This window comes from Callionymus lyra, chromosome 7 (assembly GCF_982586985.1).
Source record: "Callionymus lyra chromosome 7, fCalLyr1.hap1.1, whole genome shotgun sequence".
Lineage (NCBI taxonomy): Eukaryota > Metazoa > Chordata > Actinopteri > Syngnathiformes > Callionymidae > Callionymus > Callionymus lyra.
Window position 1 is genome coordinate 27,904,480 of NC_141824.1, and position 54,577 is coordinate 27,959,056.

General features: G+C 39.3%; 3 protein-coding genes across 4 annotated transcripts; all 3 read right to left on the reverse strand.

Annotated features, from left to right (window-relative positions):
- Positions 1-11,007: 11,007 nt before the first annotated feature.
- On the reverse strand, positions 11,008-39,164 carry nectin3a (nectin cell adhesion molecule 3a). The gene is made up of 6 exons (XM_087795644.1): positions 39,032-39,164; positions 23,917-24,264; positions 20,080-20,379; positions 17,660-17,777; positions 16,420-16,571; positions 11,008-12,774 (listed from the first exon to the last, which is right to left on the reverse strand). The coding sequence occupies exons 1-6, from the start codon at positions 39,111-39,113 to the stop codon at positions 12,119-12,121; spliced, it is 1,656 nt and encodes a 551-aa protein (XP_087651770.1). The 5' UTR covers positions 39,114-39,164; the 3' UTR covers positions 11,008-12,118.
- A 5,403-nt stretch (positions 39,165-44,567) lies between these two features.
- On the reverse strand, positions 44,568-48,318 carry LOC148076004 (diablo IAP-binding mitochondrial protein-like). The gene is made up of 6 exons (XM_087795769.1): positions 48,271-48,318; positions 47,786-47,906; positions 46,292-46,414; positions 45,410-45,520; positions 45,236-45,332; positions 44,568-44,981 (listed from the first exon to the last, which is right to left on the reverse strand). Exons 1-6 carry the CDS (start codon positions 48,315-48,317, stop codon positions 44,773-44,775), a joined length of 708 nt encoding a protein of 235 aa, XP_087651895.1. The 5' UTR covers position 48,318; the 3' UTR covers positions 44,568-44,772.
- Positions 48,319-48,942: 624 nt separating this feature from the next.
- LOC148076005 (diablo IAP-binding mitochondrial protein-like) lies at positions 48,943-50,633 on the reverse strand. 2 transcript variants are annotated; one of them, XM_087795768.1, is made up of 6 exons: positions 50,455-50,633; positions 50,270-50,390; positions 50,089-50,211; positions 49,896-50,006; positions 49,719-49,815; positions 48,943-49,444 (listed from the first exon to the last, which is right to left on the reverse strand). In XM_087795768.1, the coding sequence occupies exons 1-6, from the start codon at positions 50,571-50,573 to the stop codon at positions 49,239-49,241; spliced, it is 777 nt and encodes a 258-aa protein (XP_087651894.1). In that variant the 5' UTR covers positions 50,574-50,633; the 3' UTR covers positions 48,943-49,238. The 2 variants fall into 2 exon arrangements, with proteins under 2 accessions (XP_087651894.1, XP_087651893.1); XM_087795767.1 differs by having other exon boundaries at positions 50,089-50,214.
- Positions 50,634-54,577: the final 3,944 nt, after the last annotated feature.

A 54,577-nucleotide genomic window follows, 5' to 3' on the forward strand; every position in this document is an offset into this window, starting at 1 on the left:
GGTAACCCCCTAATTCCTTTGTCTGTCTTTGTCCGCCTCTCGAACAGGAATAAGTTGTTGCTCAGTTGTTATGTCTGGCGTCAAGTGCCGTTACGTAAACTCTCCAGGATGTCATGGAAACTTTGACAATTACCAAATACCCATTCTGGAGCTTTATATTGCACAAGTACGTATAAGACATCTTGTTTTTATGACTTAAAATTTCAGCGTCGACACTCTCGCCGCTCATTTAGGGATCTTATTACTTCTAAATACGCGGCAGAGGAGGAGATAAGAAGCAGTTATATTTCCTGTATTTGGGTGAACATGATTGATGTGAAGTCCAAACGACCACTTCAAAGGCGGCCGTAACTGGAGATCATTGAAAAATGGAAAACGTTTGAGTGCATTCGCAGTGATTGAGAAATCATAGCAGAAACAGTAATAAAGCGAGCTGTCGGACAACAAAGAGCTGGTACTCTGTAATAATTCAGTTCCAAATCTGCGTTAGATGTAGGAGTGCTTTGTACGGCGTGGCAGTAAATCACAGCTATAAATCAGAAATGTTAAGGCCGTGCTGATGTTGTTGTAACAAAGCGGCACATGTCCCGACTGTAAGCTGGAGTCCTGGTGATACATCACTCGGCAGAACAGCTGAGTGCGACAGCACCATCCGTCGCCGTCAGAATCGCTCCTCTTGTTGGATGAGAGTCTGGAAGTAAAAGTAGCAAGTAAGTTGGAGCGATAAAAACCCAAACTTCAAATCTAAGAGTGGATCACTGAACTTCTCCCAGGACACCAGAGGTGGTCCGACATGAGGCGCCCGGGTCACGTGACAGCAGCCGTGCACAAATGGACACAGCTGGTGGTAGCAGTCGGCCCCGGCTGTTGACTCGCACCAGCGGAGTGACCGTCGATGGCTCCGTCGCAGCTGACCGACGCCAGCAGCTGAATCTGGTGTAAAAATACCAAGAGACGTCTGACGTGCCACGGATAGAGAGGCGTCTCTGAAAAGTGATAGATGATGTTTCTTTCGGCTCTTTTGCCAAAGAAATATTTGGGGTTTAGTCGAGGAGCAGAGAAGACATGCGACTGAAGAGTAAAAACAGACCAAAGCGACCTCAGGCCAGAGCAAGACAATCAGAAACGGATTGAGAATCGACTTCCCTGATTTGATCTTTTCAGGATAAAACAACACCAGCATGAACTCGGTTTTTGAAGGAAGAATTTGTCAGGTGTTGTTTATATTATATTATATTTATGTTTATGGTGTCAAAATACTTTTTCCAGGTCATATGTGTGGATATCGAATGGAACCATTGGCTTCTCACCATAACTTGTGTAGCTGCAGTTCCACTTGAGTCTCCTCTGGGCGGCTGAGCTCTATTTGTAAGAGAGAAAAAAAGAGAGAAAATGAGAAACTGTGTAACGTTATCTATTTTTATTAATCCACGATGTCCTTCTTTTGTTTCCAGTTCCACTTTTTGGAAACATTTGTTATTTTATTTTATTTTTTCAGCCGACTGACATTTCCCAGGGAACATTGCATTGTTTTGTAGGGATTAAAATTCACTGGAGATTATATCTGCTCCAGCACTGCAGAATAATGCCCGAGGACGTGGGGGTCTCCTTCTCATGGCGTGGTGACACGACCGCCCACCCATTCTGATCAGAGCCAGAGCGCCATGAACCCACCGTACGTCAGGAAAAACACTTAAAAATGTCTGATAAAACTGTGTCTGGAAACAAATCCGCAGGTTTGTTTTGGTCACTCTGCCAGAGAGGAGGAATGATCAGCCGGATATTTTCCTCATCATCTTGGCACCGGAGTCTGTATGTTTATACCTTATTTATCAGGCCCCGGAGGAAAGCACTCCATCATCCCACTTTAATTTCATATTTTGCAACACGATATGCTGCTCTCAGTGCTTTCATTTGCGAAACTTTCTGAGTCAGCAGTGAGAAGCGCAGCCTCACGCTGCAGCGGAGGAGGATCTGTGAATGGAGCTCGGAGAAAAAGCTCACAGACAATGAAGCTCAGACATGAAGACCACATTGTCTCAGCACAAAGACGCTCTTGTCCGTTTGTGAGGGAGGTTCAACCAGACAAACCGCACATGGGTCGGCTCCAGGTGACACGTAGTTTCTAATAAAAGACGCGTGTGTCTGAGGTTTGAGGAGAGGGACGTTTTTGACCAACGTCTTCTTTTGCTCTGACTGTACAAGGAATGAGTCAGCTGGAGTTGACGGCCCTGGGTTAGTATAGTATTGTGATGTGATAAGACAAGTTAAATATCAATAATGTTTTGCTGACATTACAAATGATCAAAACTCCATGAGAATGAACATAGGGTGTTGTCAAAAAAATAATATTGTGGCAAGTTGTCAAGTGTTGATTGAGTTGGAAAATGAAGTCCCACTCAAAACTAAAAAATAAATTTAATTTAAAATGGAAAAACACATTCACACACAGCACGTCCGTCATTTTTATTACAGACTTACAGACTTTTTAGATCACTTAAATTGTTAACACACAATTAGTCATTTCAACGGAACACTAATATACGGTGTCAGCTTTGCAGACTCAGGATTAAACGGTTCATTCATGGCAACAAAAGTCTTGACTGCCTCTACAAACGGACCTTGTTTCCTTCACAGGAAAGGACGTCTCTAACAGGAAGTGTTTTGTTGCCTTGCATTGAAGCCACATCGACGACTGGGAGGATGCAGTAGTTCCAATACTGTGATGTATTTGATCATTTGAACAATTCTGATCTTTTGGGAGCATGAAAAGTTGAAGCCGTGGAAAAAGCACATGTGATATTAAAAACAAATGTGGCGGATTCTCATAAATATACAAACTCTGTCTTATAAGAGTCTTTGTCTTTCCTCCAGCAGGTTTTTTTTATCTCCGCCCCGGGACCATCCGTGACCCTCTCAGCTGGATCTGGTTTTAACGATGGAACGTAATCAAAGTTCAGTCGCGACGCCTCGTGTCTGACCTCTGTCTCGCACCCGAGTGTTGCGAGTGACTGGCCGGTGAACTGCATCTGCAAACCTTCAATTGTGGCCAGAAAAACAACAAAAGGATTATGGAAAGTGGAGACCGAGCGCCAGTGTAAGGATTCTTGTGAGTCAAGTTTAACACAGAACATGAACCGGAGAGGAAATGTACTGGTTCGATAGTTTGTGTCATTTCCTAGATCGTCTGCCTGGAGCTGTCATGTGCTTTTTCCCATTGTTGACAGCAAAAGACAGATGTACATATGCTCCAAGATATTTAATACATGACTTTACGTGATGGACACTTGACTTGTATGTCATCATTAATTGACTGACTTTTTTTTCAGGGGTTCTTGGGAAGCCAGGATCCATTTTTACACTGTAGCCATTAGCCCTTGGTGTGATAGTGATTAGTGCTGAAGGAATTCACGTTGGAAGAAAACAGATCCAGGAAGGTTTCAACCCAGCAACTCTGTAAGTGTCTAGCAGCACCAAGGTCACCTCTACATTAAAAAAAACCAAAGGGCTCTGGAATCTTTAAGGCAAATACCTTCTTGACTCCTGCCTGGGGAGGGGGGGGGGGTCCAGGGGCAGACCCAGGACAGGTTGTAAAGAATACGGTACTGGTTGGACTGGGAATGTCTCAGACTTTCCTGTTTCTGAGGTAAAGAAAGTCTGGGCCTCTTTCTTTTGGCTGCTTTCCTACTAGCCTTGTAGAAAACTAAATGTATTTATCTCGAGAAGTAAATTTAAAATACTCATCTAAGTTTTAGAGGTATAATTGTTGTTTTAAGAACAACCATTAATTCAAAGATAAGACACCCAGGTGTTTCTTTTGACACAAGAATGACTCTTAAATAGCTTCTTTGTTTTAAGCAAACCTCACTAGGACCAGTCGGTTCTCAGTCAACTCCAAACTCTAACCTCATTATCTTGACAACTCTTGCTGCTGTGAGATCCTCACATCACTTTCCGTCCGATGGCGACTGATGTTTTCATTCCACGCGTTGCTCGGCCATCGCTGTCGCACACTTCAAACCTGGCGGAGCGTCCGGCGGGACCTCTGGCCATGTGACAACATTTTTGTTGTAACTGCCCGGCACCTCTCCCACCCCTCTGCAACATTTCATTATTTCCGAACCCATGAGCTCAAACAATTTTGTCAGTTCGGCTCAGTCAGCTGGGGTCTTTGATGTGTGCCCCCCGCTGTAGGGCACGCCTTCATTAGCTATCAATCGGAGGGTATGAGCCAGGAAGCACAGAAGAAGAACTGCCCTGGACTGTGGTCGGAACCACTGAGAAGAGAGAAATCAACTGGTAGAATATTTGGGAAGTGGTGCTAGAGTGGTGGTAGTAGAGTGGTGGGGGGTAACAGAACTAAAGACAATTGTTGACAGATTCATTAAGTGTGAAAAAATGCTGCCAAAAACCTATGGAAGAAAGAAAAGGTAACCCAAGCCCACCAACACGGCCTTATTTGCACCCCCCTTCCCGGCAGCCTGCACTAACTTGCAGATAGTAGCAGTGATGGATTAGAGCGGGGTTATCCCAGTCAGGCAACACTGCCATAACAGAGGCTAGACCTGGACTGCGGCAGTGCGGACCCTCAAGTGATGAAAGTCCAGGAGTTTTCTGACCAACATGCCACAGAGGATTAAGTATCCGGTTTCTCCTTCTGGTTTTAATCTGGACTTGGGGGGACGATTGTCACTTTGCTAAACAAACCACGCCAATAGTGTTCCTGTCACCTCCAAAGCCAGGTTAACGCGGGAGATTAAACCCAGGCACTTAGAGGAGGAGGGCCTGGATTTAGGGATGCCATGGTAAATTCCTCTGCAAATGTTTTCGGGGCATCGTCGGGGTGTGATGAATCCACCGACGGGACAAACACGAGGGTGTGGGTGGTCATCGGTGGCTGCAGGTGTGACAGGAAAGGAAAAGGTGATGGAAAGGGTGCTGACTGGAGAGTCGGGTGACACGGGTCAGTTGGTCCCAATCACAGGTGAGGACAGTGCGAGTGGCTGCAGGCGACAGAGACGGATGACCACGACAAAGGACAACGTGTGGACACTGATCACAGGTTGTTTCACAAGATGCAAGGAGTGAGTGAGAGCAGAGTTCTTCATCTACTCAGATCCTCTATATTACACTTCTTTACGTTGAAGCTTTTGTCTAAAATGACTTACGCATGAAGCAACAATGACCGAGCCTAAGGGCCCACCCTGGTTAGCACTATTGGGATTCAACCCTATGGCTTTCAACCAACCACTAACTCTCTCTCTAGCTATGAGATGTTACCTTAACAGTCTAGTCTGATATCGGTATCCTTCCTGTTGGACAAACCTTCATAAACCCCTCGACCCATCCTTATAAATTAACCCTCTGCTACAGGATTGTTATACTCTGAACCCCTTTCCTTATCACCAACAGAGTCCATATTCCTTGTACAATGTTGCCTCAATCATCCTTTCTGTCACTCCTTGACACTCCAGTCAGGACATGAATTCCAACTAGAGGTTGGTGTCAGAAACACACAAAAATTGTCCAATTGCTTAATTTAAATGTTTTTCACTTGGGAATTCTTTCTAGAATTCCTTCTGGAGTTATGCTATGGACTGTCTGTGCTCATCCCTGCCCAACAGATGTCAAGCTCATTGTACCTCACATATGCAGAGCGAGTGAGAAAGAGGAGAGTTATCCCGTGATAATTGTAACACACCTTCCACTCCCATCTTTCTGTGGAAGTCCCCTCAAAACAGTGTTGATGTCTGACCTAAAACCCTCCTACAGATCAAACGAGGAGTGAGTTGTAAAATGTAACCAGATATATCGACATCTCGTCTCAATCAAAGACTGAACTCAGTCTGCCCTACTCCAAGACTCCTGCCTCCTGACCCAACCCAAATCCATCTGACCAGACCTCCTGCTCCTATTGACCCCTTTAATCAGCGTCCTCCCCTCGGCCCTTCAGATAAGAGGCGTCGGACTAAAGGAGGGAGGCGAAAGGAAGTTCGATTGGCGTCATCTTGATGATCAAAGCTGCAGATTTGTCCTTGTTTTCCAAACACGAGTCGACTTTTGAGCTTCAACTGATGAATTTGGTTGTTTGAAACTCGAAACAACAATCACTGAGTCATTGTCACAATGTCCTGTTGATTCAAAACAAGCAGGAATGTACAGAGTCGGCCACAACATTATGATGGTCAAAACCTCTTGAGCTATTTAACCCTCTCGATGCCCTTCATTTTCCTCTCACACCCCAGTTTCTTTTCATCGCGTCACAATGGACCTGCATATTTATTTCTGGAAGCCAGGGAGGTCGTTTACCTTGACTTAGAGGCAACACAAGGAATACCACAAACACATTTGTTTTCGACCACCGGGTCACCTGGACCCAGAGGCAACGCTAGGGTTAATAGTAGTATTTTTATTTACTGTTCTTGAAACAAGCAACCAAATTCTCTTGATTTGTATTCTAATCTAATGGTAATACTTTGATTTTTGACAGTGTAATGTCTGACAGTGATGCTAGCTATTAGCCACCAACATATCCAGTGTCTAAGAGGCCAGTCGTTGACTTTTAGAGATTCAATCTGTTTTATTCAAATGAACAGGATCAGGAAACCATTTTCAACAGAAGTAAATGATCTACTTCAAAAAGGTTTTGCCGTGTTAACCGTTAGCTACATTGTGCTGATTCAGCCGAACACATTTATTTGATCTTTTATGAACAATTCGAAGGCAAAAAAGGTATTTGAGACAAAATGATGAACAACGTATCAAAGCATATATTTTCCACCTAAAAGATGATTACTATTGAAATTTAAAAGAAACAAAACGCTTATTTGTATCAACAAACTTTTCTTTAAAACATTTTTCCTCATTCTTTAGTGCATCCATTTTTTAATTCCATTAAATTTGTGTCATGTTTCCCTACTTTTCATTTGTTTTTCAAACGGACTTGATATATTTTACCTTATAATGTTCTTAGTAATTATTATTGCTTTTATCATTTGTTTAAAGTCAATATTTCTTTGATTGTTTTGTAAAAACGTTGGACTTTTTCCATTTAAAAAAACCCATTTAAATTGAAGTTGCTTTTTGCTTTTTTAAGACACAATTGTATCATCCATAATTTGCCTCAACACAAAAAGATGACTTTTTAATGACATCAAAAATGTTTGATTAAAACACAAAAAGAATTAAATGTTTTGATTGAAGCAACTTTTATGTTTTGATTGAACGATAAAGAATCAAATCCACCTCCATAGATCACAACTAAATTAAGTAAAGGTGACTATAATCTTAAAATCAAGAATTGAACATGTGAAGTTTTGACTGAGAGAGACTGTGCAGTTGTGTCGCTGCCAGAAGTCAGCACATGTTGAGAATCCTCCTAAATCCCTGTAGATCTGATTGACTTCAATCAAACACCTTCACGATGGTGAAGAAGTCTGTTCGGCACATGGTTGATGCGGCCATTATTTATTTTTGAAAGCTGAGTGATTGACAACCGGTGCCGGGCTCAGTCTCTGATTAGGATTAATTGTTGCCACCTTTTGGACGTCTGGAAAACATGAGGTCGAGGGGGTCAGTGAAGACCCAGGATGTTGATTCAAAATGAATCCACTTCTAACGACTGGAAACGTAGATGATAAAAACACGGCACAAATACGTGGTGGTGTCTTTCACCTCTTGCTCAAAGTAGTTTGGATACTCTCCGGCCCGCCATTAAAGAAATTAGGAGCAGAAATAAACACAGAATATCATGAAATCAAAAAAAAAAACAGGATGACAGTTGTGAGTGCAATGTTTTATTGCAAAGAAAACAACCTACAGTCTAGCAAACCTCCCTTCTGAGACATCAGTCACTCATTACAGCGTACAAAATCATTGGTCAGGAACCGAAATGTAGTGAAACAAATGCCGCACTAGAAAATCAGAACATTTCTCAATAAAAAAACAAAAACACAAAAGCCAGCGTATTTACAGGAAAACAATATTTTCTCTCAGCCTGGCTCAACTTGAAACCCAAAATAAATGTTCTAAAAGAATTCCTCAGTAACTAACTTGTTACATGTGTCAGAGTGAATAAGGCGTGGCATCAACCTCTAGTCAAAGATCTTAAATATCAATGGAAGACTCATTTAAGGGGCCGGTCCGCCATTGTTGTCGACATTTATATTTCGCTCCCGTGCAGCCCGTCTAAGGCACCAACTCTCCAGTATTGGACTCAAAAAAGAAAAAAGAAAAACTGTACAGGACTCAAACAACAACCTAGATCATGCTAAGCTATAAGCAATATGTACATGTTTTATAAACATAAGCAATGCTGGCAGCAAATAACTTAACTTGGCGGGCAGAACAACAAACATATATCACTGAAAAGGTTTAGAGACAGCAGTTTGGTTTGAGCCAAAACAGGGTACTTATACGTGGCAAATGTGACTCCTGTGCATGACATACACTTCTCACACTGTTTATGGTGGTGAAATACTGATTGAACAACAAACAGTTTCAGTTTCTTGTGTCTCAGTTAAGTTGTAATATATTTTCACTAACTTCTAGTTCAACCACCAGATGACGAGTATGTAGTGACGGTTAGGTCTCGAATTCAGGTTCATTTTATTGCGTCGTGAAATCATCTCACAAGTGGAAAGTTAACAGAAAACTGAATACACAGATAATTTACCGCATTTATTTCTTTGGTTTACTTGACAACAGACGGGCCTTTGCTGGTCATCTTTGTAGAAAAATAGTTTTTACAATCTGTTATTTTATTTCTTTATTGTTATGCTTAAATATCTTGCAAGGTAAGGTCTTGGTTAAAGCTTTTAGTGAACTTCATAGAGATTTGGGCGGATAGCATAGCCACAGGTACAAACGATCACTCGTGTTTTCTCCAATAAAAACTGACGTCAGCTCACAGCAATACAAATCCTAGATTAAACAAAGTCATGTAAATAAAAAAAGGAAGCTTCTACGGTGCAGTCCTGACTTCATTCTGATTAAGAATTCATGGGATTAACTCCTTAGGGGCGAAGGAAGAAGTTCCAAACTCGACTCTAAATCTGGTTAGAAACTTGAATAAAGTTGAACATTCTACTCAACACTCAAATGATTTGCTAACGTGACATTTGAATTAGGCTTCAAATCTGACAACTTGAAAGGGGAGAATTATTGACAACACGAAGGTATTTGAAACTGGTACGCCGTTTTAAGTCCGAGGTTCCAAAACGAGTCAACTGGATTGTGTAGAGTTTCTAGGAAGACGTTTCGCAGCTCATCCGAGCAGCTTCTTCGATTTCAGAAACTCTAGAAACTACACAGTCCAGTTGACTCGCTTTTGAACCTCTTGGATAACCACGACCATCATGAATAAGAACCTTCACAGATACACTGTTTTGAGGTTGAGGTTGTGGAAGAGGATTGGTTGAGGGACAGAAAAGTGCTTTTTCAGACAGTTTTCTTTCCTTTTATAGGATGCGTTTCTAGTAATGCTAACCTTTGGCAACCAGCATGTTCTCAGCTTGCTAAAAACCTGACTGCTTATCTAAATGATAAGAATGTCAGTTAGCTTAAAATCTAAACTCCTGGTGTTCGGTTTATTTGCTAGCTTGTGGCTACTTTTTTTAATAAACATCTGTGAACGACAACAGTTTAGTAACGGAAGAACTCAAATGTTTAATACAATGGGAGTATTAGAAAAGAAGGTTCGTGGTTGCTAATTGTTAGCAAAGCCAGAAACATGAAAAATAAATAAATAAATACATGTTTACTTTCAGGGAAGAGTTGTTTTTTAGATGTTGCATGACCAGCTACAGAGACAAAAAAGGGAAGAGACATAATAACGGGCCAATGAAAAAGTTGCAAGAAAGATCAGTTTAAAGTGAGAGATTTGGGAATAAAAACTACATGTTAACACTAAACATTCCGTTAACAAAACAACAGAGCTCAGAGTTAGTGATATAGTCTCGTCAGGAAACAAAAAGACCTGCTGTTTTAAGAATGGATGAATTATATCAGCTGTCATAAGGAGCACGAGATTAGCACTGTCTTCAAAAGTGATGAGTAGAGGAGGGGAAGTTAATAAGCAGTGGAGTCCAGCTGTGTGAGCTATACATGTAAGAGTGTGGCCAGATTAAAGCAGTTTATTCTCAGACATCTAAACGCCAAATCCTGGCAGAGCTGTGAGCGAGGGTGGAGAAGGGTGAACGTAAAGAGAGCAAAACCACCATCTATAAAACCCCCCAATAAGACAAGCTTAAAATACACCCCTCCCAACACTCGCTCACACAATTAGGCTCTTTTACTTTCACTGGCGGACTAAACAAGGACATTTGTATGCAGACCTACTGAGGCCACTTTGATCCTGTATCATGGTGGAAAGGCTCAGGAAGAGATGAGATCACTGGTGATGTCAAGCTGGGGTTTGTTGTTTGTAGGAACAGAGAAAAATATATAGAAATCCCTCAAGGAACAGTGTTTTTTTTTTACTGAGCGGTGGATTAAATTTCTAGTTTCCATGAACAGTGGTGATCCTCCGGGAGCCGGCGCCAGACTGTTCTGAGATCAGCGGTGACGTCGGCTACAGAGTAGTTTCCAAGAGTGTTGTGAGCCATTTGAATAATCAGAGCGGAGCTGGAGATGGAACACATGAGCCGCAGCGTCGCTCCATCAACAAATATTTCACTTATTTTATTTACCGTTATGAGTCACGACTGTTTGGCGCGTCACAGAGCCACATAGCTTCACATGATGACAGCTGTGATCGTCACATCTGGCGCTTATAACGCTCCACTTTGATGGTGTGTTTGAAATAAAAAAAGGATAATGACGAATCGGGGTTCCAGACAGAAATGCGGCCAGGACGCAGCCTGTTATCACGCGGAAAGCGGTGAAGAGTGAAGCAGAGTTTTGGCTGCCTTAATGTGCGAGACAGCTGTTAATACAAACTTGTTCATCCAGCACTTTGACACAACAAAAGGCTGATATTAACATCCAGAACCAGGGCTGCACAACATCACAAATCATTTTGACATCTGGAAGAACTACAGTTGAAGTAGTTTTTTGCTGCGGAATAAGATCTAGATCCAGCTGGACTTGTTCACGAGTGAGGGGATTCATTATAAATTGAGCTAAGAAAATCCAAACTCTTTGTCTCTGTACACTAGAAAGCTAATTAGATAGCTAGTAACGAATATTCTCAGAAAGAATCAAATGGATGTTGTAAAAACAGAAGAAATAAGACGGACTTATAGTTATTAAGGTGTGTTTGCTAATGTTTAGCCTTACTACAAACATATTGGATGTCTATCAGAGAAAACTACTAAAAATGAGTCAGAATTTATCCTTGGCCTTATTTCCGACATGAAGAAGTAGAAAAGGAAAGAAGAAAAAAATGTAGGATAGTAAAAAAGATGTTGACAACGTAAGTGATGCATATATTGAAAATGTTTAAAATTCGATTTGTGATGTTCATCAAATTAAATGAATAGCTTTAGAAGTGCTGCTGTAAAAGTGCTAGCATAGAACTGATATAGCGGTTGATTGTTACGATCCAGTGAAAGGTTTTCAAACAAACATTTTGATGTTTAAGTGTCAAGGTTGTGAGGTTCTGCAGCCCAAATTAGAACTGAACTCAGCACGTGTCAAGATTGTTCCACCGCGCTCCCTTTTAGCTCACTTTCCCTTTAACATGAATCCATCATTGTGATCTGGCTGCTTTGAAAGACTGCAGCAGATGTGGAATAATGCCCATGTGGAAACAAACAATGGTTTTAAAATGCCACAAGGAGGTTTATGGCAGCAGGGGGTTGAAATACTTGACTAACAAGGGTCTGAACATGTGACCTGTGACCTGTGCCGGGGGACAGGTGTACGCACTTTCAAGCGGAATAGAAAACCTTCACTGAAGCTTTGCGGAGCCATCGCAAACCATGTAGTCTCCAGTGTTGCTGCAGCCTCGAGAGGAGGCTACACAGTGTAACAGAATACACCAACGCCTCCACCAGGTGGAGTGGTTACAATCAAGGCCGAGTCACTTCCTTCACAGCAGTCTTTGTGAAACTGAGCTGGGCTTTTGTCCTTGACCTGAAAACGACTCGGCTATGCAAGTTTAGTCTCGGCCTCCGCCTCAAACATACCACTCCCTGCGCGAAATCACCGATCCGTCCATGTGTGACACGTAGTCACTCTCCGTGCCATTGTCATAGCAGTCCTCCGGCATGTACGGAGAGCCGTTGGACACGCCTGTGCTGTGCACGGGGGGCCAACATGGGTGCATGTTTTGGTTGTTGTAGTGGTCAGAGTAGTAGTTTCCCTCCTTGACGCCTCTGTGGTTGTCCCCCTTGTCGGTCCAGTCGTCTCTATCCTTGATTTCTGGGGTGTAGTCTGGATAGATGATGTCCCCGCCCAGTTTGGGTTTCAGCTCTTGGCTGCCTTTGCTTATCTTGTCACCGTAGACCTCCTGCAGCTCATGTGGCTGCAGAACATCCAGCTGAGCCTCCTTCTGCATGTCAGAGGGTCCCAGGTACTGCTTCGTGTAGTAGTCGCCCCGGAAGGTTCTGCGCTGACGCATGAAGCAGAACCCACCCAGTATGAGGAGAAGGATCAGGATGAGAATTCCTCCGACAGCGCCGCCGACGATGGTGGCCAGGCTGCCATCGGGCAGGGAGGCCAGGGTTGGGGAAGTGAACAGTGCTCGCTGCTGGTCCACAGCCGTGCCTGATCCTGAGGTGCCGTGGCGGGCTGGTGCTGTGGTGCTGGGAGAGGTTGTGGTGGGGGGAGGATCTGGGAAAGATGGAAAGGGAGAAAAATGCACAAGAAATAAACATTATTACATGTTTGTATTCAGTACCGTTGTTCTTCGTGTTCTACATTTCATTGCCAGCAGAATAATGTTGAAACACCACAGTAGACATTGGCAGTATTGCAAGGAGAGCAACAATGTCCAGCTGGTTGTGATCTGACACATCACGAGGATAACTTTTTTTTTTTGAGTTTAGTTTAGTCTTTTTTTGTTCATTTTGCATGCATATGGAAGGTAAGAAGCTACATTTACTTACGTTACTATACCATGCTTTTTTTTAAGGACTGATTAAAGCAGCACTGTGCAACATTTTACTACAATTATTCATCATATTTTCGGTGATGATTTGATTTGTCTAATTCTTAACAGTTAAAACTCACTGAGTGTAGCTGTTGCTATTTTTAATCATGCTTTTAACTTAAAATCTGCCTGAGCGATCATGTGTGGAAGTATATCAGTGTACACTTGATTAATGTTGTTGCTATTTTTCAAGCAGTGAATCATTAAAAAAAAAAAAATGTATTAGATTGAATTTGTATTAGCCTCAATACATTTTCTCATTTCTTTTTTAAATTCATAGCCTTCTTAAATTCAATATGAAAATGTTATTGTGAAGATTAGCTGATCAAGTTCAAACAAGTAGCTCTGTACTCCTTTGGCACTATCATACCAACATTTTATATTTATATTTATATTATATAAATAAAAGGCTATGCATTTTAAAATATTGAATTTAGGGAAATCCTTTTAAATGATTGGAAATATAATATATATTTTTGCTTTATTTAATTACATTATTTGAAAAACTAGTTCTAACTTTTTAAATGTACAATTATTTAATTAAGTTATTCAATAAAAACATATCTTTATCTTAATCTTTCAATATATGAATTACTGAATAAAAAAAAAAATGGTTGAAAATTCAACCATTCAACATAGATACAGTACACTTCCATAAGCATCTGAACACCAAACTTGTCTTATCTCAGGGTCATGCGTTTGTGGTATCCCTAACATAACAAGGGATACTTCAAACACATTTGTCTGTGGGCCTCCAGGTCACATTGATCCAGAGGTAACACAATGGTTAAGAGGTGAGTCTGACACAGCAGTTTCATTTCTTTTAAATATAGTTGAAGAACTTTTTGAATCTTGTCATGACAGATGTTTTTAGCTGAAGTGCGTGTTCATGAATTCTAGGTCGAAGTGTTCCATAGAGCTGAAGTGTTGAAAAGTGCATTTTCTTCTGTATTTTCGGCTGTTTTACAAACGTGATATCTTATCTGGAGCGATGAGTAAAGTCAACAGGCTTAAGGAAACAGCGGAAAGTAGAAGTATTTGTTTTTGTCTGAAGAGCACTTCACAGGTTACCACGGAGCAGGAAAAGGTTAAGTCCTCAAGAGGGATCTGGGGACAGAAGATCTGCACTCTAAGCACCTAAGTGGGGTGTGATCAGCTCTTCCCCTGTTTCCTTCCTAACCCCGCTGTGGGGAAGTCATGTGAGAAGATGAAACACTGTGATCGATGTGAGGATCCTGCGTCTGATTCTGTCCTCTGGTGGCCAGCGATTCTGAAAGCTGCCAGACCCATGAAGAGAGCACAAGGTCAGGATAAGTGTCTCCACTCTGACCTGGAGTCTTGATGGCTAAGAGCAGCCTGATACTGCCGTTCGATGGTTCAGAGAGGAGGGGGGAGACCCGTCTGGCTCAGCCTGCGTCAGCAGTGCAAGAAAATCATTTGAAAATGTGTCCCAAAAAAACCCCATCTCATTTCTATTAAAACTAAAATAAGGACATCAATGTAAATCAGGATAGACTAGGGTCAGGCGGTTCAACTCGGATAAGGGATTAAGCGGTGTGGGTCCTTAGTGCTCGATGCCTCTTTCATTGAGAGTCATTTGGATAAAAGTACTGGCTTAATCTGATCTGACCTGTCTTGGTTTCAATGTTCTTTGCTGGGTAGAGTTCATTATTCTCATTTCATGGAGTTCTTCTACACCAAAATAGAAGCATTTTAAATACTGACATGAAGTGGGGCACTTTGGTAAATTATATTACGATGTTAAACATTCGAAGTCAGTCAACTTGTAATTGAAAGTTATGCTACAATAAAAATGTTAAGTCATCTAAAAGTTTGCCTTTGTTTCAATTGAAATTCATATTTCAAATAGATTCTTTCAGTCAACACAGAAGAATAATTTCATGTTAACAGTACAATACAAATTTTAATTAACTTGATTTCAACTTAACAATGAGAGTTAAAACAGGATAAAACTTAGCCAAGGCTTTTAAATGTACATTCTCTCTTGCTTTAATTACCATGTTCTAATTTCTCATTCCCTAGTGCTGCTTTGAAGCTCACCCATTCAGACTGTACTGTGAATGAAATATAACAATGTTTAAATGTTCTTATGCTACTCCTCAGCTGTCCAAATGATGGAGAAAGTTTGTGAAATTGAGAATCTAATTACGTGCAGTTGTCTAGGGTACGAGCCGGGGGCCACTAACATGATGGACACAGATGAAGGACCAATGACGTACACATAGTAACCATCATTGTCTGTCATCATCCACTGGCCTGGAGGTTGCATTTAAACATCATGTAGGTTATGAACATCTGCAATCCTGTTTCTGATCATCTGAGACTGAGGCAGCCAAAAGCCACAAGGATTTGGAGACACTTGGGAATGCAAAACAGCGATGCTAGGCAACTTAGGGAGGGGATAGTAGGGGGTGGTAGCGGCAATCAAACCTGGCTATCTATCTACCGGGGGAGGGATGCGAGAGGCCGCATTGTCGGGTTCTTAATATCTGAAGAGAGCCAAGATAATTGCTCAGTGCAAGTCCTTCCTGGACAGGATGTCAGCTGTGCTTTCATTTGGAGCAGGACTCCAAACCAGGCCCCTGAACAGATGGAGCCTGACAGCTTTCTTGGGTCTTCTCCAGCATATAGAAGCCGAGAGGACTGCGTGTTAGTGGACTGTGATTCCACTAGCAGCAGTTGCTTTGTTTGGAGAGCGATTAAAAGAAGCAGAGGAGAAGTGAAGGAAAAAAAAACAGATGCAGAGTTCTCAGGATCCACACCCTTACTTTACAACCATGAACTGGAGCAGCAAAGCGTGAGCAGACAGAGGAAGCTGGCAGGAGGAGTTCAGCCTGCTGTGCGACGTCTTCTGAACAGAGCTTTGTCTGTTAATCACTACCATTTAGTAAGCCAGATAACTGGGAACGATTGACTTCATTGGCTTTAATTCATGAGGTGACATCACCTTGAGTAAAACACGTCTTTAAAAGCTTTAACATTCTGCACACAGGAAACATGAAATCTGACCCCAAACAAAACAAAAAAAGGGCTTGTTGGGTTGATACTCGGCTGACCCGGCAGCCGCCCAGACTCTTCCCAAGCGATATATCTCATGTTTACGAATACACTGCTGACATTTGGTAGCAATACTCTTTATCTGCATGTCTTTTCCTGTTTGTTGTCAAGAATGTGTGAAAGTGGATCTGGCCTTTTTACTGACAGGTTAAATCTGTGGTGGCTTGATTTGATCAAATTCAAACAACAAATGACCAAAACAAATCTCCCACGTTGAGAGAATCAAGGAAGAGAACATGTAACTGTACCTTGTACCCAGAGGTTAACATCTTGACTGCGCATGCCGATGTCATTTGTCACTTCACAGCGGTACACTCCAGAGTCATTGCGCTCCAGCGGGCGTGTGAAAGCAAAGCTGTTGTTTGATATCTCGACCCCCCTGGGCATCACTCCGTCCAACCTGTGCAGAAATCAAACATTATTTTTAAACTTTGTCACACAGTGTGGAGGCGTCAGCGAAAAAGTATTCTATGACTGGCACTGTTTGTTCAGATGCTCTGCTGCAACAATCGCACATGACAATTTGAGTGCATATCCATCACAGAACACAAGTGCGCTCCACGGACACAAGGTCTCACAGTCTGAAAAGAAAAACAAAAGAAAATAAAGCGCTCGGCTGTCTAGACTTAAACGGTGCTGTCAGCTCAAATGAGCTTCATATTCTTGTTTTCAAAGCGGGATGATGACAAAGAACTGCCAACAACTCTGAGGCATGAACCATTTGGAATCTTTTATTTATAGACGGGAGACTTCCCTATGGGGCCGAGCCGTCAACAGTGCCGGGGGTCGAGACTTAAGGGTAATTCTGAGGTAATTTATAGACAGCTCTGCTTTTAAATATAAGTTCAACAAAGTTGATATCCACAACAACTTGCAATATTGATAAAGCTTTTTGACTGATCCACTATTTTTATATTTTTACATCCACCGCATTATTCTGTGCTTAGAATGAAACCTGTGAAGCTTTTCTGTTTATATATCTATAATAAGTGATCAGACTGAATTGATTCTGAGTAACCCAAGTTATCAGGTCATTGTTGTTTGAATTGGATATCTAGTGTGATATCTGTATTATTATGTTTACTCTTATTACTGTTAACTGTAGCATGCCTATGGAATCACGTGAAAATGGAGACCAAACTTGTGTAAATATTTGCATTCATTTTGTATGCCCTTTGTTCCTTATTCCTAATTAACATTTCATTAAACGTCTTTCATTTTTATATTTGTTTGTTATTTGCAAACCACAAAAACAAACAGAAAATGTGAGTTTTCTATGTGATTTCTACTTAATATTAATAGATGGAATGTGTGTAGTTTCTGACTAACATGCACAGGAACATCGCCAGGGCAGGAAATATGGTCATTCAGTTTAAGCCGCAAGTCTTTGTGAAATTTGTAATCTGTGGTTGCTAAAAGCTTTGTGTAGAGGCAGCAGGAGATGAGTGTGACCATATAAATATGACTCAGACAGTTGTGGATACTGACCTGACCCATGAGAACTGTCTTGCAGGTGGATTCGCTCTGGCATCACAGAGGAACTTGACATTTCTTTGACCGACATACCAGTTGGCCTCAATTCCTGCTATCGAAACGCTTGGTGCAACTGCAAAACAAAAGATTTATACAACTTTGTTAAAGCGAAACACTGCAGACATATTAATATGGCCGTGTGACAAGTGTTCTGGGAGAACAAAGAGTGCACTGGGAGGGAGTGAACAAAAGGCTTTGCAGGTCTGTTGCAGGATTTCTGGTGAACCCAAGCCAAGAACAAACGAAGTAGATCGAAAGTTAAAAAATGACAAACTCTCTGTGAGCACAGATGCAGTGCGGCTGATAATAATCTGCTGCTTCACCGTGACAAAACAACAATAGGATACAGGAGCAGGCCATAATAAAAGCGACACGTGCCACTGTAATAAGACATCGCAAACACACAATTCAACGTCCAATTTTTGGTTTTGATTTCTCTGGAGAACAAATGAGGAACTCATTACAGGGGCAAGATGGCTCCATCATCTTATCTGCTGACCCTTTTCGCACACTTGAAAACAACATTGAAATTGTGCTTCTTTTGCAGTAAAATCCCTTGCCCCTGCATTTGACGTGATTTATTGAGCCACAAAGACTCTTTCTTCCTGTATTATTAACCTTGGTCTTTCCGTCCGCAGCCCCTCAGCAACCTCCTGCTACGAGTGTTGCTGTGGCTTGATCAATATTTCATAAAATACCTTCATTTGCCGCACACACACGGCCAAACTGACACTGGCCCTCAGTCCAGCCCGCCAGGGAAGCAAGCGGCAATGATTAGAACGTTAAGATGATTCTTAAATGGTTCTTTTATGGCTGAAGAAAGAGGAGGTTAGTGAGTAGACCGGTCACAAATCAACTTTACTGTATGAAGAGATCACTGGGATCAAGTAAGAGCTGCAGTTACCTCCTCAATATTTATTATTCTGATAATTTCTGATCTTATCATAAGACCACTCACAACATAATGACCATATATGCTCCATTGATTTTTAATCTAAGTCAAAGACCAGCAAAATTCAACTAGAGTTTCTGCAACCACCTGCAGCTCCTCAACATATAAACTGCAATTAAAAAGTAAAATCGTTGCAATAACGAGTCAATTTGTCTATTTATACCTTAAACACACAGTTATTATGGGGATCATTACCAGCGTATGTGGTGATGCCTGAACACCAAAGGTTGGAGTTGCTCCAGCAAATTGTCAGTAAATTTGTTTCCAGATTTGAGTGCTCATGTGCCCAGTCCCAAATCCAGTGTCTGGTTTTCAGGGGCAGGATTTCCAGGCGTGGTCATAGGAGGATGGTTTTGTGGTTTGGCAACTGGAAGTTTCCAGCCATTGATGTCATTTTGGCTTAACTCAAGCCTTAATTGGACTGGTTTGTATATTAATCTGAGGCGGAAATGACAAAACCTTCAAATCGGAACCCATGGTCCTCCTAGCGAACTTCCCACTAACAGAGAATCAGATTGAATTAAGAATTATTTCAACACCAATACAAACTACGGACTATGTAAACTGCTTATAACAAAAAAAATAGGTAGGAACCCTGGAAAAACCATTGACATAGAAAATATTGGCACCTTAATTACTTAAGACTCCAAAACATGGGAACATCTCAAACTTCCCAAACTCTGCAGTTTTCATAATAACCATGGCCTTCATGAAGAGAATTAACATGGACATTTATTTTCTAATTGGGACTCAAGCTTGCACCTTATGCGTTTAGGGTCTTTACCACTGGGGTACAAGTGATGCTATCTATGTAACTTTCATTTATTTAATTATATATACCTAAAGTTTACGTTGAACATTGAACAATAACAGATTTTCTTACAGAAGTCACACGACAAGATTATTCATATCAGTGATTAAATTGTATGTTGTGTTTCATAGTTCTGGGGAAAAAAAATCAAAAACTTCCTGAATCCAAGTGGAACTAGATTCCTAAGTTAAGCCAATAAAAAAAAAGGAAAATCATTAAATTCAAATTTACTCATCAACATTTTAAGATATGAACATACAATCCAATTTTGACCAGACCTAGCTGCCACTCGCTGTGGCATAGTTTTGCCACAGTAGACTGAGGCTCTGAAATGAGTATTAGATTAAGAACAATAATAATAAGCAATAAATAACTTAAGAAATTAATTATCTGTAAAAAGTATGCAGAGTGGAACCCGGGAGAGCTTTGCTAGAGATGCACAATAATTACTTTTCATTGGAAGAAGTTGTTGTGTCGGGTTACAGGCAACTTAATGGCGCATTAAAATATGACCTGACATGGAAGAAATGACAAGCTTGTTCTTGAGAGAAATCCCTTTAGTCACACGTAACTTCCTTAAAAACAGAGAATAATGAAACAAAAGAAACTTACATTGAATATTTAGTGTGTACGGGATGCGGAATTCAGTTAGTAGTGCTGGATGCCGCACCACACAGGTGAGGATCTTCCCCTGGGCGTAGCTCTGTGGCTGCCACATGTAGCTGACTTGAACGCTGGTGGTGCCGTTGAGTTCGTCCTGACTTTGCTTCTCACTCCTCCCATAGAGCTCAGTCTCCCAGAAAACCTCAGCAGCGGGTCGCCCTCGCTCCGCTATGCATGTTGCCACAAGGGACTCGTTCCCTCCATCCAGCAGGGCCGAGGGGCTGGCAGACACGTACACCTTTGGCTCCACTGTGTAAAGACATGGGAAAAAGAAAGAGGCAATGACAGAATTACTCAACATTACAAAATGCATATTGATTTTTCTTTTGCATAAATAAATAATGTCCATCAGTGTTCAGGCCAAAGGAAGTGGCCTCTGTATGCTTGAGAGCCAAATGACTTCTTCCATTTCATACATGCATTAAATATTGATGAAACATTAATAAAATTCAACCATACGAAGGCGTTTCAGTGGAGACCATATTGTTGTGGAACAAACATACTGAGTGTTTCGTGGAGGTTAATATACCAGAAGAGCATCCATTAACAGTCTCTTCTGGTCTACTTCTGATATGTCAAGAGGGTCATCTGCAAGACAAGTTCCTGTATATTCCTTAATGCTCAGAGCTACAGTTAATGTATATTACTTCCTAGCAATGACAACAGATTTATGATGAAAGTGACTCAGTCCAGATGATTTGTGGATATCAATTTGTGGTCTAAAGTAAAAAAAAACATTATCCAAAAGAGCACTGGAGATAAAAATACTAAGTTCCAAAAATATTTCCTTTATGAAACTACCCGTGGGGAAGTTTATAAGATGGTCTACAGTTCACAGCGCTCTGATTTCAAGCTATTTTCCATCTCCATCATCAGTTGCAGCACTTGTTCCATCCTTTTCTCTCCCCTGTGTTACATTCAGATTTTCCTTTTTCCCTCATCTGCCACTGTCTTTTTTTACAAAGCACTCGAGAGCAGCTGTTGAACTTAGTGCAACAGTGACAGCTTTAAAGCCAGCACGTGTGGACACACAAGGCCATCACCCTAGAGACATCTGCCATCTTCCCCCACTCCGACGTCAAATAACTTCAGGAACCTCTTCCCTCTGAAATAACCTGCCTTGGTCTCCCCTCCACCTACTTAACACTATTGAGTCAGCTACCTTGTATTCTGCACTCGCCCCTCCTCACTTACTGCTGACTATAAACAGTAGCTGCTCTATGTTCGAAGGCGATCTGGCTGAACCTTCAGAATGACTAAATCAGTGAGACATGTTCATTTGGAATAGCCGTCAAGAAGGGAGGGGAATACTTTGAGAGAGTCGAAAGGGTAACGATTTCCCTTCAGAAAACTAGCTGTGTTGTTCCACACTGCAACATACGCACCATATACTGCGACGTCACAGTAGGGGGGTTGGGTGTGTGTGGGACCACTTTATTTCCATGGTCATTCATTATGCCAAGACATCTTGACTATGGGAAACATCAAAAACATATCTTTGTTCACCTTAAAAGTGATCAATCTGCTAAAGTTATTATTGTGACTTTGTTTTAGCCCAAGAGCTGATGTTTAGACTACTTAATCCCTCCCTAATGATCATTCATGTTCTGTTTTTCTAATCACTCTGACATTTTCTCCACCTGGAGAATTCACTCCAAGATTCGCTGAAAAAAGGTTTCCCGTACATTTCTTAAAGTATCCAGAGATTCTACCGGGAAAAAAAAGGGGATTAATTGTTGGATACTATTTAATTGATAAAATTTTAATGGATTGAGCAGCAAGGTTTGAAAATCCACCTGGAATATGTATGTTTTCCTTTTCCTTGCACTGGTGTTACCCATTTTCCTAACATAAGCTTAAATTTCCGTTCTGGCTTAAATAATGCTCTCAGTAAGATTTAAACTTGTCAAGACACAAGTTGGAAAAAAAAAAATCAACAAAGGGATAATTCATCCAACCTTGCAGAATATGATGGCAATTTAAGCACACTGTTTACATGAGAGAAAGAACATTGAATGGCAGAACTTTTTCTTTGTACCGTGGTTTTACTGTTTTCCGTTTAAGATCCTAACTACTTTGCTCAGAAGAAAACAAAACAAAACATGGGTAATACAAGTTTCCAGATAACAATACTGTTTTCAAGCTAATGGAGGACATCAGTATGTGTGAATGGCTGTCAAAGTGCTTTGTGACCCTGGTCTAGAAAGGCGCTATATAAATAGAGATTATTATTATTATTATTATAGATTGGATCACATATGTATTATTTGTTTATAAAAGAGGTTGATCATTTGACTCAGTGAACTGGAGTCACATATACACACACATATACAGCAATATGCCTATGCCAATAAGTCTCAATTAATTTAACTAGTTTTAACTAGGATTATTTTATAACCCTGAAACTGCTCCCCCTGTTGACATTTTAGAAATTAACAATCCTATGTAACCCTGTATCTCACTTTTAATTAATTCATTGCAGTGAACAACTATATTTTTGAACTGCTATGGCTGTGTTTGTGAAACCATCTTGGCAGAGTTACTTCTGGAAAATATTTGTAAATGTCAATTACTTTTTTTAACAGGTTAAATATGGCTATGGTTTGAAATTCCATGATTCAATCCATTCATACATTAACAACATATTGTGTTCAAGTGTTTTGTTATTAACAATCTATGTTTCCATATCCTCCATTTCTTATTACGTTTTCAGCACAGTATAACAAAGAACAATATATATCAAGCCAATAGGTTTTATTTTCCTTCCTTTCGCCCACTGGGCAGAACCTTTGGCTCAAAATGCTCACTTCCTCTTGGACTGATACTGATATTCTTGTCATGTTTTTTCACCATTAGTTACAGAAACAAAAATGAGGAGGGACGTTGGTTTTTGGCGTAACAGGCAGTATATAATTGTCTTGCATACCTTTACAGGATGTACTGTGGTGTTGCTCTGGGTGGGCTATTTTGAATAGGTGAGATCAAGACAATTGAGAACTGATAATTGCATAATATGTGAGGTGTTGATAAACATGATGTAGATCCCAAGGCTCATTTATGCATGTTTAAATGAGACTCTGGTTTTCTTGAGCTGCCCTCTCTTCTGTGACAGAAACAGAACTCAGCACATTCTCCAACAGAATTGCCCAATACAACCAAAAACACACAGATGAGAAAGCCTCTTTTCATTGGTGCCTTGGGAACTCCAAACTGCTGAGTTTAGGTCCTGTCCTTGTGATGCGCTTTTTCTCACAGAAATGCTCTGCGGTAGAACCCTAATTCCCACATGGCCCATATTAAATTGCTAAGCACACATATTTCTGCAATAATTATTCCCAATTTGCATCTGAATTGTGGGAAAGAGCATGTGTATGTGGAAGTGCATACATGTAGTTCATTCTGGACCAAAATAAGGTGGAGAAGAATAAGGTGTAATTTGACAAGGCGAGAGATAAGAGATTGTAGCAGCAACAACGAAGCACTCATTAAGTGTTCTCTTGATAAGAGAATGATAAGAGAAGAAAAATCTGACCTGATGTCTGTCTATAAATCAATTTAAACTTTCAGTTCCACAATTTAACAAACCTGGCTTTTGTGTAAGGAAACTTTTCAGAGTGCTGAATTTTGATTTTATTCGCCAAAGTATTATTAGTAGTGAAATACTATTTGGAGGTACCAGTAGCCACACCGACCTCATCAATTATTGTCAGGTCAAGTCAATAAATATGTGCAGCCACTTTGATACAATCTTGTCACAATTTGTCAAAATGGATGAATTAATCTTACCAAACACATCGACGTAGGTGGATTCTTGGGTATTTCCCAAAGGAAATGTTGCCACTTTGCAGGTGTAAGAGCCAATATCTTGAAAGCCAACTCCTGTGAGAGTTATGGTGGCATCTCGTATGGACGGGGATACAAAGGAGATGCGCTTTGTATACTCTGAAGAAATAGAAATTCCATATTCAGGGTTGAACACTGCCAGGGTGATGGTGCCAGAAGGAAGGTGGCGTTCCCAGGAGCTCTGTGTGAGGTTTAGATTTGGGCCCAAGTCTATTCTGCAGGTGAGCGTGATATCTTTCCCCAGCACCGCATGAACTTTGTCCTGAACCATCACCTGGTTACTGCCCACACCTGGTGACAAACAATGAGAGAAGAATGTAGTTAGAGACCAGAAATACAACTAAATAAGTTCACAAATGGCACACATAAACGCAACAACAAGCTATTTTTTGATGTAATTGAGAAACTGCTCAGATTATAGAAGTAGAAGTTATAACTTAATGATTATAGTTGTTGACTGGTCCAGTCACATGTAATTAGAGTATTTTTTCAAATGCTTAATTGAAGGTAGTAAACAACAGACTTGCACAGCAGGACATGCATGCTGTCCCATATGCTGATTATACCTCAGAAGATTTGGACGTACATGAAACAAAATGGTCTCATTTTCAGGCCTTAAACTTTTTTATGAGAGCCCTAATGCATCGCACACAGTTTTTGATGGCATGGTATTCATTTGATGAATTAAATACAAGCCAGGAACCCTTTTCATTCAGTGGTCCTTATGCTAGCCTTTCAACTGTTGAATGAATGAATGCAAGGATTTACAGTTTTGGAAGTTGTTGGCCATAACAACAACTTTCTTAAGTAAAGTTAAAATTAGCAGGTCATTGTTGTCAGAGTGTGGATGACAGGGTTATGAGCAATCATCTGTGAGTTGTTGAGTGTCAAAACTAGGGTTGTCAGAGGAACCGATCCTTTGGTATCAATTCAGTACCAACACATAAAAAATACCAACTTGTTTTAATACTTTAAGTAACCAATATGGAACCGCGGAACCAACAGGGGCAGTATGTGCATGTATGTGTGTATGTGAGCACCGAAGAAGAACCTCTGCCGTCTTCAAAACAATGACTTCTGCGATTTAGAGGGAAAACAAGACACTTAGCCTGATTAATTAACCCACCAGTAGGAGTCACATTTCAAAATACTCTACAGTAGAGGTAGATGAATGTGGAGTTATTATTAATCCTCAAAAACCTGTTAACGTGTCTCTGAAGTTTGGAAAAGGAAGGAGGAAATACTTCGAACCAACAAACACTTGACATGACATCCTGACTTGTTCAAAGAATTCAAGGCGACTACATTTCAGTTGACAATAACTTATGTGGCGTCAAACTTAAAACAAACACACATTCTGTTATTTGAGAGAAAGACACTTACAGCTAAACTCACTACAGAGTTTATCTAGGTATATAATACCTTCAATTGTATTGATGGTTAATGCAATGTGACGATACAGTTATGTAATGCAACTTTATGAGATGTTTCCTGATTGGTTATTTGAAATAAAACTACTACTAAAGACTGCAGCCAACACAGGAATATTTTTAAAGGCAAATAAATTACCAATTGTTTTCTCATATTTATAGTTAAAGGCTGTTCTTTTTGCACATTTATTAGAAAAAAAAAGCTTTGGCCGAAAACAAATGTGTTTTATGTATCCCTTGTGTTGTCTCTGGCTCAAAGTGAACTATATCCCTGGCTTCAAGAAATACATATGCAGTGGTGTACTCCTATAGTCTGCAAGGTCCGTTTCGACCCACTGAAGGAGGGTTAAAAGAAATACATGGATGCCGCCATCACTGAACCCATCAGATCTTCCAGAGTGACTATCAGATCAGTCAGGTTAATTTAATTATGCTTCTTGTCTTTGTTGATCATCAACTTAGAGCTTTTTTTATTTTTTAATATTCGATACAGTGCTGTCGTACCGCGGTATATCGCCTTATCGATATTTTCTAACACCCCTATAGAAAATCCAAATCAATCTTGAAAAAAAGAACACAAATGGCGATCATTAATGTGGTGAATATTTCAAGGATATTACATTATCCGGCTACCGAGTTTTTCCCAAAACTAAAAAAAAGTAGTGGCTGAACTAAAAAAATATCATGGAAAACCTACTTGTAATTAATACTGAAGACAGGACATGGCCAAAGCTGAGAGTGGTAAAAATCTTCGACTACTCATTTTGTTTTTTCTGCCAGAACAATAGCACACATTGTAAATTCATTGAATCATATAGGCTTTGCACTTCATAAGAGGCTTAACAAAGATTTACAACACCGTGGGCGAATGGCCGAGTAATTTCACATGAAAGCCTGTTAAAACATTATTTTAATATATAGAGCATATAAACAGTTAATGGTACTGTAAATATTCGAGGCGCACATGTCAGCTTGTTGCCGTCAGCTATATTTGGGAACCCTAAATTTCCACTTGGTACGTTTTCTCGGATGTGTATGGAGTAAAACTTATGAAAGTGGTCCACTGGCCGGTATTTTGAGTCTCTGGCATGATCGTGAGTGGTAAACCACAGCAATGCTATCTTGGTTTGTGAGGAATATAGCCAGAGAGGCTGAGGCTCCCGGTGCTCCATTACGTCCCCTGTAATTTCAGTGATTACACACACAGAGCGCACACACACACAGGTTTCTCTCTTCCTAAATACGGACCAAGTGTGTGAGCATGTGTATATGACTTAAACATGTTGTTTGCATGGCAGCTCTGACAAACTACACCTTGTATTGTTTAGAAATGACTTTAAAATGCTTTCATATCGGGCAGCAAAATAATTGCCACAATCCTAATGACTTCAATCTGATTTGACAAAAGTCTGTTCAGTATTTTGCTTTTTAAAGTACAGTAACTACTCAAGAAACCAAGTAGAAAGGATATCGAACCAAGGATCCGAAAACTAGGTTAGGCTGTAACCTTTTTTTCACAATAGCCCACAGTTTGATAATTTAACAATTCCAATAAAATGACATGTTGACTAGACCATCTCTATTTAAGGATTTTCCTCCATCCTTAATCCTTTGACTGTTGTGTCTGTGGGTGTTCTAAGTAAAGCCCAGTTTCCGTTCAGTGAAGAAATGTATTATAGGAAAACCGATTAATTTGCGACACGTGGGAATTAAACCAAAGATCATTTTCTGAATCGATTTAACATCTTGCTCAACTGAAGTGGAAGGAAAAATGAAAACCTATCATGTTATTTCAATCAGAAAAAAAAAAACGAAATCCTATTGAGCCGTCAGCTATCTGACGTGGTGTTTTTTTTTTTTTTTTCACCAGCGCTGGTCACATGAAGACTCAACAAGTATGGATTTTTAATGAAACTGAGCATTGGTTAGGAATGGGCTAACTTAGTTAGAAGTGATTTGATTTGGGGGGTGACCCGGATAACAGTCTAGATACAGTTTATACACTGTATTTGTCACTCACTTGTATGATTTCTAACCACTGTAGCTCACAAACAGAACCATTCATTCTATTCTTCATTCAACATTTTGTTTTACTGTGACCTAATACAATTCTTGAACTTCTTTAAATGTGTTATTTTACTCTGAATATATACAACACAGTGGACCTGCATTTTGCATAAGAATACACATTCTGCGCAAGTAGACTGGGAAGTAAGCCACATGCTTGGCATCCATGACATTATGTTGATGCGTGTGGACATGTGCATGTTAAAGCCACTGAAAATGCCACGCATATCACAGATACCTGACCCTTCAACTGCTCTCGGACAAAGTTTGTCCATCTCAGTATGTCGTCTTTCAAGTGCCGCGCTACAAAGAAACTGGACTCTTTTCGAGCATGCATTTGTTTGCTTTACTACAAGCATTTGAGGGTGAGGGCGCAGAGCAGAGAGGAAAGGGGGAAGGAGAACTCCACCCTTAACATTAGGGGAGGGGAGACAGATGGCCTCGGCATGGGATACCTAAAGTCGGGAGCGAGCTGAGGAAACTTGGCACCGCTCGCAAGGAGCGTGACGAGCACATCCAGAGCTTGTAAACTAGAGCACCATGAAATATTATCTGAAATATGGCAGGCAAATGTAATGTATGCAGTGTGCCTTTAAGCCTCTTGTGTCATTTCCTTAAGCTCAGGACTGTCATAAGTTCTTAAATGAAACTATCCATCTAATTCGATTAACCCATCAACACCATTCTCAACACCAGCATTAAACACAGCTCAACATGTTGATGGTGTGTAACTTATACTTGAAGTTGATGTGCAACAGATTTTCAACCACAAACGTAAATATAGATCATACATTTAAATTTTTCCTGACAGAACCTGGTAAATGAAAGAAGTGTTTCAATGCAAAATTGTGATTTTATTTCACTGAAACACCATGATCTAACATATTTGCTCCAATATCTAAATTCTAAAAACACTGTTCAAGGAACTAACTCCAGATACACTTCAATACAATCATTCGTACCAAAATAAATACCTAAATAAAAAAAACGAAAGAATTGCCTGCACATAATCATTTTCACTTTCAGAACTCTGCAAGCAATTAAGTGATCACAAAATGAGACGCCTTGACCTGAACGACAGGAAGTGCAGATGCCTGTAAAAGTAAACTTCGATTCATGGAATATGATGAACTTTTCCTTGAGAAAGCCCAGGAAAGAATGAAATCATGGGAAGGATATGCCTGTTCTTTGAAGAAAATTCTTTTGCATATTTGTTTCTCTCTCTTATGACATCATTAATTGCGACAAGATGCTTGGAAGACGCAATAGCAAATCAAAACCTTCCTTTTTGCCTGGCAACCGATCCAAACATTCCACATCTACAGCTGTATGTGCCAGAATCTCCCCACTTATGGAGCTGACCGAGCTTTAGCCCTGACCCCCCTAAGAGGAGGCTGAACATCCACTTGAGCTGAAATAAATGCCATGCAGGGACCATATGAGATTGAACTGTTTTCCTCTTGTTTGAAAATAGACAATTTGTCAAGTTTGTGTAGACAAAGTCCTTGCATAGATTATCAAGTCAAACAGTGCTCATGAGGAACTGATCTAAAGACCTCACAAGACAAGAATGCAGACATGGGATCTGTGCAGGAGGGAATGTGGTTAAAGACTACAGCGGATGGAATCTTGGAGTGCTGCATTCAGCAGGCAGAAGTGGATACAGTAAAGAGGGAATAATAATAATGAATAAGGGCTCTCAGAGAGAAGACATCTATTCAGAGTGGGACCAGGAATGAGATGCACAGAGGAAATAACACTGTCAACTCAAAGATTGAAGAAAGATGGTCAACGCCTCTTCTTTTTCTCCAAATGTAATAAAATAGAGCCGAAAGTAAGGAATGCATGCAATTGTTAACTGAAGTCCTGTGCAGTGAATTTAGCAGGGAAACAGGCCCAGGATCAGCATCTTGATTTTAAATTTAAAGACAGAAAGAGACAACCATGAATGTGTGTAATCTTTTCGTTTCAATGTTGATCTTCTTCCAAGTTCCAAACAGAATTACGATGTTGCTTACACATCTTCCACAAATCTACTTTAGGCTCTTGTTTATGTGATGCCTGAGGTCAAGGTCGACATGTCCATGTTTTAGTCCAAGAGCACAGACCAAACAGAAGTGAGCCATTTCTTCCTTGTTTAAGAAATGCTGTCAGGATGACTTACTCAGGATATATCATTTAGCCAAAAGTCTAACAATATTTATTTAACTGGGAAACCTTTCTTTAACCTAAGCTTTGTGTCATCAAGTTGTTACCAATGAGAAGAATAGCAAAAAAGAACAAAAGAAAGGCTCCTTTACACGTATTCTCATTCTTACCAAGTCCTTGGGGGAAACTACAGTCAATAGGACACATAAAGGCAATTGTTTGGTATTGTTGGCATCTATAGAACAGTCCAGAAATAACACAGTCACACAATACATTTAAGTGTGGCACACCCCCTCAACTCATGAAAACTATAATTCACAGCTGATAGCAGGCAGGAAACACTCAGAGGCGAATTGCTTGTTTTATAGCATGTCTTTATCTTAAAGAATATTTGTGCAGTGTGACAAAAAATTAGTCCTAACACCGACTCTAATCTACCCTCTTCCTTCCCGGCTTTGTGTCCGGTGAGGGTGTGAGGTTTTTTCAGCGGTTTAATTCATGGTGGAGACAAACACTGGCTGACAGGCCTTTAAAAAAGAGGCATGCAGAGTTGCTTTCACATGTCACTGTCCTCTTCAACTGCCTTTTCTCACCGCTCCCCCAGAGCAAGTGGACCTCACTGCCCTTCTCATCGGAGTCACATTTGATTAAAGACCGCTGCCTAAAAACAAAAGGATCAATAGTGTTGACATACAAGGCGTCAGAATCGGTTGCTCGCTCTAGTCAGAGTCAACTGTAGTGGAGGGTTTGCGAGGGACGATTGTGCCACAGAGAAACACAAACATTCCAACAGCATTGTGTGGGACTTGTTGTTTGTGATGTGGGGGAAGTGGTATTTTTACTATGTACACACAATACACAGAGATGGCACCAATTTGTTTTTTTCTCGAAGTTGACAAATTGTAGGAAACAATTTTATGAATTGAGTCATAACTTGTCGTTTTGATACAATAAATACAGAGAAGCAAAACAACAAAAGTTTGATCTTCATCTTCAGAACTCCCTTTGATTTCAAAGAACAACAGAACAAAAACAATTTTAATGAGAAATTTCAACTGGTAGAGAACTTAAGTTGCCGGATTTTTTTTTAACCATATTCTTTTGTTTGTTACTCACAATGATAAATAAATGTAAATAAATGTCGGGTTTTACTACAACACATTTCCATTTTTAAAACTCATTTTGAGTTAAAACCTAATTATTTAGATGACAGTATTTTGGAATTCAATTAAATAATCTTGTCAAGACTCAGATCTCCAACTCCACACTCTCTTTGTCCTGCACGCCTGGACACAAACCATGAGAAATTAATTGATTAAATGCTTACAATCTGTTGCTTGAACAAATTTAGGTCTTAATTTGAATTTCAAATGCTGATGTTATGTCACAGGTCTGTATTACAACACAGCTACGAAACTGTGTGGACCTTTGCTCTATACTTACCTTCACAATTGATATTAGCTTGAACTCATTACCTTCCTACTAGTTCTGAGGAGTCAGATTCAAAATATCTCAACATTTCTAAATTAATTATTCGTAAATAATGACACAAATGGATAGATAGTTTCAGCCTCTCTCAATCATGGTACAGTTCTATTGGAAAATCCCGACTCTAGTTAAAACTGTTCTTTCTGAGATTTACAAACATTGATCTCAATTAGAGTCCCAGTGTTGGGCATGCTTGACATACTAGTGCAAACACAGAAAAGAAAATATGTGTTACTCCATAGTGGTGTGGGAAATAGCACTTCAGTGCGATATGAGTTCATTAGTTCAAATCTAAAGTTGTGGTTGACTACATAAATCTCAAAAGGACCAGCAAATTCACTATGAATACAACAGGCAAAGCAGATTGTATACAAATTAATCTGTATATGTGTCCAAGTATTTTCTACCCTGTGCAAGCAATAGGGGTGGAAGTCTGCTGGAAGAGAGCTGCAATGCTAAAAGAGCATTTAATCATAGACTTCACTGCCCTTGACTGGGTTTACATGAGCTACCATACTTTCATTAGGCCTGTCCAACATAATGAAAATAGTTTCTCACATGCTCCAGAGAACCCAGTGGGGAATAAGACTGTTTTCCTTTATACGATTCCCAAGCTTATTCAACTTTAGATTCATCTCATTTTCATCACCTATGTTTGTCTAAAATGAAAAAAAGATTCTTGTAAACCGTTGATAGTTTACATGGGTTGACATAAATCAAGACGAATGATGAAGGTCAATCTACAATTGGCATTTTTGAATAAAGTTAGTTTTATATGACCATCTGTTGCATACTGACAAAAGGAGAGGGTGAGGTTTCTTACCAGAATGGCTCCCAAGGGAAGTCCAATGTCACGTTAGGAAATTAAATTATGGCTAGTTTAACAATGAACTCTGTGCTGTTGGCCTAGAGAGCTCAGTCACTTCCTTTGTTTCATTGCCATCGTCATTTCAGTTTTGAATAAAATAATGTATTTTGGATGCAAGTCTGTTACTATGTGAAAGAAACAACAGTACATTACTGTGTGAAAAGAAAAGTACATGGTGGGAGGTCTTTAAATTGTTCTTTAACAATCAGCATTAGAATTCAGGAAACAACACTTGTAACAAAGGATGTTAAACAGCCAAAGAACAACAAGCATAGTGAACATTGTGTATCGTGTGGTCAGTTAAAACACTCGTTTGGTTTCTGTCCAGTGTTATCCCGGTCAAGAGTTCATTTTCCCGGCACACTCGCAATTCCTGTTCTTGTGCATCAGAAGGAATTGGCCCACATGAGAAAACTCTATAAGTACATTTCAAACAATCATTTACAGCTACAAATGCACAATAAAACATTAAAGAGATGATTGGTATTGTTTTCAAATCAAAAGATGTGACTTGATTTTGAGTCTTAGCCAGATTTACTTCATGGGGGAATAGAGCTGTTAAATGAAAGTTGAGACGTTTTCGGTGGCAAAATTGCCACCTAAATCATTTAAAAACTCCCACAACAGGATAAATTTAACCTGTGAGAAACCCGTAAAAGGCCAAAAGAACAACATCAAGTTTGTTTTTCTAGGACTTAGGTTACATGTCTGCTTGAACCTGGAGCGGGATGTGATTACAAAGACATATATTTTCACGAAGAAAACAAATAGTTTTCTTTTTTTGCTGTTCCTTTTTTTGTTGAAAACAGAATTCTGGCTGACACTCCCTGCAAAACCTGACACTAAGATTGACTGTTTCAAAGCCATAAATAAACCTGGTCACTTCTGTTTTGATGTTATCTTCTTTGCTAAACAACGCCGAGACAAAAACAAATGTCAGGCCCATTTCATCATCACATAGAGCGCTTGGCTCCTTTGCAGTGGAACAACAATGCATACTATGTACAACAATAAACAATAGCTGCAACTGAAACACACATGTTTTTCTGCCTTTATGAACTTCGTAAGTAAACACAGAACTGACCAAAGATGTGGGTGAGTTAAACAGAGGGTGTTGATGCATTCGAGAAAGAGGAAATTTGACGTTGTGCGGCCGTTTCATTCAGGATATTAATACAATGTTACTTTATTTAACACAATGTGGGGCATGTGAATAAAGGCTGGATGATTCCTGACTGAAATATAGAGGCAATAGTAACAGTGGTCCCCAACCTTTTTTTTTTTCACCCCGGACCAGTTTAATGTAGGCATTATTTTCACGGACCGGCCTACAGATGAAATAAAAACTAGATTTTAAAAAGTTTGCCTTATCCATGAACTGACTTTTAATTACAATTTTGCTGTTAAGGCTTGGACAGGTAACTGTTCAAATGCAGATACAGACACTAACACTGATCACCACCAACATAGAATAACGAACGCCTGTATTTGGACAGTGGGAGGAAACATAGCCACCCCGGGGGAAACTCCACACAAGACGGACCCAGTTCCACCCAAAGAGGAATTCGATCTCAGGGCCTGCTTGCTCCAATGCTAAAACACAAACCACAATGCTGTCGAGGACAGAACATAGCACACTGCAATTCCCCCTCAGTTGATCAGTTGACGTCACATCGCTTTAGCAGGTTAGCACCACATGCTTACAGACTTAAGTCAGCCTCTGCCTGTATTTGACTGATGGGTGTTAATCACGGCCCACTTGGGTGGCAGTGGTGTGTCTGCACCGACAACTGGCCGTGTGCTCATCCCAAACATCATACGCACATGACAGCTGAAACAGTGAAACAAATACAACAGAAGGGAGTGAAAACAACCACACCTGTTTCCCATAACCCCCCACACCTCTCCCTGGGGATTCAACTGCTGACTCTGCACATCCTACATTGTCTACCTCTTTACTACACACGCATTGATGTATCCAACGAACCTGAAACTCAGGCAAATACTGGGACCCTGGTGTTTGGAAGGGGGGGCTTAACTCCCTAAAGCAGCAGGCAAAAAAGGCTTTTAAATGTTTCACTCTGTTCATTCACAGCAGGTAATTAAACAAGGAAATACCTGGGAGCCATGTATTCAGCACAGTTTCCTTTGAGTCAGAGATTGAGACAGTTGATTCCCGTCTGGATGAAAATTGTTGAAGAGAATAGAAGCAGAAGTGGTCTGGAAAAGCGCTATATAAATAAAAATTACTAACTTACCTAAAGCTGCTTGAAAAACAAGTAGTTACTTAGTAACAGCAAGAGGCTCATGAATCAACAGCTATGTTCTAAGTTTACCTCACTTTTCAGTAAGTCAAGTAATTTTCTGCCAAAAAAAAGTGTTTCCCTTGACCCATCGTACACCTCTCCACCCCTGCTTAACCTTACAAAGAACAACCAAATAGAGCAACCAACAGACGGCAGCAGCCACCTGACCTTTTGGCAGAAGTAATTTGTAATTTCATTTAAAGCAACTTTGAAAACAGGAACTATGACCATTTAAATATGAAAATGGTTAGTATCTTGAACTGACCATTTTAAATAACTATTTAGTGTTTGTAATACTTGTAATTCTGACAGCCATAGACACCTGCTTAGTAAGTTACTCAGGAAGACACAGAGTTTCTCACAATATCAGACTAGCAACTGTGTGTGATACTTGAAATTCTATAAAAATCAATCCATGTTTTTGGGTTGTAATGAATAGAAAATGATGAGCAGTAACCCCTCAGGACCTCGCTGGCCTATTTTGTTGCTCTGTTGTGCTGATCAAATCAAAAATAATCGCAATAATGCACAGCAGCATCCAAAACAGAACCAAAAGCCCCTGCAGCTTAATGTCCTTTATGTAATCCTGATCAGGATAACATTTTCCGCAGCCAAAAAAAGTTTAACAGACTCAGTAGATCATCTTAACATTCGATATATTCTTTTTTTAAGAAATGATCATAGGGAGTGTCAGTCCCTCTAGTCACGGTTCATTACCATTCATCAGTCACGTCCAGAGATAACCTAATATGTCCCACTTTAGACTAGATTGACGGGGGAGAAGTTGGACCTATGGAGCCTCTGACACTTACATCTGTTCAGAGAAGGAAGGAGAGAAGGGTGGAGTCGACAGAAGCTGGAGACCACAGGCTTCTCCCCGCGCCCCGCACACCACTACCAACTTGTCCCACAACAAAGCTCCACACTCATCTGCTGATGGCTTCCCGTCTAAAAGAAAACTTGGTGTTTCCAGTTCTATTAGGAGCTTTTTTTATTCTGTTCCTTGCGTCTGAGAATTAAGGAGAGGAGGGGATGAATGCAACAGCTGTGTCTAACAGATGTTTAGCCACATGCTTCATTCTTTGTAAAGGTTACATTTCAATTAAATGAATCATATGGCAGACACAGTAGGTCAAATGGAGGTATAAACATGCAAACCTTGTACCTGAAGGTAATTAAGGTCATTGGTAAATCATTAAATGTGTTGTGTAAAATACAGTATGATACACAACAGTTTTTACTTATTTTCTCACAAATGTGCTTGTATATCATAGGCCAGTCATTATTTATTTGAACAAATATTGTTTATAAAAAGTATCTATTATCAGTGATTCATTCTCTAAGCCCTTCCCTAAATAGTTTTCTGCTGATTTGCTCCTTCCCGCTTATTAAATGGTTGATACAAGTAGGTTGGTTAACCACCAATCTATTCAACCAAATGTGATGAATAAGCATGTTTTATTTTAAATTGCATATGAACTCAAATCAATTCATAAGCAAATGTCAATATCTCATAACTATTTCAGGCATGCATGAATGTATGTGTGTGTGTGTGTGTGTCTCTTTTATTAATGAGAAAAAGCCAAATCCGATAAAATATTAGTTTTTCCTTAAGTCCAAATGATAACAATGGGTAAAAAACAGACACAATTGTAATTTCAGACTTCAAAAATGTGCGCTAACTAATATCTAAAGCATGAAGGGAGAGGAGTTTGTGTTGGTTTTTGAAAGATAAATAAATACTTACTTACTTACCTACTTACTTACTCTGAACTTTCTTGGAAATATTTACCATAAAGTGGACTAATTCTCCAGCAAATCTTTAAAGATGACCCTCTAACTGATCACTGTAATCTTGCATTTAACTGGGTTTATTCTGTATCAAAAAAAGGTATCCAATATCTGGAGATACATCAAAGTGTATCAAGTACCTATACCTGATAGCTGGTTTATCAGCTGTCATGCCTGTTGTTTATTAGCAGCGAGATTAACCTCATCCAAACCTGGCCGTTCCCTGTTCTTCTCTTCAACTCTATTTCTGTTTGCAGCCTGTAATTTTGGTGGCTCCATTACTACAATATTTATTTAGATTGTGAATCATGCAGGCCTTGAGAGAAGTAACCACAAAACGAAGGTCCTCAATTACAGACCTCACAGCCTGCAGTCACGCCTTGAGTGAATCCCCTCCTCGAGACGCCGTCTACACGACAGGCTAGCTAAGATGTCAAGCAGACTAAAAACTGTTGAAACTACTTTCTGTCCCCGAGTACGTCTGAGTTACAGTGCCATGCTTAATATGAAACAGATCCCCCGAGCCTCGCATCATAGGGCTCCCACAGAGGCTACGATAATATTCTATGGAAAGTAATAAAACATCCAAGTTACAGGCCTAAACACACAAAATAACACTGGTTGCGGACATGGTCGACTATGCATCTGTTTATGGGTCAATTGAAAATAAGATCATAACAAGCTACTTCTGGACTGATGCTAACACAGTTTGCACTACTATTAATGTGCTGAAAAACCTATGAATGATCTGCTGTATGATCTTTTTTCAAAGTTTTTTGCTAAACATGTTAAACATTTTCTCAAACAAATCAATTAATTAATCATGTTTTAGGCGACAATAGTGAATTCCGATAAGAAATTGTTGAATAATTTGTCAATCTAATAACAGCCAGGTTTACAGGTGTGTGTTACGTTGTTCTTCTCTGTTGTGCGCCCTCTATATGTGGTAGCTGGAGCTTTGTTCTTTAGGGCTCAAGACAAACAACCCCTGCAGAAGTGACATCTGTGCCTGTAAATACACTAAAAATAAACCATGACTTACTTATTTGCGAGTCCCAATACTCCAGCGAAGACTTAACTCACAGTAACACATATAATTAACAACAACATTTATAGCACAGAGTCAGAGGGAAACTTATGTGAAGCTGTTGATATAATTCATCACAATGCTCAACGTAAAAATGTACATGTTATTGGAGACAAACCAACGTTTATGTAGAAGCACAGTTAATTCTCATCTTCAGACTCAGAGCAATACATCTTTTTTTGGAAGGATGAGAAAAGGCTAATGTGATCTCTAAAAGACATCACCGTGTTCTTCCAAAAGACTTAATATAGTTCCTGCTGCTGCCACCCATAACTACTAATCAACCAAGCCCATCAACAGACAAGGCGACTTGAAAAGATGTGCTCATCTGTGCTCTCTCTCACAGTGGCAGATCAAAAACACAGATGTGACAAATGAGGCTTAAAACCTCAACCTAATAATTGATTTGATAAGTAAAGTAAATGCTTCAAATCATACACCAGGGCTACATCAAGAGACTTGCCTTCCAGCAGTTTGTGACTAGACAGAATAAGGAGGACGGTAATGGGCAGGAAAATGTGATGAATAATTTCCTAAATTCCCCAACATCAGCTTAAAATAAAACCCCTTAAGGAGTTCCTGTGGGTCAGTCATTTAATCCGCTTTGTTGGATGACTCTCATGTTCATCTTTTAATACCACAGATATAGTTTCATTTTAATAAGGGAAAACATACCGTATATACTGTATGCACATTCTCTATTTAGTTATTATCCTGCTTTTAAAAGTTATTTTGATTTATCCAAAACTTGTATTGACACAATTAGACTCCTTTAAACTGGCTTTGTTTATTGAATGTCTTTGATTAAAAAGTGATTGTATTGATACCTGAGAAAAGCTTTTGTTTTGAATAAAACCAACATGGAACAACAGTATAGTCAGATCAAAACAAGAAATCACTTTGACCTGATATCAGCCCATGTGTAAAAGGGGCTCTAGTTTTTCAACATATTACTATTGTATTTATTGTCATTCAGACATACTTTCTAATGTCATCAGTTTTAACACATTAATAGCTCACAAGGTAGTTGTGTAAATATGAATATAATAATGCTGATATAATGTTATTGATAAGATGACTTTATTATATTGAAATGTTAAGATAGACATCACTATATCCCTGGGAAGAATTGCAACTAACAAAGCACATATAATTATATAATAGATCAAGACTTTTAATAGTGTATATGAATAAAGTATTTGTAATGTATAGTTTAGTTACCATGATTAAACATTTTAGTCGATTATATTATATATCTTTCTAAATTAAATACATTAAAATGATCTGGTCTCTTGGGTTTTGTTAATCTTCATCCTCGCTTCGATTCAAGTATCTGATCTGGCTCATCCTTTCATGCCTGGTTCCAGCTCCGGGACCGAAGGGGGGATCCCGCTGGCATGAAGCCTACAGACGAGTCAATACTTCAAGTCACTGCAGATGGATCTCATCCATGCAGAAACGACTTCAGCGTCTCTGCCAGAAACTCTCTGCACTGCTTCCATAACCACTTGGCAAACTTTCCACCGCAAAGTGACACACAAGACTACATTTCTCGATCAGGACATTTTTCTGACCATCAAGTCACCAGTGTTTCCCCCAGAAAAACACGCCTGAAGTTGTGGTCAGACATACTGGGGAGACACAGAAACGTCCACATGTGGTCCTGTTAGAAAGTTTGAATGAGCCTCTTGAGGACTAGCTTGTTGCTGGAGGACTGGAGGAAGAAAGGAGGATGAAATGTTTCCAAATGCTACAGCTAGCTCCTCGCTGCTCTACACACAAGACTTTTGTGGGTCTGAGTAACGGGGGTCTCGTCGCGGGGTCCCTCGCTAGAGAAGTGTGTGTGCGGAGAGAAAGAGAGAGGACAACTCACAGGTAAGTCCGACGAAGACCAGGATCGAGGTTAAAAGTCCGTTAGGAGGCAGAATCCGAGCCTTTCCCCAGCTGCGCTCCATGACTCCCGGGTGTTGTTGGGGCGACTCTGCACTCGGCACTACGTCCTGCTGCTGCTGCTGCTGCTGGCTCGTGCCTGCGCCGACTGACCGGCGCGCGAGCCACCAGCGCGAGCTCTACACAGCGACCAGCCCCGCGTGGGCCGTACCAAAGCGCACGCGCACCAAAAGTCGCGCACGGTGAAAAAGTCGTGACAACTTTGACAACAAAACGTCTAGTTGTGCTTTAAAAGTTTGACCACCTGTTTATTAGCTCATAATAGTCGAAGTATTCCAGGTGAAAAACTAACTTTGATTTTTTTTTTTTCCTTTTTTGTTAAGTACACACAAAAAGTACCATTTTTTTTCGTTCGACCATCAATTTTGGATGATAACCACCAACGACAACTAATACGTTTTTATATTCTGCAGTGGTCAGTACCTATCCAAAGTGTTCCGAAAATGAACCAGTGAAGAAGAAGAAAATCAATCCTCCTCATTAGCCAGGAAATGCAGCCATTTGATTGGACCAGCTCTGAGTTCCTCGTAGGTCTAGCAGCTCATTGATTTTTTTCAGGGCTCTTAATAGGACGAGCAATATTTTTTTAACTACAAGTTAAAACGATTTGGGAAAATAATAAAAACTTCCTGAGATCTTTATAAAAAAAAAAAGATTTCCTTCCGGTTTTTACTGGTTGAATGTTCTGCAATGCAGCAGTTCAAATATATTTTATTTCAACTACAAAGGAAAATGTTAACTTAAGCAAAACCTTTTTGTTGTGTTTAGTATTTTGTCTTAAAGACTGAGTCTATTTAAACAATGACTTCACACTGTTTGGGGTCAGAAGATGGGAGCAGTCAGGGGGGAAAAGAGTGGTTTAATCATTAACTAGTTGCTGGTCTCATTAAATTCCACAGACTCCATCTTGACACAAGCACACAAGAACTAGGATATATGAGAAGTCCTGCTGTGTTTGTAATAGTTAAAGATTGTGCAAGTTAAAGCCAACGTTTGTGTTCAATAACTTTTTTTTAACTATCAAAGAGCAAACAAATGTCTGAACAAAATTTTTAACCGCTTTTACAATGCAACACAATTAAAAATTCTAAATAAAACATTAATAAAAAATAAAGTCAATAAATGCACAACACATGACAGTAGTTTAAATACAAACAAAAACTCTATAAAATAAAAATACCAACAATGCTTCCCAATTTTCTTTCTACATCCTCATATTAAATACAAAAGATGATTAAATATTTTAAATTCAACAAATATTAATATGTAATTATTAAAATATATTATTTTTTCAGTATCTAAATAAGTTGAATAACCATGAGAAAAAACATATATTCATTAAAATATTAATACACTAATAAATACATCCAAATCTTTAAGTTTTAATGGAAAAAGTAACTTATATATAAGTCAATATAAGTTCTTAACCTTTCTTCGGGACAGTGCAGTCCTTCCATTAATTAGCTGTGTGTGTGTGTTAGGTTGTGTGTGTGTGTGTGCATGCACTGAAAAGTGATGGAAAAAAAGAATTGGAAAAAGCTAGTATAATAAGGTCACTGCAGTAACTCTGGTTGAAGACTTCCTGAAGGACAGAGCTCACCGCATCATCACTACTGAAAAAAGGGGGTTTTCTCTCCAGCCTCCACACTGTCACTCCTCCTTCAACAATGATGCAGTGAAAGACTTTCTCGCATTGTTCCTTTTCTTTGAGATAATTACAGCTTAAAGCTTGACACACTGCATTGTGCAGCACTGTGTCATTACCGACAGCACTAACTGATAATCCTGCTTCCTCAGCAGTTAGAGGCTGCAGACATCATATTTATTCACTTAAGATAAGCAAAAACGCCTGTTTGAGAAAGATTCTTTGAGAGAGATTTTTCTTCTGCCTTCACTTCTTTAAGCCATAATGCACGTTTAAAAACTCGTTCACTTACTTTCATTGTTTCCATGTTGTATAATCTCACCATCGCTGGAACCTTCCAAAATAATGACATATAACACATAAATTTGAGGACATGTATTTACAGTATGCACTGTAGATTCTTACTAATGTCCATACAATATGTTTCTTTCTACCAGAGTGCGTTTTATTCTTTACATTGTTGATCCACCGATGGTCTGCTATACATTTATTCCGAAAACGTATTAAACCTTGTGATTCTTGCAAACATCTCCACAAAACTGTGAATATTGATACATCACAGTTTCGGGCAGAAACATCTTCTCATGGATGCTTGGTGGCTGAGACAATTTTTGAAAAGTGTTGTGTTGACATGGAGACACAAACTCCTCATGCACTACTGAACCTGAAGGATCACCAGTGGTGCAGCCTCATCGTGATTAAAGCCTGACCCATGATGTGTACCCCCACCTCAACACCACCGCCACATCCAGACCCCCTGCTTTCATACGCTCTTGTGGTTTATTTATATCCTGGAGCGACCATAAATCCACAGGTGAAAGTGCTGCTCTTTCCACCGATCAATCTCCCCTCCTGGGCAACTTTGCGCTTAAACAGTAAACTCAGGCTAAGGAGGTGGTTTGTGCCTTTATTAGATAATAAATCAGGTATTTTTCTTCAATTAATGTAGTGATATAACAAACAATGGAGGTGACATCTCCCCCGGAATGTTTCATCAATAGAGCTGCTGGCAGGACTGTCTGGAGTGTTGAATAGTTTATGAGCATTTACGGCCTGTGACCTTTGTAATTATCACTCACTCATTTATGCAGCAAAAATATGTCTATGTTAGCATTACTGTGTTTTCTTCCCGGCACCGCCTCCCCTGTGACCAAAAGGCTGCACATCCACACAGACGATTTGGTTTTACAGTCTGTGAAAACAGCCTTTGTGAAACACGACATTCCTCACTAGTCACACTGGTGAGTCGGCGCTCACACACCTCAAACAATCGCACATCTTCCCCTCCTGCTGCAGCCGTGCTCACACTCCCAATCTCCTGCCAAAGTCTGACCATCCAGTACGGTCACTTCTCTGCTGACGCTACACTAGAGTTTGTAGCTGTTCGTAGGTCATAATGAGCTCCCTCTGGGGTGCGTGTTGACCTTTTGAGGTGGAACAATTAAACCACCGTTGAACGTAAATGTTGTGTTTAGTAGATGACTATTTCTACATATACACTTATAAATACTTATATTCAGGGTGTTGATAAAGTCTCTTGGAGTACAAAAGCAAATGAAAATTACTAGAACTTTTAATAAATGTGCTGCAAACGGACCATTTTCAATCAGCAATACACATTTGATTCAAGCTTATAATTAACCATTTTAAGAGCTTCAATTGTTGCAGTGCACAGTGGGGAATTTGCAAGTTATTTTTAGTTGCAACCCTTCAACATTATGAGCCACTAAATAACTGACAGAAAATAAGAAATGTCTTAATCTGCTCTTTTGAACAACAGAAAAATAAATAGTGAATTTCATATATGTATTTAACATGATAAGGAAATAAGTATCTAAAATACTGGCAATATCTGACAAACAATGCTCAAACATGTACCGAACAAGTAAATACATGGTGTTAAGTTCCATCTCTGACACTCTCACGAAAGAATGGACAAATGTTGTAGTGTTTCCAGTCACTCACGGTCTCACTGTGGTGACATGACATCTGATCTTTTTTTTTCTTTTTTTTGTTTTTGTTTTTGTAAGTCATAGACCAACCACATCAAACTCAATCACTAAAGTGCAAAACTTTTTTGTTTTCTCGTGGGCTGAAAAATGACAATTTATTGAACTGCCTGTTAAGGGAAATAAAAGTATTTTATTTTACTTTGCATGTTAATAGTTGATATTTAGAACCTCTGCTTGCTTGAAAACAAGGTTTTTCTCTTTGTTTTTCTTTTTTTCATAACATTTATTGGGGGTTTCAAGCTAGGGCCTCATAGGATTACTTTGAAGGTCTTTTTTTTGCCCCCAGTCCTTGACTTTGAATGTGTTATAGACATTATTTTCTATAGTTTCTCAGTAATAATAGACATTAGAGAGGTTTTTGGGAGGACGATTGAGCCTCTTTACTGCATGACTGCCCTCACCCGATTCCAGATTATCAATTTTATTAGTTTTATTATCATTTTTTTTATAAATGTTTTGTTTTGTTTTTGCACAATGTGAGAGAAAAAGGTTGAGTCCAGTTGCTTTATAAACCTTTACAACAACGTGCACGAACGGAAAGTCATATAAAAATAAAACTCTATTATAACAAGTGATGGATTTGTTTTGATCACAAACGTGCGGAATGGCGACGGTTCACAAATCCTTGAGTGTGTTTACATCGCCATCTACTGGATAAAAAAAGCACTTTTCCACTCTTGAACTTTCACCGCAGCTCTTCTGTTCTTTACCGTCAAAGTCGTGATTACCTGCTGACTGCAAAACCATTTTCCTTTCAGGAGAGTGTCTGAGAAAGGCTTTCAGTTTCAGAGATTCTATGCTTGAGTGGAACAGTCAGCTCCGGTGGGAAACGCGGCGGATGATGTGATGACAGGGGGAAGTGAGGAACCGCCTAAAAGCTCAACAGAGGACAGTCATGGCATGGCTAATTTGCAGTGAAGGTAGAGCTGCTGAGTGAAAACGAGAGGCACAAATATCCAGGAAAGTGACACCACCTTTAAAGATGTCATGTGATCGTTACTCCGCAGCTGTCAGGGAGGATAGTGTTGTGAACATTGTTCATTTTTATGTTCACAACAGATGATTTTAGTAACATTATATTGTAATAGTGAACAAGTATAAGGAAGGGTGAAGAAAGAAACAAGGACATATAGATAGAAAAGATGAAATGCAATATATACAAGTTGTAGAAAAGCTAAAACGTTATTAAATTACATATATTTAATTGTTTATATGTTGGTATCAACATATGACCAGACAAAAGCATAATAGAAAAGAACGATAAAAAGGAAAAAGTCTTTAAACAAACTTCACTATGAAAAGTTATATTTTAATTGAATGAGTCAAATAATATGGTTTAAAATGGATTTAAAAGGTTTGTTTGAGGTCAGACACTCGTCCCCCACATTATGTCTGATCTGACTCAAACTACCCAACAAACTGTTTTTATCAGTGCAACATAAAAATACTCAGTTTAGAACTTTGCCATGCTTGGAATTTAATTACCCACCCAACTCTAATATAAATGCAGTCACAACCCTTTTCTCCATCTTTTGGTTCTAGCATCACTTCAGATACATTTCTCCTCAAGACTCTCATGATCATTTCTTGTGCTTTATTGTCATCTCTGGCTTATCTGATGTGCCGCAGCTTCATGAAACAGTGACCTCATTTTCAACGCTCACTAGATGGTACTCTCTTCATAATGCTTGGTTTGAAAATGAGGATAGTGCATCATGAAGCTTCAATGCCCATCACAAGTTAAAAAATAGCATAAAGCCTTACAAAATGAACATTAAATAAATGATTTGTTGGCATGAATGTACTGTCAAATAAGTGTTCTGATTTATTAAAAATCACAAAACACACAACAGAGAACAGAATCAAAACAGCTTCACACTTTGTTCTTCTCAAGAATTTCACATTTCCTGACCAAACAGAGCATCTGTTTAATAAAAGGCAGAATGCTGATCACAGAGTATTCATACAGAATCCAGCATCTTCTATTCTTCACTATGTGTCCCCCGATTAGTCCTCTCTCAGATAAGCTTCCGGTATCTCTTCGTCGTCGGTGGTATTTTCTACTGAGGCCTTGTAGCTGGCCAAACGTTCCACCTCCATTGCTTTGGCCTCTGTTAACTTTTTTTCCGCGTCTTGTGACAGTTTCCGAACTTCCTCCACCTGGACCTTAGCCAGCTCGATGTTGGTCTGCACGGTGACGGACGACTGGTCGGCTCCTGTAAACACAGAGATGCTTTCTGTCAGGCTGCTGACAGGGGTCAGAGGTCGACACAACACTGGCTCATATTCGTATATATCTGCTGTAGTCACGACACGAGCACTCTAACACAATGATGGCGAGTGAAGACAGGTGACCCGACGCTTGCTCAAGTGAGACCCTGACAGCAGGTGAATATAGTCACTGACACTAACTGTACTATTTTACGGCCAAACGTCGATGAGCAAACAATGACATCATGAGCAGCTGCACCTGTAATGAATGCCGCCTCTGCTGCCATTTCACAAGTCTTCACCGCGTGGACCCAGGTCGACTCGTACTGATGACATCTCTCTTGTCTCTCCTTCACCTATGAAGACGGAGGGAGTAAATCAAACCATGCTGCTGGGCTGTTGTCATATTTACAGTTTCTTCTCACAGGCTGACCTCGGCTCGCTGTCCTATGATCAGCTGCAAGATTGCCTCCTCCTGCGATTGACTCATTTTTCCCAGAGACTCCAAATAGCGTTTTTGCAGAGCGATGAGTGTGTGCACAGCCTGTCAGAAAAAAGGGAGAGTGATCCAGTCATTGTGTTTAAAAGTTTCCACCCAGGTGCCATACTGTATAACGTTCAATCACAAACGATGCTGAAAATCTGTCAACTTCATGAGCCAGTAAAGACATGCACTTGAGGTAAAGTGAAGAGGCAATTTCAGTTTAAAAAAATACAGCGTTTGGTCTATTTTTTTTATCACTTTTTGTCTGTCAACCATACCTTCACAATACTTTTTTCAATCTCTGACCTGATGGCCACATTTAGTGACATGATCATCCTTGTAGTAATATCCAAACATTAAACCCATACGTTTAGGAAAAAAAAGATACACAGTTAAAGTAATAATAAAGATATTATTATCATAATAAGATGCCATATTTGACACAAGAACACATTTCTTTATATTAAATTGTAGCGAATGCTTTTTTCTTTCTACATTAAATCATTTGGGTGTTTTTTAATCATGAATTTAAACCATTTAAATACAACTCATAGGTATTCAAAACATTTTGGATGGCATATTATTATGATAATAATATCTTTATTATTTAGTAAACCTTAAATTACATTAACAGAGCTCAAAAGTCAATGCCTGATCTAATCACGACATAGCCTGAAAAAAAAGGAGCAGTTTTTGAGGGGAAAAAAGCCTTGGAGACGATGAGTTTCTAGGCAAGTCTAAAAAGGAGGAGGCCCTGGGGCAGACACAGAAGAAAAAGTCACTCAAGTGACCTGCAAACACCTCAGGGTTGAAGGAGAAATGAAGACTGACCTTTGAATACTCGTTGAAAGCATTGATGAGAGCGAATGTTGTTCGAGCGAGAAAAGTGTTGGAAGTGTCTGACACCACAGAAGCTGCTTGTTTGATCAAAAACTCATGTGAGAGGTGTTCATCCTGTTGGAAAATGAGACAAGAGATTCATTTTTATTTATAATTTAGATAATCATTTTGAAGCATGTTGCTTACCTAAATACTTAATTTCACCATTCACAACTAATCTGACTGAGTAATAAGTTCGTTCTTGTTATACTTGATGGACCATTAAAATAAATAATGAAAAAACTATTATATCTAAACATCTGGAAATTGACAGACTCACTCACCATTAGTGATGGGTCTGGCAACACCGATGCGTCGAGCTCAGAGAGCAACACCAGTGTTGGTGCGCGTATCGCTTAAAGAAAGTCACGTGACCGATACCCGGACTGTATCGTTCTGACGTCAACGCGGCAAACTGTTAAGAAGGAAGCGCATCTGTCAGCGCGATGCTCCTGCCAAACTGATCGCGGATCGTTTTGATCTGGTCTCAGAAAATAAGGTGTTTGTTTAAATTTTTCAAAGTTTTCCCTTGGTCTGTTTTAATTCAAATTCATTTATAAAGTGAGTATTAACTATTCATATTTTTTTCGGTAGGTTATGTTTTGAATCTGTTCGACAGAATTGTCGTATTTATGTATTATTTACTATCGGGCCAGGCGCGAAAATGTGCAACGTCCCACAAACGTTCAGGATGAACTCGGGTATAAAGCCACTGTACAAAACATTCATGATTGCTTCATTCATAATTAATTTATATTACTTTATTGTCTCATTTTAACCATCAAGCTTCCAGGAAGCAGGTGCCGGATAAGGCTCTGCTGAAATTCATCATGGCTGAAGAAGAAGCTTCTTTTTTTTTTTTTTAATGTGTAAAACACAAAAACATGTGCACAAGCATCCTCATTCGCAACACATTCACTTGCGTGTTTACATTATGTACATATTTTTATTTTTATTTACTGTATCAAAATGATGCAATGTCAAATACAATGACCAGAGGAGAGAAATCCTTTCAGACTGTTGCTCCTAAGCTTTGGAATGATCTTCCTCTCTCTTTGCGCTTGATGGAGTCTACTGACTCCTTCAAGAAACATCTTAAGACGTTTCTATTTGTTCAGGCTTTTCCTTGATTTTCTGGAACTCCTGTTGTGTTATCAGTTGTATCTTGATCTTTAAAGTATATACTTTATTGAATATTGTTCTGATTGTTTAAGCGCTTTGTGACCCTGGTCTGGAAAAGCGCTATACAAATAAAAATGACTTACTTACTTAAATTATATTATTGTATATGTGTCATCAAATCAGTCTCAGTTGGGCCTCTCAACTAGGTTACTTGTAATGATTCATAACGTCCAGCAGATGTCAGTATTTAGTGACACAGTATCAATACAGTGTTGCTGTGTGTTGAAACGTTTCATGACGCCTCATCGACCCATCACTACTCACCATTTTGAAAGGAACTGCACACAAAGCTCCTCCAACCACACCTGTCCCCACACAGTATTTCCATTTTCCGAATTTTGTAAGTGCTTCTCTTCTACCTCTGCTGTACAAGACACGTCCAGAACTGAAGACAACACAAAGAACCTTTGTTTGAGTCAAAAATATCGTTATGTCTTATCAAGTTTGTTTAAATGCAAACTACAAATCAATGCTCGACTTAACAATCACACCTCAAATAGGGAGATCAAAGTCCCCTGTTTGTTTTAAAATGTTGATTAATTTTTATTTGATTTACGTATATATCCAAAAAAAAGGTTTTCAAAAACAAAAACAACTGCTTTCATTGCCTTTGGCACCTATGTTAAGGACAGCGACAATGTCGTTTAAGAAACTACGATTTATTCATTTTATTTTTAGATAGAAGGATATTTATCTTTCAAACTGTGTAAAAGTTTGTTTGATATTGTAATCTTTTGCCTAAATCCTACCTAATCAGGAAGCTGAGGCAGGCGGTTCCCTTCCGCAGCGCCGCCATGTTGGTGCTGCACTGTTTTTCTTCCTCTGGCGTTAGAAGGTTCCGCTAGTGTTTCCAACGATACACTGTCTCCCTCTAGCTGATAGCGCGGTTTAGATTTGTGATCTTAAGTCCTTCAATATCACAGACTTAAATCATTATAAAAACATTGAACAGTTAACAAGGATTACGCAATATGCAAAAGCATTAATGATATTTAAAAAAAATTAACAGAACTTCATAAACTCAAAATAATATTCATTACAATTCGATAAGCAAGAAAAAAAAGTGTTTAATGAGAAGACTCAATCTTTATTGATGAAAGTGTGAATGGAAGTTCTGAAATGGTGGGTTGTAATAATCAAAATCAGAAACTTTTGTTTGCCAGTGTTGTAAACAAAACATACGAAGCCAAAGTATTAACATAAATTAATTTATTGAGATAAAATAATGGCAGCAATTGTGATCACAATATTATTTTCTTTTCTTTGGTGATCAGTTTCCCAACATCCAAGGTTAAAGTATAACAAGCCACAGGAATAACACCTGTCACTGACCTTTAAACTGTTTACATGCCTTCCGATGACACTCATGTTTTGGTGGCCAGTGGTGTGGGTTAGAAATGAACAAATGACAAATGACATGATCAGTTCTGACTTTTTATTTGTGGTAGTTGAAGGTGCATATAATATTAGGATACAATATAAATATATTTAGTACAAAAAGAAACATCCATCATATTGTTCTTGCATCAAGTAATCTCTGTGTAAAAGTATATTGAGTGGATTATAAAAAATAATTTCCAGTGAACACAAACAGCAATACTAATTAGAGTAAAAATAATAAATATTTTTTCCAGTCAACACTTAATGCATCATCTGTCTATGACTAATATTACATTAAAACATTAGTTAAGAGAGAAATAATACAGATGACTATAATCTAGTCTTCGCGTAGATAAGCTTCGTGCATCTCCATCTCATCAGTGGTGTCAAATGAAGCAGCATATTCTGCCATCCTTTGGATCTCCTCAACTTTGATCTCAGCCAGCCTCTTGTCTGCATCTGCTGCAATCTTTTGAGCATCCTCCACTTGCGACTGGGCCATCTGGATATTTGTCCTGACTGTTAAGGAGGACTGCACTGCTCCTGGACACACAAAAGGGCAATTTTAGACACATTAATCAAATGCAATACAATTTTAAAACAAACAGACTTAATATTATTTTTTAGACCAGAACCTGTTGGTCGATCAGATATGAAAATTATAAACAAACTTGGAAATTTACTTCACTTGTGCTTTTTATTTTAAAAAAAACTGTAGTATATTTTAAAATGTGGCTATGTATAGCAGATTTTCTCACTTTGTTTACTATATATTCAAATAAAGATTTAACAAAATAGTTACAGACTCATGTCTCACCAGATATGTGTGCTGACTCTGCGCTCAGCTTGCACAGGCTGATCACACCGATCCATGTGTCCTTGTATTTTTTACATTCTCCACGAGAGTCGCGCACCTACCAGGGAAAATAAAAGACTTAATAAGCATAAAAATCCTAAATCAAACATTTTATTTTGTATCTTTGTGTAATCCCACCTCTTGTCTCTGGCCGTTGACCACCTGCTTCAGGGAGTCCTCCTCGGCTGGGGTCATCTTTCCCACCGAGGACAAATATCTCCTCTGCAACGCGATGAGTCTGTTCACCGTCTGGACGGAAGCAGGTTAAATGAGTTAATTGTGCTAGCTAAATAACAGCTACCTCTTGTGCATTTATGCATGCAAATTGTACCTTGGAATGATCTGTGAGTGCGTCGATGAACGCCAGCGTGGTTTGTGACAGGAAAGTGTTGGAACTATCCGTGACGACTGATGCAGCTCTTTTGATCAGAGAGTCGTGGGACAGATTCTCCACCTGCTTCAATCAAAAGTTAGACAACTCCATGTCTGATGACTCTGTTGAGATGACCTACCTGAGTGAACGGGATGGCGTAGAGGCTTTGATTGAGATTGGAAGAAGCTGAACTTGTGTGCGTGTCTTTGAATCCTGCAACCTTCAACTGAGATCTGGTGAAGAGGATTTTCTCTGACTTGCTGTGGAGGAAGACAGATTTGTTACAAAGGGTATTCTCAATATAAATGGTTGATATAAACATACCTTAACTGTTTGCAGACTCCTCTTCTGAATACAGTCTTCTTGGAATGCATCACTTCGCTTTTCAGAAAGGCTCCGGCAGCCCAGGTGCTGCATGTTGAACACTGCTTCACAGCCTGCATCTTTCCGGTTAAATAGAGTTTGAAACGAAAAGTTTTCAAGTTCCTGGGTTCACTGTAGCTGTTGAGAACTCTGGAGCTGGATTGATGAATGTCAGTGTCAGTGGCTCTCTTGGTATTTATAAGGCTGCGACCCGATGTGTTACGTCAAGTTTATTGATCTGTTGACTCTGTCCCGCTGCAAACGTGCGTATTACTGTTATCTCAGGAGCAAACGACGCGAGTCTGGCGTGTGTCCTGTCCGTGGAACGTTGCTGTTGCGTCTGAAAGAAGCTGTTAGATAATAAGATAATAGACTGTGTCAATCATGGAGGACCAGTGTTAGCCTCTGAGCATTACTCGTGTGAAACTCAGTCTTTCAAGGAGGCCTAAATCATTAAAAAAAATTAGATATTGAACAATCAAAAACTGCCACTATGTTAATGAGGAATAAGATTTAAAATAGAATGTTTTCAGCTTCCATTTTAATTATTTGAAGACACATCTAACCCTTAGTTATCTCTGGGTCAAGGTGACTCGGTGGCCCAAAAACAAATGTACCACAAACACATTTGGTTTTTGGGCTCTGGCTCACCTTGAACCAGAGACAGCACACACATTCAAATCTGCAGGCCTCGAGTTTGACACTTGCACTTTGGGGTTCCATCCCAATTATTAATGCTTAATGTACTTGGATAAAGAGCTAATTTCAACTTTTTAATATTGCATTTCCAAATATAGCTGTCATGTCCCAAATGCAGCGTTGCTACTTTCTATTGGAACAGTTCACAACCAAAGCCAGGTATCATACTGAGGACCACTTTATCTTATTTAAGGTTGTGCTAATTCAATACTTCAAAAATCAACCATAAAGAAAAAGAGCAATATTTAAAAGACTGTCAAACTAAAGACAGAATCATGGACATAGTGTGCATGTGTATGGTTGGCTTGAAATTATTCTTATCGATAATTTGTAAATTGTATGTCCATAATTACTGATCTTTCACTGCTGCTCTAGTTTTAGGTTGGAGCAAAAATAAAAAAATAATTGCTTTTGCTTATTGTAAAGTAACTTTTCTTTGTCTAAATTAAGTCCTGACTTTGTTCTTTTTTTCTGAAAAGAGGGAAAGAGGAATGTTTCTAATGGAGTTCTCAAACAAGGGAGAGTCAATGTCTTCAATCATGAGGTCCATCGGACACGACTGACATATTTCTCTGAATGTCTGCCCACCAACTGGAGCTCAACCTAGCAAAGTCTACAATGCTTCTCCTTTCGGAATGACAGTCCTTACCTAAAATGAGAAAAGTGAAATCAAACGAGTTTTGACAGTTTTCTTATAGATTTTATGGGATGTTAGTCTCGGAAGGAAAAACAAGTTATGGTCAGGCTTTTGAGAAAGTGATGATCTCATCCAGACTGCATCGTCCGCCGAATGGATCTTAAATTGTGTACTAGTTTGTAGTAAAGTGCACATCATGTTTACTGTGTCTGTGGTCACACTGTTCCAGAATACATAGAAACAAGTTCTGGTCCATGTTATTGTCATGTAGATTGTTGACGGCCTGGCTTGCTCGTCTGTGGTCTTGCACTTCTGAAGCTCTTCCGAACTCTGAGCATTATTGATATGTACTTTTCAACATTAATAAAACAACACAATGTATATCTATCAAACAATTCAATTGTTTTGTCCAAATTGTCAATGATCCATTTGGCTGATATGTGTCATTTAATCTTTGACTAGAACTCCCAGCAGCCTTCACAACTGTTGTTTGTTCAGATGGTGTTCAGCCGGAGGGGCGGGAATTTGATCAAAATCGGTTCAAACCTGATTCAAACGCTGACGCACAGCTTACGTAAAACTCAGTCGAGCCCCAATGAGGAAGCTTCTGCTGAGTCCACCTGCTAGTCTAACAAGCAGTTGCGCAATTAGACCCTGGAACTTCTAGTTGGTTATTAGCTCACTAAGCAGAGAGTTGTTGCGGGGCTCTGGAGGACAAACAACATTACTGTCCTGTTGGAACGCATGAGGTCAATAAAATAATCAGAAGGCAACATTTAACATGTGGACTGCTGTGAGGGACAAGAATAAAAAAAGATTTAATGAATACGTTAAGATCATATTTTTTAACTGTAAATATTTTTGACATCTGAATTGAAAATTTCACTTGAAAAGTCTTTTCATTCTCAGAGAAGTACCTTCATCATTCAAGCTAACTTTGGTATTCTGAAACTTCACATCCCTTTGGTGCCTTCACTTGAATTGCTGATTTATAATAGCAGAGATGAAGCAACAGACGCTACTGGCAGATACTTGTCTCTCTGGCAAAAAGTGAATGCAGCTGGAGCATCTCAGGACAGTAAATGTGCCAACTCCGCAGAACATTCATGATGCCAGCGATCAATGCGGGCTGAAGAAGACTGGCAGATGGATGCAGCTGCGTCTCTGTGGTTCACACAGAGATTTTATTTCAATCTCATTGTTAATATAGATTTTGTTGTCTACTTCTTTATGTAATTTCTGAGGATGTTGTGTTGACAGTCTAAGTTTAATAAATGGTTTCTTGAATTAAATTTTACAAACCACAATCATAAAATAATTTGTTGTCTCAATTACATTATGTTGTTCTGATTGTTAAAAGCGATGTATTCCAATCTACTGTACCTATTAAGTTTGTCACTTTTGTGTATATTGTTTAATTAACTGATGTTTTCCTTATTTCATCTGTATTTGGTCTTCCTGATTTAATAATTTGTTGTGGGAAGAACCAAATTTTCCCCATTGTCCCAAATAATATTAATAATATTTCAAATAAAAAGATAGTTCAAAGATGTCATACGTTTATCAGTTATGGTACCAGGAACAAATTCTGGTGAAAATAAACATGTGAAATAATTAAAAAAGTGTGCGTAATTATTTCAGGCTGTGGTGGAGAGATTGCCTCAGGCATCCATCTTTTAAAAGGAGGTTATTAAGTCAACTTTGAGTCCAATAAAACTTTAACCGTTAAACTTTGGTTGACCCTTTTCTCTAGGTCTCATTTCATAATGAAGAGCTGCAGCTGCGATTGGTTAGATATAAACCAAGGACCAATCATTAAGAGTTATTACACAATTTCATTGTTGTAAGTAAGTAAGTAATTTTTATGTGTATAGCACTTTTCCAGACCAGGGTCACAAAGCGCTTAAACAATCAAAACAATATTCAATAAAGTATATACTTTAAAGATCAAGATAAAACTTATAACACTAACAGGAGTTCCAGAAATCAAGGAAAAGCCTGAACAAATAAAAACTTCTTAAGATGTTTCTTAAAAGAGTCAGTAGACTCCATCAAGCGCGGGGAAGATCGTTCCAAAGCTTAGGAGCAACAGCCTGGAAGGATTTCTCTCCTCTGGTCCTGAACCGTGTGCGTGGAACCATCAGTAGATTCTGATCCACGGACCTCAGAGCCCGAGCTGGGGTGTAAGGCTGGATCAGATCAGTGATGTAAGGAGGAGCCTGACCATGCATAGTTCTGAAAGTAAGAACCAGAATTTTAAAGTTGATACTGAAAGAAACTGGAAGCCAGTGAAGAGTTTTAAGGATCGGAGAAATGTGAGTTCTTCTACTTGAGCAGGTCAGAATTCCTGCTGCAGAGTTCTGTAGCTAATGCAGATGAGACAACTCCTTCTTGTTAAGACATGAAAATAATCTGTTACAATAGTCCAGGCAAGAAGACACAACTGCATGGATTACAAGCTCCAGATCATGTTGTGACAACATTTTCCTAAATTTAGAGATTTTTCTCAGTTGTTTGTTCTTTTCCCTTTGAATTTGATTTCATACTTTACTTTTAATTATCTTTTTAATCGTGCATTTTTAACCTTCATAGATGATGTCCAAATGCTTATAATTAACTCTTAACCTACGTAGAACTTTTTTTTCATGTTGCAGCTTCTTACGTCCCCAGCAGGCGTCGCTGTTAATCTAATACGTGTACAGTCATTTTAAAATGTATTATTATTATTGTAGTTTAAACGTTGTTTTA

Coding starts and splice junctions, on each gene's coding strand:
- nectin3a (XM_087795644.1), bottom strand. CDS start 39,113: ATGGAGCGCAGCTGGGGAAAGGCTCGGATTCTGCCTCCTAACGGACTT. Junction 20,380..23,916: donor CACCTACGTCGATGTGTTTG/GTAAGATTAATT, acceptor GTCTTTACACAG/TGGAGCCAAAGGTGTACGTG. Junction 12,775..16,419: donor TGTTAACCTCTGGGTACAAG/GTACAGTTACAT, acceptor CATCTTTCCCAG/ATCCTCCCCCCACCACAACC.
- LOC148076004 (XM_087795769.1), bottom strand. CDS start 48,317: ATGGCGGCGCTGCGGAAGGGAACCGCCTGCCTCAGCTTCCTGATTAG. Junction 47,907..48,270: donor TGCCTCAGCTTCCTGATTAG/GTAGGATTTAGG, acceptor TGTTGTCTTCAG/TTCTGGACGTGTCTTGTACA. Junction 45,333..45,409: donor TCATAGGACAGCGAGCCGAG/GTCAGCCTGTGA, acceptor CCGTCTTCATAG/GTGAAGGAGAGACAAGAGAG.
- LOC148076005 (XM_087795767.1), bottom strand. CDS start 50,573: ATGCAGGCTGTGAAGCAGTGTTCAACATGCAGCACCTGGGCTGCCGGA. Junction 50,391..50,454: donor GGAGTCTGCAAACAGTTAAG/GTATGTTTATAT, acceptor CTTCCTCCACAG/CAAGTCAGAGAAAATCCTCT. Junction 49,445..49,718: donor AGAGTCAGCACACATATCTG/GTGAGACATGAG, acceptor TTGTGTGTCCAG/GAGCAGTGCAGTCCTCCTTA.